The following is a 72089-nucleotide window of genomic DNA, read 5'->3' on the forward strand; positions in this document are numbered from 1 at the left end:
GAATTTATCAAACCTATGCTATTTAATACAACCTATGACAAGTAGTTTTATTGTGAAATGGACGATTCCTTTACTAGGTATCACCTAGCCTGTCTCAGACTCCACGAAAGTGGATGGCCAGTCGAGCACTTGCGAGAGAGTCAAGAGCGTCGTAGCCCTCTATCGGATTAACGCGTCAAGCTTCGTTGATCGAATAGAGATTGCAATTGTAACTCGTTGCTCCCTCAATTTTTCGGCCACCAGTTTGACTCTGACACCAATTATTATAAGTTTCCCGTGGACGTATGGTACTTTGGTCCCGTTTCAATTGCACGTGGTCGAAGATTTGATTATCCCCGTTTGTTTATCTATTACGATAGCTCGTGTCATACAATTGCGATCGAGTCCTGTTCGAGTATCGTTTCTGATAAGTGGATATGCATGTACGGATAGAAGGAGGGGGGGATTGATGAGATCCGTTGACGCCAATTGATGGAGTGTCTCCTCATCTGATGTTAACGACCATTTCAATGATTCATTGCTTCCAGTCTTGCATGTAATTCTCTTATCGTTCGAACTGCATTATTATCGTTGTAGACTCCGGTGTTATTGTACGCATCGAGATCCGTCGTTCGACCACGTTGCATCTCATTAGAGATTAAAATCGTTGTACATTATATGTCATCATTTATTGTAAAATTAAAAAGGAGTTTATTCCGTGTAGAATCGAACGAAAGGATTACGGAGTAGATCGATAGAAGCTCGTAACAATGTGTCGATGAGTAGAAGAGATGATCGTTTCGCGTTAAGAGTCTTAAATTTGAGACAAAAACGGATCGTTGATATCAGATGGACAATTACCAACTATAATTACGTATTTCACAAGGGTGATTTTTAGAACTTCCCTCGAAAAGACTGTTTCCACGGAGGTCGTCGCAGAGGTGGAGACGAATGAATGGCTACTGTGATCGCAGCTGTCGCTTTTCGAATTTCGACAATGATCCACGGGTTCGAGAAACCTATGTTTTTTTTTCCTTTCGACCAGCGTGTCAGATTTCGATGGACATTGTGCCCCGTTAACTCGCCCGGACGGGGGTTCCTTGTTTTCGAAATACCGATCTTGGATTTCGTGCCCGACGTTCTGGACCTCGAGAAGCATTGTTCGGAGCCTGTGAATCGGGATGGCCCCCCCTCGGGGATCTATTGGATCGAACGCGTCTCTCTTCTCGAGTGTGAAAATCTCGCGGTTCGGGTGTGAAAGAAACGAAGCAAATGTTTGATTTAAGACACTTCTCAAACTTCACATTGTCCACCTCAACAAGGGGACATTTTTGCTCGACTTATGTGGAAAAATATAAAATTATAAATAAAAGTTTCTCCGTATAATGATCCTTGTAGCTAGATAGCTACTGCCTATCTGCAAATTTTGGAATGTAAAAATTGAAAATAAACTTGAAAACAGCTATACTCTTGTACCCTCGAGTGGAACTTATTATTTTGCAAATATAGTTTAAAATAAGTTTGATAAAAATTTGTTTAGGAAAACCTAGCAAAGGTGATCGAAGAGAATGAATTGTGATTTGAAAAATTTACATAACCTATGCAAACGATCGCAAGAATAAAGACAAACGTTGAAAAGAGAAAGATCTACGAAAGGAGTAATTAAAATTGAATTAAAAGCGGGTTTAACAAAACTGTACTCATAAAGGATGACTCAAGAAGAAATAAAATACATCGAAAGGATTAGGAGACCTCTGAACAAAATGGCGAAACTGTAGAAAATGTCGAATATGTAAATGTGTTCTAAAATAAAAGAAAACCACTATTTTCCAACAGAAGTTTACAAAACCTTTGGAAACGGTGGTTCGATAGAAATGGTAAAAGTTGGAGAGGGTAAATATATGTATGGAAGATTTTCACGGGAAGCAATCAGGAGGAACGACAAAGAAACGCCAAGAAAATGTGAAAAAAAATAGGTCAAAGGTTTATAACATCTATGAAAAGAGCGATGGAACGAAAGAACTGGGAATAGGGACAGGCTGAAGTGAAAGTCGTTTCGAATGTATCGAATTTATACGGTTCGACACGACAAACCGAACTGGAAACGAGACAGGGGGGTCGGGGGGAACGATTACACGGTGTTCGGGCCACTTTCCAAGGATAATACTTAACGTTTATTTTGCTTTCTCACTTACAGTACAATATTTATAGGTTACTTCTGCCGCTTTAAATGTAATACTCGAATAATCGGTACAGTTTAAGATTTATCGTAACGATACAAATACAAAGGTTACACGTCGTACAGCGGGGTGTGTGAACGTTTCGCAAAAGCTCCCTAAAATTCTCACAACGTTTCCTCTCTTTCTCTCTCTCTCTCTATCTCTCACTCTCACTCTCGCGAAACATCTATAAAATCTCTCTCACGTGGAATCGTTCAAACAGAGAACGTACAAAAAAAAAAAAATAAGGAAAAAAACAAAACAAGGAAAATCAACCGCCTGAAGTACCGAGTACTTTCGTTCACGGGGGAACAAACAAAAAAAAACGAAAGAACGAAGAGTCGGAGTGCGAAAAAACGATATTTTACAAACGCGTTTTCCGACGATGGACGAGTTTTACTAGCGTCACCGGTTTTGCTTTTGCACGCTTTCGGGACTCGCTCGATGACCAACGTACAAAAGATTCGAGGGCAATAAATAAGCTACGAGGACTCCGTTAACTCGAGTTAAAACGAAGAACAAACGCTTCGTCGTGTTCGTATCTAAGGGCAGGAGGGCACGAAAAAACAAGAAAGTTAGGAAAAGACGAACTGGGGAACCGGGGGTCCAGGGAATCTATGTACAACGATTACGGAAAACGCGTTCTCCTTTCCGGTACCGGGTCGCGAGAAACACCACTTCGTGTTCCAAACACGCCACGAACGCGAGGTTAGACTTTTGAATCCGTTTATTCACCTAAACGACGCGATCGAATAAGATGTCATCCTTAAAAAATCGCGCCATGGGGCCACAGTCCCTCTTGTGTCATTTCAATTATAACTAAACCTCGTTAAACAAAAAAAAGAAATACTTGTAACGATTATCAGATTCTGGAGGAAAATGTCAATTTTATGGGAATTGTTTTTATTTGATTTTCGATGGAGCACATTGTACAGTAGAGTACAATGGAATTGTGAAGAAATATCCACGTATATGTCGTAAGGTTATTAAGGTCCACACCTAAGGCTGTAAAGAAATTTAGAAGACTGGAAAATTTCGAGATCCATGGTGAATCGATGTTGATAAAGAAAGTAGAGAAAATAAATTGACCCAAAAGATAATTGACAACCTGAAATTGATCATAGGAACACTAAATTCAGGCTCAGATAATTAAGAAATCGGCGAATTGGAACAGAGCCCATTTCTAGACAGTTCCAAGCTACACATCCCTAATGTAAAAGACTCGATGAACACAAAATCCATCGCCAAATGGTAATTTTTCGCGTCGTTTAGGTGGTTCAAAAGACGTGCAGGCGTTCGATCGCCTCGATCGCGTCGTTTAGGTGGAAGAACGGGGGGCCTAAGACTACGGACGAAGGGTACGATCGAAGGAGGAGGTTATCTGGAACGACGTGGGTGACCTGGAAGATCGCTGAGAGATCCCGAGAACGAACTTGGAGGGAACGGGGATACAAAGGGACGTGGGGGTCAGGGAGGAAAACCGTTTTTCGAGCGTCGTGCGCGATAATAATCCTTGCTACGCTATTTACACAGGGACTATGTACAATTCTCTTTCGAATTTCGTCCTCGAGCGACGAAACCTATGTCTGATAAATAATCGTTGCGTCAGACTCCACGCCCGGGGGGTGATTAGAACGGAGAGTTTTTATTTCGTTGTTACTTTCAACGATGTGCACCGTTGCTGGCCCTGTTTTCGCATCGCCGTGGCCCAATCGCGAGGTGTTCATTCCTTCCGGTGTTAGGATTCGGGATATCCTTTGGTTTAACGCGCGACGAGAGCTTTCGTTTAAGTCTGTCACGTCGTTTTTTTTAGAAATCGTTGGCTCGATTCGGTGTAGACTTCGACTCAAATCCCCAAGTTACAGCTTTACTCCGATGACACTGTACGCACCACTGTTTAGCAATTTAACCACATTAGAGAAGATCTCACACCGTTCCGAGACACGCACAGACTGCTAACACCGATTCCTCAAGGATTCCCTCGTCCTGCTCCGTGACTTTCAAAAAAGCTTCCCTCGTTGTAAACGCAAACAAGAACAAGAACAAGAACAAGGAAGCCTCCTACCCCGCGATCATCTTCTCTCCGATAGCTTCCGGTTCTTTGCCGTTTAAAACCCTGTTTCCTTTATCGAACAACCTCTAGGTCTTCAACGATGTGGCAGCCAACACGCTTCACACCCAAACACCTCCAGAACGCCGACGCTTTCGGACCAGATCCTAGGGCAACTGCTCCTCGAAGATGGATCAGAGCTACGTTCTGTCGGGTCAGAAGATGACAGTCAACGGTCGTCGGAAGGACTCGTTTCCAGGTGCGGGAGCCGTCTGGTAGCCGCTGTACTGGCTCATCTGAGGTCCGAGCAGGCCGCTACTTTGAACTGGGCCCGGATAATAGGCCGGTAGACTCGCCCCGGGACTCGCTGCCGAGGAAGTAGACGTAGAACTCGCGCTGGACGAGCCTTGCTCGGTCCTCTCGTGCTGTTTGCTCATGTCGGGCGATTCTGCCGCCGGCGACCTCGTCGAACCGCCTCCGCCCACCACGCTACCGGGGCTGGACTCCTCGTAGAGCTTGTTGTGCTCGTAGCTAGGTCGATTGTAGTCGGCTATCGTCTGTTTCTGGTCCATGTAGAGCTTCGACTGCTCGAAATACGCCTTCGCCGAGTCCAGGTAGCTCCGGTCCAGATACGATTTAGGACTGGAGTCCAGGTACTTGGGGTCGGAGTACATGCTCATCGTCAGAGTGCTGGGCGGCATGTACGCGGCACGGTACTTGTCCGCTTCCATGGAATACTTCATCGCATCCATCGAGCTCACCACCTGGAACATACAAGAGAAACGGTCGAGTTATAATATCTGCTCGATAGCCACTCTGAACCTCAATTAACCCCTTTATATAATAATTAATATATATTTCAGTTATTTATGAATTTTTTTCTCGAAACTGAGTAGGATTTCGGGGGTATATCTATTGACCACAAATGATTGCAACTAACCCCCATACACAAAAATAATTTTTTTAGAACGATTTGATATATGTAAATTTCTTCGAAAAATTTAGACACCTTCTCGAATTTTTTTCTGGAAAATGGATAGGAATTCAGGGGTATGTCTATTGACCAAAAATGATTGTAATCGACCCCTGCAATTGGAAATAATTTTTTCAGAACGATTCGAAATTTTTTAATTTCGTCGAAAAATTTCACACCTTCTCGAATTTTTTTCTAGGAAGTGAGTAGGATTTCGGGGGTATGTCTATTGACCAAAAATGATTGCAATTGATCCCTGCAGTTAGAAATAATTTTTTCAGAACGATTCGAAATTTGTTAATTTCGTCGAAAAATTTCACACCTTCTCGAATTTTTTTCTGGAAAATGGGTAGGAATTCAGGGGTATGTCTATTGACCAAAAATGATTGTAATCGACCACTGCAAGTAATAATAATTTTTTCAGAACGATTGGAAATTTCTTAATTTTGTCGAAAAATTTCACACCTTCTCGAATTTTTTTCTAGAAAATGGGTAGGAATTCAGGGGTATGTCTATTGACCAAAAATGATTGCAACTAACCCCCATGACCAGAAATAATTTTTTTAGAACGATTTGAAATATTTTAATTTCGTCGAAAAATCTCACACCTTCTCGAATTTTTTTCTCGAAACTACGTAGGATTTCGGGGGTATGTCTATTGACCAAAAATGATAGTAACTAACCCCTACAGCCAAAAATAATTTTTTTAGAACGATTTGAAATATTTTAATTTCGTCGAAAAATTCACACCTTCTCGAATTTTTTTCTCGAAAGTGGTTACAATTTCGAAGGTATGTGTATTCACCAAAAATGATTGTATACGACCCCCCTAACAGTAAATAATTTTTCCAGAACGATTAGAAATTTTTTAATATCGTCGAAAAATTTGTTCACCTACCCCCTCTGTTGATTTTCTTTCACGTTATTCATATGGTAATTTCCGCGAGCGTAACACATTTCGTTCGAAATTAATCCACAAATAAAGCCTTGATTCGCACTCCTTGGTTCTGCCTCCCTGAATTCTAGTTCCACCTCGAGTTAATGGATCCCTTGTCACGTTTACCGGCCGCCAATCAATTTTAATAAATCCATACGGCAAAAAGGACGATCTGGCGCGGCAGAGGGTTCCGAAATAGGAGCTATTCGGAACTACGGGCACAAAGGAACGCCACCGAGGGGAACGCATTCGACTCGGTCCGGTCAGCAAATCGCGAAATCGCCGGATCCGCGACGACGACGACTCCGGGCCCACTTGGGAGATTTGTTCTATCCCGGAGGACAAAGCTGCCAATGGCTATAAATTTCATAACGGTGCACGAACGAAAATCGCCACGAGCCAGAAAAGGACCGGGGTTACGGCCGCGTGAAACCGCGACGAATACTCAAAAAGGAAAGAAAGGGTTGTTCGTGAAGAAGAGAGCGCGTATTCCCGATTCTATAATTCGTGGACGAGGACCGCGCGGGACCCTTTGTCGGATCGTTAAGCGGCTTTGTCCGGATGATTTACATCCAGTCTTAGCCGCCTCGCTCGTCTCTCCTTCTGGCTACGTCCAATTGATTACCGCTCGGTTCCTCTCGCCTCAAAATCCTCCAGCGAGACTCGCGAATCGGACCTTCGCCCGACGTGGCCATACTGGCCAACGATGGATCCGGAAATTAAGTGTTTCTCGCATTCCTCGACGCTTGGGAACACACCGCAGATTGGTCGCGGAGTTTCGTGTTATTTATAGAATCGCAGGTGCTACTAGCCGATTTGATTCATCGATCTTTTGAGTTATCGCTCGGGGCAGCTCTCTCATCGTCCCGATTTATTAAATATTCCTTCGAGCTACGGACAAAGGAACGGTGTCGACGTATTTTAGATTTTAATGAAACTATATGAGGCGATAGCTCTCTATAAAGTGTAAAACAGGGTGATCGAGAACTCACAATCAGTAGTTTTGAAGATAATTAAAAAGATCTTGGAAGCCTGAGCAATCCTACTTTGTGTCGGTAATATGTTGGTCGTTCAGAGTCTAAATCGCTATCGTTCCCTTTCTATTTGACATTCACTCCGTAAACCTGACCAGTTCGTTTCAAACTCGACGTCCAATCACTGTATCGTTGCCAGCTCGTTTCTTGATCGCCCACGAGTTTCTGAACCTCCGTTAGGGGGCTACCCTTTCAATAGAAATGTTATAGATCGTTCAGTCGCCGAATCGCTATCCGAGACATTTTGCATTATAATGCAAAATCCATCTCTATTAAAATTATCCAGTGTGTCCATACAGCGAGTGGGACACCCAACATATAGATCCCATTGTACACACTTTTGTGGGATACTCAACCGTGACACGGAAGCCCACTCGAGAAATTTAGTACAAGATTGACTCGTTAATAGTCCATTAAAGCAGTCACATCACAGAACTATTTACTTGGAATCAATTACACTGGCTCATGTTCGCGATTAAGAATCGAAATTAAATTGAAAAATAGAGTTTGTAGAACACGAAGAGTTTCACCATTTCTGGCATCTTTTTTAGAACTATTAAGACATCGATGGTCCATGATCGACGAGTTAAGAACGAAGAGAACTGACGTTATGCGATAACATGGACCCCAAAGTATCTCCCGAAACGATTCGTTGCATACTTCGCAATGACCACGAAGTTTACCGCGGAAACTTTGTAAGTACCAAACGAGAGAGAGATTACTCTCCGGGGTAGTTGGTTTTAACTGCACCGTGGGGGCAGAATGCACATAAATTCGAAGAACAAAATCCGCGTTTCGATCGACTCCAAGGCCTCTCACGGCGACATTACTCCAAGTCGAATCCATAAGGAGGCAATGTGGGTGAAATATTGACGAGCCGTTGCAACAATGGCCCCGGGGTCCGACTTTCTCGCTCCAGCCAACCTTTCTGGCCCGGGGAACGGAGAGGAGCCATTTAGAAAATAAAGTGCGCTCCTAGCAAAAGACATTCCCGCATTCTGTTTTTCTCTGCCCGTCTCTCTCCGTCGTTCTGGCTTTCCGCTTTGGTCCTCGTCCCTCTCCGTCCACGACGACACATGGCAGCGCGGAGAATAGGCGCTTTTGTGAATGAAAACAGAAGAGAAACGGTACGACGTTATTGTACGCTTGAACGGCGACACCGTGCTGGTGCACGATAATTAAGTCTTGCCTGACAAGGCCTAGACCACCGCTGCAACGCCCAGAGCAGTCGACTGGGGGCGTTTTTTTTTTTCTTTTTTATACGCTCGACACTATTTTGTCTCTATCAGGCTCGATCGAATTACAAAAATGGTAGAAACGAGTGAAATAGAGAGCATTGTTCAACGTCTGTTTGCTCCACAGATTCCAGAATCGTTCAGAAATTTAAGTAGCGAAAGCTGGCTTAAAACCACCAGCGATCATCAATCATTTCTTTTTCGAGGAAGTTTGGTTAGTCTTATGTTCCAAGAATTAGCGAACATTAGAAAGAAATAGTACGATTGTTCACCATGAATACAAGACTCCATCTCGACGGAAAGATTCACAGGAAATTAGCGTCGAACGTCCCATAAATTCGTAACAAATCCCTGAAAACGCCGTAAATGCTGAAACTCGAGAGGCCATTTTTAAAACGTCTCGTGCACCTGAAGGACTCTAGCAATGTACATCGACAGGTGGATCGAAAACGAACGCAAGAGATTAACCACCATTTCTTAACTGTTCATGAATTATCAATAAATGGCGCGTGCTTCCTCGAAAGCTCGCGGAAAGGGAATTATTCAACCGAACGCCATAAATAGAGGATTCCGAACTTAACAGAACGTCGACGAAGTTATTCGTTGCAAGAATCTAGTAATACACCTTGGACGGGGTATCCAATAACGTACGTGGGAGATTAACGTCACCACTTGCTAAATGTTGGAGAATTATCAATAAATTATACGCGTTTCTCTGAAAAAACATCGTAAATACAGGACTCGGACTCAACGGTCGGTGGAAATTACTCCGTACGTCCTGATAACGTGCCTCGATAGGAATTCAATAACATACTTAAGAGATCAACGTCGACGTTTCCTTGAATATTCATAAATTCGCGACAAATGGATGTCCTTACACCGGGATGGAGATTGTTCACCCCGGTCATCGTAAATACGAGATTCCAACAGGAATATCATAGTTCATTTGGCATGTGGATTAACATCGAACATTCGCAAATCATCGATAGATTCCCCATCCCTTATATTAATTGCAACTCGTGTTCTGAGACTTGGAGACGTTTCGTAGAGTGTTGGTGACCTAATCTTTCCTAATCCTATCCCGTTTTCTTATCTTTTTCTTTGAGACTCCTCTCGTTGGATGACAGTATGTAGTGCCCCCCATCGGAGGAAGCGATCCAAGAATAATCCATAGATCGTCTCCGGTCGGTGGATCTTCCCGAATCGGGCAATGACGAGCCCCGGTGACGGCGATGACGACGCCGTTTCGTTCCAAGGGGACGATAACAGCACCGCGTTGGAATTCTTCGCTCGTGCTCGCCGGCTCGCCAATAATAGTCGTGCTGTATCGCGTCGGTGCGTCGTTCCAGACGCGTCGGCCATTCAGCCGTTGAATGCAGAAATAACTAGCTATCTGTTTGTCTCCCGTACCCAGCTGCGGAAATTCATACACAGACCACGGTCTCCGGTTTCTGTTTGCGAAGCCACCCGGGGGCCCCTTTGTTGCGACAACGAATGAAACGTACCTACGCTCGTCCTCCGCATCGTCCTCTTCTTTCTCCTCTTCATATATCCTCTCTCGCTGCTCCTGCTGCTTCTCATCAGCGATCTATCTCTCTATTTTACCCCCGACGCGTTCCCTCGCTTTCATTCCGGATTCCGGACCCTGCGGACGATCTAGCCTAGCCGGGACCCTGCCGGAGGATCGAATCTCGATCGACGATATTGTTTTCAGATTCTACTTTAATCGCTTGGTATCTTAAATATGGATTTTTGGTGATTTTGGGAACTGAAGAGATATAGGTTGATCTCTGTTTATGAGAGGAATGGTTTTAGGAAACGTAAGAAGTTGGGGTATCTTTGATGCAGAGAAGAAGACTATGTTATGTCATCCAGGTAAATCATCGGAATAATCGTTGTTCGTTTAAATATGGGTGACACGACTTTTCACCAAGGAGTTAAAAAAATTAATTCTCAAGCTTAAATGTCAAAGAAAATAAAGCTAGGTAGGGCCCCTTGAATTTTAACGGTGAAAATAAATTCAATAAGAAATGATGGGTATGCTAGTTTCCAGTTGTCTATAAACAAAATTTAATTTCCCTTGTAATTTGAGGAGTTTGGTCTGGCAGTCAACGTGTTAAGGGTGGAGTAGATCTATCAAATTGAATTTTTCTGATCGAATAATTTAGTTAATTGAGCTCATTGATATTAAAATAGTCATAGAATTCGAGTCTCAATCCTCCCCCATTTTACTCCAACACCCTCCTCTGCTACAATTTTCAAACGCATATAAAACTATATAAATATTAAATTCATACGTGATCCTCTGTTTTAACACCTTCACTGTCAGATGAAAACTCTTTAATATCCTGCAAGATTAAAATTTTGATTTCACACCATTGTAAGCTACATAACCTAAAATGTGTTGTACTTATTTTCTTGGTTAAAATAACCTTGTTAAAATACACAAATTCCATCGAAATTTATTTCCCTCGACGTCTTAACTTGAGAATTCATTTTTCTAGTATCATAGTGACCCACATATGGGTGACGTGGCAGTCAAAGTGTTGAAACGTATCGTTCTTATATTCCTCTACACTGTGCCCTACTTTCGCGATTCGATGAAATGAATTTGGACAAATTATAGTCTTGGAAGATCGTGAAATATTCTAGAGTGTCATCGAGTGGAAGAAAAATAGACGAACGGACTTTGAGAAAGATTAATAAAATTTCGTCGGGGCGATTTCGAAGAGACGCGTGAATGCAGCGATAAATCTCGGGGTTCCCCGATCGGGACTCGACGTCAAATTCCGCTGAATAGGGACACGAAAGGAATAACCGCGTGGGTGGCTCTTTTCCGCCGGCATCTCGATAACGCTCGTCCCCCCGGAGTGTGTCTTACGCATTTTTCGCGTCTGACAAATCGCGATCGTCGATGCTCCCCTTTCTCCAATTGAATCGTGCATTGTCGTCCTGACGTGCGTCTCTTCTTAATCTCTTTCACCTTTCGAAACTGTTCGATTTTGCTAATTAAAATGTCAGGCTTCAAATATCAAACTAAAGTTGCTTGGAAACATATTGTAAATTGTTCTAGCAAAAATGGATGAAAGTCAAGTATGAGTGGAGCAAAGAAATCTTTAAATAACATATACCAATTATTAGAAATTGGTCGAGCAAAATAACTTGCCAAATAAATTCGAACACCCATTTTTTGTGTTATATTACAGCATCCTTAATGGTATTCAGAAGTTTGCAAGAGCTATGGTTCATTTATAGCAAGCGTTTTAACGAATCATTGTATCTCCAAAGCGTTGATCATTGTTGATCGATGAGACTCGAAGGGAATGTCTAACAAGGGATACGAATATCTGCCATAACACTCAGCGTGCTAGGAATAATTCTAAGAATAAATATGCACCGTTTTGGTACCCCAAATTTTTTTATCAAAGAACCGGTAGACTAATTTGGGAAAATCAAATGCTGGTTGCAAAGTTGCACTCTGAATATTCATAGACCCAGAGTTCTTTTCTTTAATGTCGACTGTCGTCGATGTTAGAGCGCCTCGTTTTTCGTAACGGTACCGCGAGCGTCGATTGTGCAAAACGAGCGTGCCCCGTTTCGCGAAGGAAAACGCAACGTGCCCCGAATCCGGCCGCGAGATAAACTAAAACGGACCTCTCGCCAAACAATGCGCAATTAAAATTCCGCGCAACTCCGTCCGCTTTGTCGCAATCCTCCCCCACAACCGTTCCCTTCTTATCGTTCTGCGTCGTTGCCGTCTGACCGGGAAAGAAAACTCGGGATCCAGCGCGGCGTGTCTTCCGGAAACTCGCCGTCACCTTCCGTTTCACTTCGCGCCGCGGGCGGCGATCGAGACGCGGAAATCGCGCCCAGCGATCGCTTCGATACGCCTGCAATTCTATTCCCAGGTTTCTCTTCGATTTCACCAATTTTTATTGGGAAACAAAAGTACTTAAAGTAATTTAGTGAAGTAACTTATAAAAGTTATGAAAAATTATAAAAGTAACATTGTACTTAAACCGTAACTCTGTTGAGGATGATCCCTTGAGGCTCTAGAATAATTCCTATTGTGAGACTGTTTTTATCGAATAAGTGAGGTTATGTATATTCAAAAAATTCAACGAATTTGGTTCTTTCGATATTAGTCATTTTATGGGTACTCGAGTAATATAAATGAAGTTCGAATTTTCTGTAGATATTTCAACATTGTACTTAAAATAAATCTCTTAAGGATGATTCTTGAGGCTTTAGAATAATTCCTATTGTGAGACTGTTTTTATCATATGAGTGAGGTTATGTAGTAATGTATATTCAAAAAGTTCAACGAATATGGTTGTTTCAGTTCACCCATTTTATAGGTATTTGAGTAATATAAATTAAGTTTGAATTTTCTGTAGATATTTCAACATTGTACTTAAAATAAATCTCTTAAGGATCATCCTTGAGACTCTAGAATAATTCCTATTGTGAGATTGTTTTTATCGAACAAGTGAGGTTATGTATATTAAGTATAGGGTATGTAGTAATGTATCTTCAAAAAATTCAACATAATTCATAAGCCTCGAGATTTTAGAATAATTCCTATTGTGAGATTCTTTTTATCGAACAAGTGAGGTTATGTATTAAGAAAGTATGCAGATTGGCAAGACTGTGTGGAGTAAGTTGAGACTTATATGGAACTAATACCTAATATAATGTTACTAGTACGTAAGAATGTTAATATCACATGTTTTTCTAATTAAATACATTCTTTTACTATGATGAGTGAAATTTTATTAATATTCATCTTCCATCCTACTCCTAAACAACAACCCACCAGTAATGGAGTACAGATAAAATTGCAAAGTATCCAAGCGATGTTCACCGAATACTGGGACCGAAATGAATTACTGGAACTATTAATTAGTTAAACAGGGAGAAATTCGGCAGGTTGTACCCCTAGTTTTCGACGTCGCCCGAGGACGCTATGGGCGAAAGGGTTACGAGAAACCAGCACGAGCATCGTGAATGGCTCTCGTTAAGCGAAACGAGTATTTATTTACGAGAAACGTCGACTCACCTGAGCAGGTGCCGCGAGGCCCGCGGACATCGCCGCTGCAGACTGCTGGGCTGCCGCGGCCGCCGCCGCCATGCTGGCCGCAGAAAGAGAACTGTAAGCTGCGGCGGGACCATAATACGAGCCCATTCCTGCTTGTCCCATACTGCCAGCCATTCCTGCAACAGAACGTTCAAAAACATCAGTTGAAAATTAAGCACTCTATAAAATTTATCAAACCGAAGCGTCGAAAGTTACAATTTTCCATTTGGAATTCTTTAGGGGGACGCTTCTAACTTCTGAAGACATCCAGTTTTGTTGCCTCGAAGTCTTAATTGAGGCGTTGTACAAATTCGATTAGTCAAATATAAGTAGCCATTTTGATCATTTTCAGGAAATTGCAAATCTTCGATAGTTAATACCTACAGCATTGTTTGAATTTTTCTTGCAGATAATCTCAATTGTTAGACATTCTCTGCACATTTTAAAGGAACTCAGATGCTGTTAAAAAGCTAAACAAATAGTATTTACAACGATAATTAACCCTGTTTCCTTATGGTTCATACCATCCTAAAATAAGCCACAAAATTTGTATCAAATGTTTCCTTTAAATGCTTTAAATGCTTTAAACCCTATTTTAAGTCCTAACACCTGGATACAAAAATTCCTACAGCTTTCAAACATCACATGGATGGTTTAAAAAATGACTACACTTGATATCGTAAAGAAACGACGAATTTAAGGGTCGAGACCAGGTCTACGTTTTATTGTACACGCTGGCGAACTTTTAATGGGGATTTGGCTTTGAAACGTTTGCAAACAGGACGCAAGAGTGGCAGTAACATTGACAGGCGTGTTTCGAAGCGCGGTGCGTTTTCCCTAAACGCACGCTCGACAATAACGCAATCGACCGAGGCGATCGTTCCTTCATTTTCGATTTCAACCTCCCGACGATCGACAATGCGAATGATTAACCGAACAAGCGGGCATTTTCGTCGAGATTAATATCGAGAGCCGCGTTGCAAGAGCGCCGGCTTATCGATCATCGTCGTCGAACGACGGAAACGCGGACGAAAGAATGCCTATAGCAACGAAGCCCCATTGTCGAGGCGTCGTGAATCTCCGCGGTGACGAAGAAACGTCGCTCGATGGCTGGTTCGGTCCTTGGAAGAAGGTCGGGGATGATTGGCGGCGAGATTTATGACCGACAACGAAGAATTCACGCGCGTACGATTATTAATTGCGCGATTTTGTAACCGCCGCGCGTTCCGTGGTCTTAGCTCTATGGAATTGATACTAAAAAAAAGAACACCATATGGACGCGTTGTAAACGAATGGTATTAACGTTTTACCCCAACACCATAACACGTTCCCTAAAAGCCAAATCCATTTTGAGTTATGGAAAATCTACGGCGATAGTTCCTCCACGCGCCAACAGAGGGATACACTAAACTTGTACCTTTCTCGCAAGTACTCGATCGACCATCTATTCTGGGATAAAAATCCTAATCTCACCGTGCTCTATAATCAAATTGCTGGTTGATTACAGCCATTAGAAACTGAATTTTCCGTAACCAAGCGACTGACTCCTTAGACAAACTCCTTTTTCTAAACTTGCCATTTCAATTCTTAAGGACTGTAAAAAACAACCTGACTCACGAAGAGCAGATGTTCGACGGATCGAGACCTCGTACAAACACACACGCCCCCTCCCCCCTTTCCCCGTCGGGGTTTACACAGATTTGTTTGACGTTCCGTCCTCTTCATTGTTTCCATTGTTTCCCGCCTCGTACTGGATTACGTAATTTTTGAATTTCTCCGTTGGCGGGGCCAAAGAAAAACGGGAGGGCGGAACAATCGCCGCGAAATTATGATCGTGAATGGCCCCCGGGGCCGGAGGGCGAACGAATAATCGATGCACGAAATTTCCATTTTGCCCGTCGCCCGGGAACAAATAGTTGGCGCGAAATCGACGCCGCGGCCAGAATATGTATCTTGATTCCGACGAATTTATCGTGATTCTACAGTGATTGGATTCCAGTTAAACGGAGTTCACTTTTTCGAACGTTCGACGAGTTTCGCGACCATTATTGGCGGCTGGGGAACCGTGTCAGAAAGTCAGACGCACGATTCCCTTCGAATTTTTCTTTCACGTTTTACAACGGTACTTTGGCGCAACGATTTTCAACTGGGGAGTTTTCAACATAATTTTATTCCTAAAGAAAGACATGATTATCTTCATACTTCTTCGTTATTTTCGGAACGTTCGTTACAAACTATTTCTGAACTTGTGTCGAACGTCAAACTGTGGATAAACCAAGACTAATTTTGGTAAAATTACCAAAGTAAATTATCATTTATTTTTTATATCACTGACTGGGCAGTAAATGTTCAATTATTTAAATCGACCATCAATTTAAATTTTCGTAGCGATCAAACCACGAACAAACGAAGACAGTGAAGAATATAAAACGTAAAATTGCAGATGCAACCAAGAATGAATAAACATTTACTTTGAGAAGCGCCGGTTAAAATTGAACGTTGAACTGTTGGAGCCAACCTACATTTTTGTTGGGATCAAAACCGCGAAGAAAGGACAGTGAGGACCGTAAAATCACGCAGAGAGCCAGCGGTAAATTAATGATCGAGAAAAAGAAATGAAGCGGTCACGCGACGGCTCCTACGTTTATTTTCGAAAACACGGGTCAAAAGTCAACGTACACAGCGCTGTATCTCGGGGATCGTAGCTGGAAGGGCCCCGGGTATAAATCGTCGAATAATTCCCTTCGGCGCGGAAGGGTAGCGCTTCGTGGGCAGGATTCATTGGCTTTATGCACGCGAGAGCATAAACATGTCGCTGGCTCATTATTTATCGAATTGTCTTAGTCCACGGCGCTATTACGCGCGAGGTCGGAAGCACGTGACCACGGTTCCGATTATAAATTCAGAAAGAAAGAGAAAAAAGGGATCGGGACGAGAGATTCCGAAAAATTTACGCGTTTACGCTGCGTAATCGTCGCCCTTATCGTTCGAATTATCGACGGGGGGCTACTTTGGTTAGTTTTTCGTTCAACGAAACATCGACGCCATTGGATGGAAGGAGCTTGTTACGTAAGAGTGGTTCAGAAACATTAATTAATGTCAATATATCGACGAATGTTTCGAAAAGTAACTTTGTTTGTCTTATGGACAGCACAGGTCAGTTTGCTGAGCCAAGAAGCACATTTCATCGCTTTTTTAACGAATATTAGCGCGTTTCTTCCGCCACGAAAACTAATATACAAGGGAAATTGTTGAAATGGTTTACTGGGAAATTTTGGAGAATATTAATTTGTTGATTGGAGCGTACTCATTAATGTAATAATAACAGTGATACTGATAATAATTTCGACGACATGTCTAACTTTCGACTATTAGGCAGTCCTAGAAAACGCGAGTTTCTAAATCTTAATTTATTAACTGATAAATACGGCGAACCTTCGTTTCATGCAATGGTGATCTATGGGTCTTTCGTCTTTCGTCATCGTTCTGAAAGCAATTGCATTCCTGTGCAACACCATGCGGGTCCTTTGGATGCAAAGTACTACGCACATCCATGTTTGATCGTATCGTAATTGCTGAACCATCTCCTCCCTCATAAAACTGTGCTATCGCTTGGAAAAAGCGATCCAAAGTCGGAATTATTCCCAGAAACAGAACTGTACGAACTCCATTTTCTATGAATTCCTCCAGAAACTCATCTTAACGATTTTTAACGTTTCGTTTTCTTGAACTTCGTCATCTAATGTATTATATTTATGGTGGTACAGCTGATTCGGTTCGTTGACATCTTTCGATCTCTGTATAGTAGCAACACTACGCTCTTTCAGTGCAATCTTCTTCTCTTTTGTAATATCGTTCGTTTAAATTAATTCGCGTCCGATGCTGGATTAATTTTATGATCGTCGAAATGGTAAATTGTATCTCGAAACAGCGACGCTATTTATCGCGATTAAGGAGAGGAGGAAAGTAGGAACGCGACCGAAAGTAGAAATGGCGGTCTCCCCTTAACTTACGCGCTTAAGTCACTATCTGAGCGAACGGAAACCGCGGTCAGAAATTCCAGCCTAAGCCGATAATTTATCCCAGCCACCCACGCGCTTGTCTTATGCGCGTGCCACTGTGCGGGAAACGTGTTCGCCAACAGTCCACAAAACAGAGACAAAAAAAGAGGGTTCGCGTAGCGTTACAGAAAAAAATTGGAATAGGGAGTTAATTTTCGAGCGATTTTTATCTTGAGAATCTTGGAAACGCTTCAGAAGAATAGCAATAGGTGTAAATTTTAAATTTACTACATCTACTGCTATTTTCACGAACAAATTAACCCCTTAGCTTACAATGGCGCCTCATCAGAGACGTGATAAGTCACTAACAGAGAAAACTCAATTTTTAAGTGGATATTATGAATTGATTATAGTGATATCTTGAAATGATGTACAATGAAATTCTTATGGTACACAAAAAAGCTATTTAATAATAGAGAAAACTCAATTTTTAAGTGGATATTATAAATTGACTATAGCGATATCTTGAAATGATATCATGGCTAAAACACGATCAGACCTAACCCAAACCTAACCCAAAAGCTATTTAATAATAGAGAAAATTCAATTTTTAAGTTGAATATTATAAATTGACTATAGCAATATCTCAAAATGAATCACAATGAAATTCTTATGAAATGGTCTTATGGTACACAAAAAAGCTATTGGACTAATCAGATCTACTTCTAAATTAAATGGAAAACTAAATCATAAGGCAAGGGGGTTAATGTAGTGGAAATTTATCTTTTTAAATATACAAATACTCGAAGTGTGCTATCATCTCTATCTATCGTCTGGTAATGTGTCTGCAAGGTTGAAGTTAGGGTTAATATTTGGCGATCGAGAGACGCCCTACGTTCCCACGAGAGCAAAGAGACGAGAAACGACTTGGAAGAAAAACTGACCAAACTTGGTGACGTAATGGACGAGCGCAGTTCAAACGCAAGTGTTCGCCCGTCGACTGTTTGCCCAAGTGCATATATTCGCGATAATAACTGGACGTCGGGTGGCAGAAAAGGCGCGAAGGAACGGGGCGCTTTTGACGCGAAACGGGCAACGCGCGAACCATTAACGAGACGCTCGAGAAAATGGCAGAGGAAACGGGAGTCGGGGGCGAACCTCGAAGAAATCGCCATTATAAGACTTCCGACCACGGGATCCCGGGGGGCATCGCCGGCAACAATGCGGCTGAAACGCGAGCCGAAAAGATAAGAATATCAAAGCCCTACCAGACGAACTGTTCTTTGGCCATTGTGCCCCCGCCGCAACTGGCGCAACACACCTTCAACCCCCCTTGGCATTCTCTCCGATCCGCGAGGATCGATTCCGTCTTGTCTTTTCGTACCATAATCGCATTGTCTCCGCGATATCGTAATAACGGAACGAACCCGGGACAAATAATTGCGAGGAACTCCCGGGTTCTTTGGTAATTATGGCTCACGGAGAGATTGGACGCGGACAGAACCGAGGAAAATTGAATATCGACGAGAAATGTAATCTGCTGGTTAAATATGGAGATAATTGAATTTATTATATGAGACCTCTGGGACTTGGTTCGATGTCAGCCCTTGTCAGCCATTGTCTTAATTCGAACGGTATCGAATTATTGCTCGTTAGCCAAATTACAGATACGAGCAGAGGGGTACGTGTTTGGTTGAGTATGGAAGTAATAAAAATTTGTTATACAGAGTGTCTCGTAATTGGTGGTACAAATAGGGGATGATTCTGTGTGGAAAAATATAGAATAAAATTTGTTTATATGACCCTCTGTTTTCGAAAATAACTTTGACAATTTGTCTAGTACGCGTGTACTTGATTTAGCTTTCTAATTATTTAGGATGGGGGGGTCCAATTTCAATGATTTTCATCAACGTTCTGAACCTATTTTTCTTATACATATAACCCCCACTTGTATTCAATTTGCAAAATTGGGTTAGGTCTGGGTTAGGTCTGGGTTAGATCTGGGTTAGGTCTGGGTTAGATCTGGGTTAGGTCTGGGTTAGGTCTGGGTTAGGTCTAGGTTAGGTCTGGGTTAGGTCTGGGTTAGGTCTGGGTTACGTCTGAGTTAGGTCTGGGTTAGGTCTGGGTTAGGTCTGGGTTAGGTCTGGGTTAGGTCTGGGTTAGGTCTGGGTTAGGTCTGAGTTAGGTCTGGGTTAGGTCTGGGTTAGGTCTACATGCATGTTCTTGACAAAACATGTATCAATATGCTTCACTTTATCTGTTCATAATCGACTTAGTTTCCAAGACATTTGCAAAACTCTGCCCAAAACTTAACCACTGCTACCAAAACAGTATTAGTCCTCATAAAATGATCCAGAATTTGGCTCAACCTGTAAAGAAAATACGATCCCCATCCACCCACGTAACCAACGTCTCTTTTTCATTTGGTTCAACTATTCTGCAAATTTGATCGCCACTGTTGGTAGCCATTGCAAATTCAGTGCAATCTTGTGAACTAAAGAACGTGGGTCACACACGTGTAACAAAAGCTTGTTGTCAATCATCAAAAATTCTTATTCAGAGAAAGACTTAAGTGAAGACTTAAGTGAAGAGTTGATTGTTCGATCGAATAAACGTCACGAATGAATTGCTGTCAGCGTTATTAGTTCGAATAAAAGTTTGTACGACGTTGGTTGCGCCAGGGTGGTTCCCAGAGGGTAGTTGCAGCGTTGCAAAGTTACGGTAATAATTTCGTGCAGCTGAAAAGGCTGACTTACCGGCTCGAAGCGCATCCATAGGCACACTGGGGTACGGAATACTGTAAGGATAGCCCTCCTTCCGCAAAGTTTTCGGCTTTCTTCTGGGCCTGTATTTGTAATCGGGGTGCTCCTTCATGTGCTGCGCCCGTAACCTCTTCGCCTGATCGATGAACGGCCGTTTCTCGTCCTCCGTAAGCAGCTTCCATTCAGCGCCTGGAAATAATGCGTTTCGGTAATTAGAATCAACGAATTAACAAGCTCCGACGTTCGGAAAGTTTCGAGGGGGGAATTTTTCAAACGAAACTCCGACAGGGGGGGGGGGGCAGAATTTTAACAACCGGTGAATACATATTAAAGAGAAGAATCGATCGTAACGGAATTCTTGCGAGAATTTCCTTTCAGAAGTTCGGCTACAAGAAACTTTCATAACAGTTTGAACTCTCAAGTCTCGACACTTTTATAGCATTCGAGCCCGCTTGGAGCGACACAAACCCAAGGTATAATACTGGAAATTGAACCTCTTCCAATAGAACGGGGTTCTTTTTTCGGAATTAAAACAAAAAAACACTTTCTTATAAATTCTCATTCGAATGAAATTCTTGTCATGTTATTCGGTACATTTATAAAATAAATTTTCTATCGTTGATTCTATTGGAATTGTAGGATTATATTTAATATTTAATAGTAGAATTTCTCTTATTAAATGATATTCGTGAAGGTATATTTCGGAGATCTGTTTCTGAACTGTTCATCCACAGAAGAAAGGTCAGAGTGAAGCTTAGTTCTAACTGTTGAACTCTTATTTTTGTGTAATAAACAGCACGAGTTCGTAGACTCTATGACAAAATTAAATACTAGAATTAGAAACTTTAGACACATACAGTGGTCACTGGAGGTGATTTTTGTGACATCGTGAGGCAGGTACAATTCAATTAGAAAGGCAAAAGAATATATTTTCAAGTGCCTCGTGTAATTTATAAATCCTTTTATGTTCGAAAGAGTCGGTGGTTTCTGGGCAACGAAGCAACAAAATATTAATAAATAAAATCGTTAGGAAAATGGGGGGTTGAGGCAGAAGGGGCGACGGCGTCGCGATCGAGTGACTCTCGCGAGCACGTGTTTTGCGGTCTGTATGAAGCAGTTTGTAAACGAACGATAGGCACTTGGATAACGCGTCCGATCAATGAGTATAAAAGGCATTTGGACGCTGTGTTTACCCGGTGAAACGGCCGTGTTGTGTGCCGCCGCCGGCAGAACCAGCCGTTATGGCTGAATTATCGACGAGCCCGCGATCACGCCTCATTTAAATCCGACTCGTTGACGATTGTCCGCGCGGAAAATTGCATTTGCATTTTCCCCAGCGAAACTCCATCGTGCGCCCCGTTGTCTCTGTCGTTCAAGACGATTGTTCCCGACGCGTCATCGCGATTCACATGGGGAGGGGGGGTGGAAAAAAGCCACGATTAACGCGTTACGTGCAGGTCACGACAATTCTCCTGCTCAGCAAACCGAACGTCGAGAAAGGGTTACGAGACTCCTCGGGTAATTCAACCACCGTGCACCCTTCGAATAATAGCGGAGGGAAATAATTCCAGTTCGCGGAAACATCCAAACACAGTCAACGATGTCGTTTAGTCGTCTCGTTTTATTAGCAAGAATTTTACTCGACTCTTTTACGTGAAATTCCTATCGAGCAGAACGATTGATTTATTTGAAATTAAACGTTCATCGAGTGAGGTTTCTGTCAACATTCACATTAAAAGAAATTTTGTGTTTAATTATCTAACGAATTTGGTAACTCGTTTGCAGCAATTTTCGCGTTTAACCCGTTCGACGATGGCGCGTGGAGCCTCGAAGGGAGAACGCGAGAGAGAAAAGGGAGGTTGTTTGAGCCCGAAACAACCGATGTTTTCGCGGGTAAAATGTTCCCCCGCGTCCCCCTCCTCCTTGTGACTCTCCTCTTTCCACTTTGGCGTCGTTGTTCCTTCGGCGGTGGAAGGTCGATTGTTCCGCCGAGAATTAATTACCACTTGTTGTTGGGTTGCTAGCTGTAGCAGAGCGGGACAAAGCGCGAAGCGCGGTTCAAACGAGAAACGACGACGCGCGACGCGGCGACGCCGACTCCGACGCCGCGCGAAGTCCGTCCTCTGCGGTTGCACCGTCGAAAACAAAGGGCGCCCAGGTTGCGCCAAACTCGCTGCAACAATGCTCGATGGTGACGCCGACGCCCCGGCGTCTTTCCAACCACGATGTTTCATCCACGGGGTTTTCCTTCAATTCGTTTGATTTCCGCTAAAAATTACGCAGTTTCAAGTTTTGCAATAGTCGATCGAGTAATTTAATCATTTTTAGATTAGTCAAACGAATTGTGTTGGAAACTGTTTGATACGTTTTACTTGTATTTGTTCTTTCGAAACAAACAAACTGAAACGAGTGGTAATTATTTACTTTAGAGGCCTCAACCCCCATTTTGATGATTGTAAAATATGTTATAGAAAATAAGATTCCGAACAACTTTCTTTTACACGTCCATAGCAACGTGTTGGGATATTTTGAAAAACAGACTCCATTTTAGAGAAAATTATATGGTGAGACACCCCAAGTAACAAAGTTTTGCTAACACTTAAAAATTGATCACATCAGGAGTGACTAGGTTACTTATCAATTTGTACTATTATGCATTACTATGACTATGTTTCAGGTATGAGATAGATTCCGGGTGTGGAAGTTGCTAAAATATTCGGTTAAAATGAAACAGGAAGCGAGACAACGCGTATCCCAAAGAGGAAGAAAAGAACGAGGCCAAGGAGAGGCGCGCGACAGTAATATCAAGAACGAGCACGTTCCAGCGAGCACACAACGGGTTTGTCGAGGAATCGCTCAAGGGGGATGAAAGTTCTCGATACAGAGCGGAGATACACTACCGGAAATTCGAGGCGCACCGGAGCAGATACGTAGCGAGAGAGGATGGGATTCACGTTGCCCGATGGATCTTTTACTCTCCTCGTTATTGTTGCTGACAGCAGCCAACAACAATGAAAAGAGTTGCTTCTGCTATAGTGGAGCACACACAGAGAAAGACAGAGAAGAATGGCGAGAGCGGGCTAAACAATACGAACACGTGGTGGTTCACAATGAACCTCGCGGAACGTTGCGAGAGAACGAGAGAGGAAACGTTAGGAATCCGAGATGTTTGTCTTCCGGGACAATGTGGAGCGCTGATAACGCATTCGAGTCCAGCGACTGGTGTCGGACCATTCTTAATCCCTGTTCCACTACTTTCCGATACATTCGCCGAATATGCAAAGCCCTGAACATTTTCGTTTAATATTAATTTTTATACTACAAGTTACCAAAATCCATCGACAAAGCTGAGAAAAATGCAATCTGATCACGTTCGCCACGATACAATTACAATGTCTAATTGCAATGTAATTATACTTTTGAAAAGCATGTAATAACTGTTATTACGATTCCAGGCCAAGAGACACTTGTACTCGCCGACAGAGGGCTACGCACGACGTGTGCCTTCCTCGCAAGCACTCGACTCGCCACTGAATGGTTGCCTCATTGGAGTTCTACAATTGAGAGGGGAAAACACCCGCTCTAATAACTAAAATTAGCTTCTAAAAAGCATACACTGTACACAGACTATAAAAATAAATGACGATTCCAACCAAGTGACTCCGTAGTCTTAAACAGACACCCCGTCCTTCCGAGCTTGCTATTTCAATTCCCAATGGACCGTAAACAACAACCCTTGGAGACTCAGTTGGTCTCAGACAACAGAGGTACCACGAATTCGATCGATTCTCGAGGACGTCCGGTCGCACATGCACCGCCAACGAAAGGGGTTTCCTTTTCCGCTGTTTACATTATAGCCTATCCCAATCGATACACGTTTTCCCGTCTAAAAGGCAGGTGCCACGGACGAACAAGGGACCGGGTGGAAGGTGGGGTGAGGGTGGAGGCGACGAACGGGGCTGGACGAGGGGGTGGGTGGGTGTGGAGTCGGCGTATTTGTTTAGAACAAAGGCTTCCCGGCACTGGCGGTATTAGTAGGTAGGTATTCTCGGCCAGTACTCCTTCTTTCTCTTTCCATGGTTTCGGAGGGGACCCACGACGACGACTACGACGTCAACGACGACGACGACGACGATGAGGACCGAGCTTAAAGCACAATGGCGCCTGCTTTTCAGTCCTTTCGCTGGCGAACAATGCCGTTTATTTAACATCGTTTAAAAGTACAAAGCCTGTTAATTAATGGACGGGGTCGAAGGAGAGAAACGAAGCCGGGAAAGAGGAACCAGAAAGAAGGGGGGGGGGGCGGAGAGGACAGCCATGGCGACGGAGCCATTGCTAGCGCGGCTCTTACCACACCACCGACGTGCGCTATTGCTCCGGCATTGCTATTTCTGAAGGCAGCCCGGCATTATTTAGTCCACTGCTGCCAACCCACCGGCTGCTTTCTTCCCTCGTTCCTCTCCTTTTTACTCGTCCTCATTGTCGCGGGGGAAAACTAGGCTACTACCGCCCGCTACTACCCGGCCACTGTTTTACTCGTCTTCTCGTTCTTTTTCGCCCCTTCTGTCCCCCCCGGGTTGTTTGCGTTTTTTCTTTAGCGTGTCTTCGTTGTCGGGGGGAAACGCAACGCGCGAATATCCGACCCACACCCCCCAAGCGTTTGCTCGAACGTTTTGACTCGTTTCGAGGGAAAGAACCACCCCTCGGTGGGACTTTTTATAATCGTTAATTAAGGGAGAACCACCTAATGCGTAACGCCTCCCTAAATCGTCTCTGTTATATAAACACCTTGCATTAAATATCTACTGCTGTTATTTAAAATTTGTCGATGATTTAATAATTTTTGGGGCGGAGGGGGGTAATTTTCTTTAATGAAATACCATTGGAGACACATGTCCTGGCGGAGGGTCAAGGAAGAATATTTTATGGGGGTTGTGAAACCAGGGTTCCTGCCATTTATCCTAACTTTCTCCTAGTCAACACGTGCTTTGCAAATGTTTAGAAAATTTGGAAGTATTAGGTAATCTGTCAGTGGGAACACGATTACATTTCTAACTCAGTTTATAAAATAAAATGTTTGAAATCTGTAAAAACTGGCGAAGAAAATACTAACTCCAACGTTAGAAGCTTGAAAAGGGTCAATTTTTGGAATTGAAGGACAAAGAACTAAAAGTTTATGGTAATCTGCGATAGATTTAAATTCGTAGGTATACTTATAATGTAATTTGCTTTCGTATCTCGGTTTCGATCAAAATGCTCGCATTCTCTGGTTGTTCTAAAAAAGAGAAGTACACGCATGACACATTAAGTTAATGGTCGGTAGTTGAAAAGGGTTGACAGCTTCTGCGTTCGTTCTAATTTGTCTCCGGAATAAGAATACGAAATATAATGGGCCAACAGACAGTGAGCAAAAAGGAATCGAGAGTCTACGTTACTTTCGTCTTGCTTTTCTCAAAGGCTTCCGTTCTGCTCGACTTTTCGGAATTGAGATTAAGCCTTTCGATGCAGCGACCCGTTCTATCGGGCTGCAATCGTAAATACAAATTTTTATATCATTTTTACTACGTTTCTGAAGCACGTCGACGTCGATTTAAGCGTTTTTCCACTCTCATTTAGTTTTCATAGATAAATATAAGATCGCCTTTTCGATACGAACAATCGGCGATTTCTACCGCTAGATATTGCTAATGCAACACGTATGTATCTGTCTAAGACGTTTAACAATGCACCGGGACATGCAATTGGACGCATTGTGCGCCACGAAAAAAATTACTATGTTACAGGTATAATAACATGGTCTATTAATCTGCAATGTGCACCAGCTCATTAATACAACCAACAGTCTTTCGCGTAGAATAATAGATCGTCAAGGCCGATAAGCAGGGCATTGTTTCTCGTCAACAACGCGAACCACGTGGATCTATCATCCAGATAACATTGCTCGAGACGCTAATTTATACCGTGCAACATTTCTGACGAGGCATAAATTATTTCGCGATCGAGGAAAGAGAACGATCATCGACAAAGAGGAAAAACCATCGATGGTGTTTCATTGTTTCCCCGCTCGATTGCCCGTTTCCATTAATTGTTCGATATTAATTATAAGTTCAGACGCGTGCTTCTGCACTTGCAACCAAGGTATCACGTTTTGCGTATAAATCACTCTACGTTTTCCAGAAAACCAAATAACTCGATTGATTTATAGGGGAATTTTACTTTCTTCTTACATCGAAAGGGTTAAACCGTGTCTGTTTTTAAATTTGAATGTAAAAGTTTGATCTCCTTTTTATTCGAGTTCCATCAAAAGCATTCTTCAGCCATTTTGTGACTTTCTCTAATAATTTTTCTTTTAAAATTCGAATGGACCGTAATACTTTCATTTTGTATAGTTCCATACCGTAATAAAGGAAGCAGAGGTTTGGAAATATATCGTAGAACGCAACTTTTTATTAGGGTTCCATCGAGAGCATTTTTCAGCCATTTTGGAAACACTGTTCCTCGTCCATTAAAAGAATTAAACCGTGTCTTTGTCTAGTAATTTTTCTTTTAAAACTCGAATGGACAGTGATACTGTAATAAACGAAGCAGAGGTTTGAAAATATCGTAGAACGCAACTTTTTATTAGGGTTCCATCGAGAGCATTTTTCAGCCATTTTGGAAACACTGTTCCTCGTCCATTAAAAGAATTAAACCGTGTCTTTCTCTAATAATTTTTCTTTTAAAATTCGAATGGACAGTGATACTGTAATAAACGAAGCAGAGGTTTGAAAATATCGTAGAACGCAACTTTTTATTAGGGTTCCATCGAGAGCATTTTTCAGCCATTTTGGAAACACTGTTCCTCGTCCATTAAAAGAATTAAACCGTGTCTTTCTGTAGTAATTTTTCTTTTAAAACTCGAATGGACCGTGATATTGTGATAAAGGAAGCAGAGGTTTGGAAATATATCGTAGAACGCAACTTTTTATTAGGGTTCCATCGAGAGCATTTTTCAGCCATTTTGGAAACACTGTTCCTCGTCCATTAAAAGAATTAAACCGTGTCTTTGTCTAGTAATTTTTCTTTTAAAACTCGAATGGACAGTGATACTGTAATAAAGGAAGCAGAGGTTTGGAAATATCGTAGAACGCAACCTGTTATTAGGGTTCCATCGAAAGCATTTTTCAGCCATTTTGGAAACACTGTTCCTGGTCCATTAAAAGAATTAAACCGTGTCTTTGTCTAGTAATTTTTCTTTTAAAACTCGAATGGACAGTGATACTGTAATAAAGGAAGCAGAGGTTTGGAAATATCGTAGAACGCAACCTGTTATTAGGGTTCCATCGAAAGCATTTTTCAGCCATTTTGGAAACACTGTTCCTCGTCCATTAAAAGAATTAAACCGTGTCTTTCTGTAGTAATTTTTCTTTTAAAACTCGAATGGACCGTGATATTGTGATAAAGGAAGCAGAGGTTTGGAAATATCGTAGAACGCAACCTGTTATTATTATTAGGGTTCCATCGAGAGCGTTTTCCCGCCATTTTGGAAGGATTGCTGAGGCTGGTCGGCGATCCGTCGCGCAGGAGAGCTTTCCATCCCGGGGAGCTTAAAGCTTGCTCGGGGACGATCATTTTTAATCACGCGAAGACAGAGAACGGGGGACAGAGGGAGGGTGGAACCAGAGGGGTGAGTGGCGGCGCGTGTACCTGTGTGCAGGCGTTTTGTGTTCCCTCCTTTGTCGCAACGTCGGCCATTGTTCCCGCGATTCTATAGGATCGCAGTGTCGGGGCCCTCCGCGAATTGTTTTCTTCGCGAATCTTGCGCGGAAAGCGCCGGTCCGCTCTCCTCTACCGGTGTCCTAGACACCCGATTATGTCCACTTTCGTCGGATTACGTGGCCCCCGGAAACCCCGTTCGTCCCCGCTATTGTTCGTTCCTTGGCGTTCAATTGAATTTTCGACAGGATGGGAAACTTTGTATCGCCGCCGACGGAAACAATCGGAAGTTACGCGACGAGGCAGCTGTCGACCGTGGACGGAATTAACATGCGAACAGACGTCGCGACGCCCCAAGACGCGCTATTTAACGCTCCACGAGACGACCTTACAAAATAATTTTTTTTTCCAACAAAAATTAAATGAGATATTGGGTCTTTTCATTATCGATGTATTTTTTGAGGTAGAATATGACAATTAAGATTTAGCCCATCGAGCTGGAATTAATAGAATTTTTTCTATTCATTGTGATTGGATATAGTATTTGAGGTTAGGTTGAATTATAATATAAAAAGCAAATAACAGATAATGATATGACAGCTGGTATGAGAATACTATAGCTTTGTACTATTATAGAATGAAAAACTGATATAATAAATAAAAGTATAGTGTTCTTGCATGGTATTCTGTAAATTGTAGTGCAAGTAAAAGCAGCGTGATTTTTTAAAACTGATTTAGATTAAAAAAAGAACGATTTTGATCTTGGCAATCAGGATCACTTTGGTATCTGAAGATCAACGACGATCGTTTTAAATGGACGATCATATCTCGGCTATTTTTTGAAATTTTTTGGTCGACGAGCCATCGAATTCCTCTCAAAACTCAACATCCATAAACAAATAATTCCCTGACTCGACAAGTTTCACCATTAAATCGTAAAAATTGCAACTATCGAGAGGATAATTTATTTTGCTTATACGGAAGTAAATAGAATTCTAATTTAATAGGATCGACGTCCATGTAATTAGACAAAGTTTCGCGTTTGACTTTCGTGCCGGGAAAACAGAGATTAATGCACGAAAATCCGTGTCGCGTTCTTAAACGGAAGAGGTTCGTATTCCGTTCGCCGGACTCAATTACTCAGAGCTCATCGCGAGGACAGCCAGACGAAACGACGATCCGGTCGTTCCCGCCATCGATCGCCGTAATTTCCCCCTCGTGTGCAGCGTCCTTCCTTTTCCATTTTCTCGCCCATCGTCTAAAATACCCGGGCCTATTGTCGCGCCGGTAAAAACGCACGAGAACGCCACGCACTCTCACAATGCGAGAGAACGCGTGCAAAAAAAACGCGCACACGCGAGCGCGGAGTCTCACCGACAAAACGAAGAAAGGGGGAGGCAACGTAGGGGGTGGGGAAAGAAAGTCGACAAAGAGGAAAAGGTGGTGGATCTCGGGGCGTATGCCGAGCGTGTGTTTCGTGTCGTGTACAAACACGAGAACAGGGACGCGGAGACACACGGGCGTTTTGGGGGCGGGAGGAGATAGAAAGGTAGGGAAGAGGAGACTTGAGAAGGTTGGAGCGAAGCTTTCATCGTAATGAAGTATTTCTGCCGGTTCCCGTAGCCTCTCTTCGTCCTCCCGAGTTCTTTCGCGTGCGTTAAAGAAACGACTTGTCGGTTTTGCGCGCTCATCGACGTCGAAGCGAATGGAGCACGAGAGGGAGGGACAGGGAGAGAGGACATTCATCCTCCCGCGCGCCCGAAGGACAACCCTATTTAACCCTTCGAGCATACGGGAGCCAGCCAGGGACTACGAGCGTTTTCTACCCTCCCGGCGACTCGATTTCCCTTCTTCGCGCACAAACTTTCGCCGACTGGTTGAAAATTGCTCCGACGTTTTGCTGCTTATCTCGTTAAACCCCTCTATCCTTCGAGTGCCAAATCTAGCACATTCAATCTCATACGTTTCGATACACGGTGCAAATTATTATTTATTATACTACAAATTAGTGTACGAGAGGAATAAATAAAAAAGATATACAGTATGCACAGCGATGCTTCGTTAACTGCGAGCCATTTTCAATTGGATAAATGAACGGTGAACTACTGAGAGAGGACACTGAGTAGTGTAAGATACTATACATATAATGCAAAGATAAAACTTTTTCTATTTTTGTTTGTTCTTTAAATGAAACTTCTCAGAGTTTTCCAATTTGCTTCGAACAAATTAACCCCTTGACGTACGATTTAATTTCAAATAATTCGTCCAATTTACAGTATTTAATTTTGTTTAAATTTGTTCGTACAAGGAGTGGCCAAGAAAAGGCAACGAAAATAAATACTTCATAAATGTAAAAATGTGTTGATCTTAATACACAAGATTCAACGAGTAGCTTTATGATTGTGAAACTTGACATCGAGAGCCAGACTCATCATTGTACAGCAAGAGATTAATATCGTCGAACGTAATAAAACGCAAGGTGTAAATAATCTACGTAAAAAAGAATTAAAAATTGTCTTATTTACTCGCCAGACGGCGGAACTTGTCTCACAGGAAATGCAACCCTATGAAACTGGTCTCTTTCGCGTATCATGGCTGCTCCAGAGGAAGGAGATTCGTCCTAGCGAATGGACAGAGAGGATCGAAAAGTTTTCGAACAGAAACGCGGCACGTTCGCGCCGGTTGCAGGAACATCCAATAACCAGATTAGCTTCGACCGTTTCCCAATGGACCGCTTACTCGACAAACCGTCCCGACGCACCCTCAATCTCCCTTCCGGTATAGTTTTCACTCGGAGGAAGATCGTGAAACGTGTCGAACTGCCTGGCTGAAAGATAAACGCTGGACGGTCATCTGCTAATCGACGTCGTAAAATTGGCACTGGACACGCGGCTATCAATGACGTTTCACCGGCGACACGTCCACGCCAATGGCGGGTTTGCGGCGTGCATCTTTCGCGGGGAACGTTTCTCCATTGACAAGGAACGAGTTTGCTATCGATAGCTCGTTTCGCGTGTTATATATTGCACGTAACTAATTATAAATACTTCACGCATTTCATTTCTCTACACAAACACGCAAGAGGTTGATAGAGCACCATTGGCGTGGACTCGCAAAATTTTATTCTATGTATGCATCGACTTGGAATAATTAAATTACGCGACTCACTTAACCTTTTCATTATTTTCTTTGTATTAAAAATTTTCATAAACTATGTGTAGCTTATGTAGCAAGAGTGATACATTTGAGACTTCTATAACTTGTAAACGAGACTTTAGCATCAACTAAACCGATTTCTATATAACTTTTGCTAATCCACTGTTCGATTGCTCGAATCAGAACGAGAATTCACCTTTAAGAAGCAGTTTGTATTCAGGATTAAACTGCATTCTTTCAGACTGACCTTTCCCCGTGCTTCGTAGGAAGCATTTGCAACAGGAGCTTTAACAATTCATAAATTTGTTACTTTATATTCCGGAAAAAAGTATAATAGTCGAGACTCTGGTAATAAGGGAACACGCTAGCGTTTGCTACAAGTGAAATTTCTATTTAGAAGTCGTTTCGTGTCGCGGGCGTTCGTTTGCACAGGCTCGACAAACACAATTTGCTTTTATATGATCAACTGCTCGGATGTATCGGTAAGAGGTGCACGAGCACGTGACGACCAACGCGTGCACACGAGTACACCGTTCGAAAAGTTTGCACTCTGTTGCAAAGTAAACTAAACGGTTGGTCAACTGCGGTGTCAGCCTTCGCGGAGTTGAACGAGCCTGCACGGTAAATATTCCAATTCCTCGCTACCTTTCACACTCTCCTTGCTTACCCGCTAATCGATTAAAACAATTTCATCATTGATTTAATTCGTAAAACCGTTATCTTAATCGGCGTTATCTTAATTCGAACCAAATTGCGACACGGATTCGAAACAGACAACGTCATCCCAGCAAAAGTGTGGGCTTCCGGTTAATTAGAGGTCTGGAATCCGATAATCCGGGCCAAAATGTCGTTTAAAGAATTCTTGTTGATTGTATAATCAAGCTTTGATAATATGATATCAAGTTATGCGATCTTCTCCTGAGATCAACTTCTATTTCCACGGTAATGCATTCATTAACCCTTTGCACTCCGAATTATATTTGAAGTTTGTTAAAAAATAGGGAAATTTAAACAAACAGAGGAACAAACAAATTCAATCAAATGTCTGTTTTATTTACACTATTGTTGTATTTTGTAATTTTGCAAGTGTGTGATATATCTTTGGTTTGAATTTGAAGAAATGTCGAGACATAGGAGTGCAAAGGATTAATGTTCTTGTTTGGCTCTTTAGCAAGTTTAAAATTCTTTAATATATATCGGGATAATTGTTTGAAAATTTATGTAATTGTTATTTAAATGCTTTAAAGTTGATTTCCATTTACCAATTTGATAAGAATCAACATTAAGTGAAATAATTCAGTTCATACTGAGAGTCCATTTAAGGGTTAAGTACAATGTTGCCTTCTTTCTAGCTTCGAACACTACAATGCTCATATGCTTCTAAACTTCCAAATAGAAGAAAAATTTTAGCTAGTTTTTCTGGCTATCTAGTCAATTTTTCCTATAAAACTAAAAATCAAATACAATTGCTAATAATTTTCACTGGATATATGAAAACTATATATTCTTATTACTAAATAACTTTTTTCTATAAAGATTGATATCCTCTAAATTGTTAGCAGGACAAAATCTGATAATTATTGAAACCTAACTCTGCTTTAATACTAGTTGTACTTGTATCTCAACCCTTACTTTATATCAGTATAATTGTTTGAAAATTTATGTAATTATCCACTAGTTCATTGTTATTTAAATGCTTTAAAGAAAAGTTGATTTACTAATTTGATAAGAATCAATATTAAGTGAAATAATTCAGTTCATATTGAGAGTCCATTTAAGGGTTAAGTACAATGTTGCCTTCTTTCTAGCTTCGAACACTACAATGCTCATATGCTTCTAAACTTCCAAATAGAAGAAAAATTTTAGCTAGTTTTTCTGGCTATCTAGTCAATTTTTCCTATAAAACTAAAAATCAAATACAATTGCTAATAATTTTCACTGGATATATGAAAACTATATATTCTTATTACTAAATAACTTTTTTCTATAAAGATTGATATCCTCTAAATTGTTAGCAGGACAAAATCTGATAATTATTGAAACCTAACCCTGCTTTAATACTAGTTGTACTTGTATCTCAACCCTTACTTTATATGAGTATAATTGTTTGAAAATTTATGTAATCCTCCAGTAGTTCATTGCTTTTTAAATGCTTTAAAGAAAAGTTGATTTACTAATTTGATAAGAATCAATATTAAGTGAAATAATTCAGTTCATACTGAGAGTCCATTTAAGGGTTAAGTACAATGTTGCCTTCTTTCTAGCTTCGAACACTACAATGCTCATATGCTTCTAAACTTCCAAATAGAAGAAAAATTTTAGCTAGTTTTTCTGGCTATCTAGTCAATTTGTCCTATAAAACTAAAAATCAAATACAATTGCTAATAATTTTCACTGGATATATGAAAACTATATATTCTTATTACTAAATAACTTTTTTCTATAAAGATTGATATCCTCTAAATTGTTAGCAGGACAAAATCTGATAATTATTGAAACCTAACCCTGCTTTAATACTAGTTGTACTTGTATCTCAACCCTTACTTTATATGAGTATAATTGTTTGAAAATTTATGTAATCCTCCAGTAGTTCATTGCTTTTTAAATGCTTTAAAGAAAAGTTGATTTACTAATTTGATAAGAATCAATATTAAGTGAAATAATTCAGTTGATATTGAGAGCCCACTTAGGGGGTTGAAAAGAGAATTTTTGAAATTATATAGAAGGAAACTCGCTAAAAAACCCTGGGATACTAGTTTTCGAACAGATGAGATACCTTTTAGTTTCGTATTTTGGCGAGGATTTTCAGTGTGGATTATTATACGCAAATAATATCCCTGCGTTTCCTAAAATGTACCATTTCATTCTCCAGGGGGTTTGATACAATCCCGAACGCCTGGCGATCAAATATCCTATTTGCACAACAATATATTACACCCTCGATTCGGCTTCCCGCGAGCCCTCTGGAACGGAAGCCGGTTCGCGAGTTAACATTTTCCCCGGAAACCGCGAGGAGGCACGGAAGAAAGCGGACCACGACATTCCAGGGCGAGATTCCAGCGAACGAGTCGAGAGTGCTCGGCAGAGTACATCGGTTCCTCGAATCTTTTGTCGTTGTCGTGACGGTCGTTGGGGGGGGGGGGGGGGGGGGGTTGGGAGGGCGGAGGGCGGATCGCGCCGGAAAAGGTAGCGACCGTGGCTGGAGGAGTGGTGGGTCGTTCGAGCGGAGAGGGGCAGAGAGGGTTGCAGGATGAAATTTGCAAATGCTCCGACAAGCCAGCCATGAGAAGAAGAGAGAGAAAGAGAAAGAGAAAGATAGAGGGAAGGGAACAAAAAAATGAAGGAGAGAGAGAGAGAGAGTGGAGTTGTATATCAAGCAGAAATATACGCAGTGGCAGGGACATGGCGGTAAAAGAGCGACGAAAAAGTGTCGCTTCGACAAAGGGTGCAAGCCGGAGAAGAGAAAGGGGGCAGGAGGGTAGGTGGATGACGCGGAGGAGGAGGAGGACCAGGCGGGGGAGGCGAGAGGAGCGCCACGAGAGCCCAGGGGGTGGAATTCCGCGGCGGAGGGAGGTGGCTCGAGCGTGCGCGCATCATTTTTACCGAGGAGCAGGCACTTCCCTTATTCGTCGTCGCCGGGGGAACGAGAAACCCGGGGGTAGAGGAGCCCAGGCGAGGAGGAAGAAAATGACGGATAAAGAAGCTTCGAGGGGAGCCGCGGGAACCGGGCTTTGTCGATTCCCGGGTATTTAACGGAAATACCAACCGGAATACCTTCGTCCCCCGTTCGTCTTTATCTCCTTTCTTCTCCCTCGGTACACTCGTCTGTATCGCGAGCAACGAATAATTCGAGCGCGTGTCGAGCGCCGCCGGACCGTCGGGAGAGCAAAGCAAGGAACTTTGAAAGGGATGAATGATGCGACGAGAAGAAACCCGGGGCGCAAATCTTCGATGTGTGCTCACCGACGAACCTGATCGCGAGCAAGCTGTCGTCGAATAGTCCGAAAATCCGATTAATTTCGCGTGTTTCCGGAAAGAAAGACTCTTTTTACTCCGTCTAGGGGAAAATTGACACTACTTGTCAATTTCAATTGAAGTAAAATTCGTGTATAATTTAGTGAGGATCTTTTTTATTATCAACAGTGTTTGGGAGACGTTTGAGGAAAGAAGATACGTGAGATAGCAGGAGGAGAATGTATCTATATGAGTAGGTTGCCGGTGGAGTACTTGCGAGAGAGCGTAGCCCTCTGCTGGCAATTGTGGGAGGCGTCGCCACACACGTGTTTGTTATCCTAGCACGCTTCGGGTTAATTTAATCCAAAGGTTTTTGAAAGAATGGACATCTATCTCTGATTATTATGTTATTTACAGATTTTATAACAGTCAACGCCGTGCACACCAGAAAATTATATTCTTAAAGATAAAATTCTCCAGTGGACATCATTAGGCACTACCAATTATATTTTCTCGAACGCATTTTGTCGACAAATAGCTGTGCTCGATTTGTTAAGGATATTTTTACTCGACTAATTTCCTCACGCAGCATGATTTACGATTTCTAAAACCGAGACGGTTAGATTTTACAGGAGCAGACGTGGAAAGTCTCCGAGTGAATAGCAATCCGGTGTTTCTCGGTCGGTGCAATCATTTACAAGATCTTAACTGTTGATTTATGGAAATTAAGAAAACTAAACAGTTAGTTTATGAAATTACAAGCCGTGACGCCCCGTGACTAATTGAGTATACCGATGTCTAATGTTAGCAACTAAGTTCGGGGTGAATAGAAACACGAATAAAGCTGAACTCGTAGCAAACTGAACAAAGTTACGTTACGAATAGAAATGGAAATGCAAACGGAAGATAGCTGAATACAAAATGAAACACTTCGACCATCTTCGACGATTCTTTTGTGGCCCGGTGTAAGCGTTTCTTTGATCGAGGATGACTAAGTGATGACGGAAGTTATACAATGTTCAACAAATATAACTGTCTAACAAACGGATCGCTAAAGATATGTTAATGATCGTGTTGCTATAACCGAACGAACGTATCCGCCGCGACAGTAATTTCTAGTCAAAAACAATTTTTAAACAGTTGCACAACCGTGAGGTGATTATCGTCCAAATACTGTTATCAATAGTGTACACAAAAAACGTCATTTAATTCTCTACATTTTCATCATTTAAATTTGATAGTTAACTCCAAAAAAATTCTTGATAAATCGCCTTCATTTTCAGTGGTTACAGTGGTCAAAGATTTGTAAGAAAAGGGGATTCACCGAGCCTCATGGAAACGTCATTTGATTCTCTACATTTTCACCGCTTAAGTTTGATAGTTACCTCCAAAAAAATTCTTGAAAATCACCTTCATTTTCATTGCTTTCTTATCAAAGATTTGTAAGAAAAGGGGATTCACCGAGCCTCATGGAAACGTCATTTGATTCTCTACATTTTCACCACTTAAGTTTGATAGTTACCACCAAAAGAATTCTTGAAAAATCGCCTGCATTTTCAGTGGTTACAGTGGTCAAAGATTTGTAAGAAAAGGGGATTCACCGAACTCTTGGAAACGTCATTTGATTCTTTACATTTTCACCGCTTAAGTTTGATAGTTACCACCAAAAAAATTCTTGAAAAATCGCCTTCATTTTCAGTGGTTCCTTGCCAAAAATTTATAAGAAAAGGGGACTCACCGAGCCTCTTGGAAATCTCGCTGTTGTGCATCTTGGGGTTCTCTTGAGCGATCTTCCGTCGCTGGAGCCTGGACCAAACCATGAAGGCGTTCATGGGCCTCTTGATGTGCTCCACCTGAGCCTTCTTCGTGGCTGGACCGAGGGGGCTACCGAGGCCAACCCCCATGGGTCCGACACCCCCCCCGCCAGGGGGCGAAGTGCCCGACATGCCCTGCATACCGCGCAGGGTCTCCGTGAAGGAGCCGTCGCACATGTTACCGCCGGCTCTGTAATTAAACGCACCCACCAATTAGTAACTCCGCGCTCGCGGGGACACGCCTACGCGAAAACAGCGACCCCCGTGGCCCGAGTGACCGATGGAGAGGAGAGGAGAGAGATCCTCCAGGGCACGGGGTCCATTGTTTCGACACCGACCACCACGTCGCGGACACAACCCTCTGATTTACGACCTCGGTGATGTTATCTAGGATATTTAGTCCTCGAGTGTGTCTTGGGAGTTGTTTGGGTCTCGAGGATCCCTCAGATTATTTGGCAACCGGGGGATACGTTTCAAATTAACCCTCTGTTTAAAAACAAACCGTAGTTTTGTCTATGATTGCATTCGTTTCTAAATGAATAAGGACTTGGGGTAGAAACTCGAAGAGCACCTGAGGGGTGAGTTAACCAATTTCTTGAGCGAACGACGAGTTGGGGATTGAAAGGCAGGAGTGAAGCTTCGAAAGGATTTGGAATTATTATCGTGTGTGTGTTTTATAATATACATATCGCGAGTCACAAGATTCAACTCTACGAAAGGAATACAAAATTAGAAAAGATATAATGGTTTAGAAACTTTGAGGTAATTTTCAAGTCAATTCTCTGATTCTCCTAGGATATTCCAATCAGTCATCTGTCGAATGTCGTGATCTAGGTTACTTCTTTCTTTAAATAGAATAAAATTCTCTACGTCTCCGTCCATCAGAAAATTATTGCCCCCATATTACATGTCCCTTAAAACCAAGCAAATAATGTTTCAAACTTTTTCTTCTGTCGTTAAAAACAAACGAGTTACTCTGTTTACAGTAACCACATTAGTAGTTCATGGATAAATGTTCCCTTGCATATTAACAAGTGGAAAATTGTGAAGAAATTGCCAGAACAAAGTGGATACCAATGAAGGAGAATTGAAAAAGTTTTCAAATTAACAGACTTATTATTTCTATAATTATACTCTCCGTTCGAATGCAACAAGTTACTGCAAAACACACACACGATAAATTATGTAGGAAATTACGAAAGAAGCTTGTTTTTATTCAATAAATTTATAGCTCGAGAGGGTGTGTATTACTTTATATGTTACATTTATCGATACGTCGACTTTTTCTAACCATTACATTTACACTTTCAACAGAATATTTCTATTTTTATTAATTCGACTAAAAAACCATCAATCGTAATATAACAAGTGGAACATTGGTCTTCTTCATCCCCCCATTTTCCTCTTTAGTAGATCCTCGTAATTAGACGGATGTTTATGCATTTATGGGAAATTTTAATCCTCGAAAGACTACATATTTAATATGCAAAAATATAAGAAATACTTAAAGTAAGATACGAATTATTATATTTAGGGGTTGAGACAGACCTCTGAGAAGCTTCCGTTTCATTAATTCTATTAACCCCTTAACGCTCATATTTTTCGGGTTAACAAAGAATAATCAGTTTTCTTTATTGGATTTGTTTCTAAAAATGTGGTTTTTGTTAATTACAATGTTGTATCCAACGTATAATTTGAAGGAAAACAAATATTATCATCCCTTAAACCATTAGATTAAATAAATATCGTTTTTCAAAGCAGTCAGACTCGGGCATGAACGTTAAGGGGTTAATAAAAATGTGAATTTGCATAAAGATCCGCAGTCTGCTCATAATATTTGAATTTAACTGGAATTTTAGAATAATATGAGCAATAAAATCGAAGAAGAATTGTATATGAATATTGAAAAAGTGTGAATTGACAAAGGTAAAATATTTTTACCATCAAAATAAGAAGAAGCACGAATCTAAAAACATTGACGATCAGAAAAATCGAAAAAATGAACATAAATTGCAAGCCCTTAGTGGAATTTAGACCAATATGTATCAATCTGATAATTTATACTCTAAAAACTTACGATAACTGCATATTAAAATTGCCTCTTTTTGACTATCTGTATTTAAAATTATAATAAATTCTGATCAATTGCTTTCATTTTAAAATAAAGTGTGCACCTTCCTGTGCAAAAAAATTCATACAAAATGTAATCATTGTAATATCACCATCTCGAGTTTCTGAGTACAAACTAACCTATTTAAACAATTTCGAATAGACAAAGATCCTCAAGTGAACGATCGACGGTCACAAATTGGACTTTTTCGCGTGTAAATCGTCAAAAATAATAAGAAAACGTAACGTTTCGACAAACGTAAATGGGGTAGGAAAATAGAAGTGGGTGACAATTGGCCAGGAATCCCCGCTAATATTCCCCTCCCCGCGTAATTAGGCGAATACCGAGATCGTCTAACCACAAAATCCTCGCGGGCAAATCTCGTCAAACGTTTCGCCTTGGAGCGACTTTCCGCCGTCCGTGGTGATTTCCATAAACCCGTCGCGCTCCTCCGGTTCGGTGGCTTTTAATTGTGCACCACCGACACGCAGAAGAACCGAGCGAGGGCACTCGTGCAGCCACTCCTCACGGTCCCGGTAATTGCTTATTCGTTTGCTCTTTGATTCGCAAGCAAATTAATCTTATCCTTTCCTCGTATCAAAGCCATTAACCAATCTCAGCGCGTCGGCGGCGGCGGCGGCCCTCTCTCCTCCGTCTTTTTACCCTAAATGTCACCCTTCGCTCTCGTGCTCCCCACGTCTCTCTCTCTTTCTCCGCTTCGTTTCCTCGAGTCTCTCCTACCGGGTTTCTCCTCTCGAACTAATACAATTACGCGCGGATCTCCTTGAGCATTCATTAAGAGACCTGTAGTGGTCGAGGGAGTTAACCCGGGGGCGGTAGTTACGATTTTGTAGGGTTAGAATCACCCCTCGGGCCACCCTCGAGTGTCATTCAGACCCGGATTAATAGATACGTTGGTTAGCGAGGACGATGGGGGCGCGTGAGGGGGTGGAAAACACCAGCGCGCGGTTGCTTGCGAGAGAGACCCCAAGAGGGTGCTCGGGGGTGGGTTCAACGGAGAGGAGAGAAGATGCTGGAAGTAATGGCTGTTGACAACGAGCGACGGGGGATTAGGAAGTGCTAATTGAATGTTTAGACCCCGTCTCGAACTACGCGCACGCGCGGCAATTTATTTTACGCGGCTATGGTCGGGAATTCGCTCAAGGATTCGAAAATGGTCACCCTGGAGCTATGATCGGAATCACCCACGCTGAAATCGATATGGATAATTGACGATGGATCCACTCGAAAGTCTGACAAATTTTTATTTATTGGGGGGGAATTTTCAATTGAAATTTTTGTCAACAGATAGTCGAGTCAGGTGTAATGTAATATAACTAGAAATAATGATACGGAAAGATTTGATGTTTGATTTGCTCAAATACGTCGAGAACGAATGTGTTCGGTTACAAGGGTAAATAACGAAAATATTTAGAGAGCTAACTACGAAAAGTTTGACTTTCGATTGGCGGTTGAAGCGTTGAACTTCGAAAAACCGTGCAAAATTCGTTGAGCAAATTTCACGTAATTTTTCATCGAGTTTGAACGCTTATTTGCCTCGATAATTAATAAAATAGCGGGAGCTTAATTGAGAAATTTATTTTCGTAAATTTTGCGAAACAAAGGATCAACGATAATTTGGAAATAGCGAACCATCGATTACATTGAATTCGGTAAAATTTATTGCTTTGAATATTAATTGGATCGTAGATCTATAAACGATCGAGAAATAATTTCTTTTTGGGAGTTTTAGAAGTGGAATAAAGTTGTGAAACGAAGAGTTATCGTCGTAAATTTGGTACCATTGTTTACTTTGAATTTTAACTAAATTATAACCATCATAGACAACTAAGAAAGAATTTCGTTTAATTACGTTTTGAAACTAGAATAATTCGAGTGATTTGGAGTCGATGTTAGGTTAGAAATACGAAGCTATTGCTTTGCACAGAATCGAGGGAAACAGTGTTGAATTTGATACTATTTTGGATCTTACGATAACAATAATAAACAATGAATGATTTTCTTGATGCTGGGGAATTTGGACCGTATTTCTATGCCAAACAAAAGCTTTTCAAAGAGGAATCTAAATCATTTCTAGCCTCACTATCGAACAGAATCATGAAAACTAAAGTTGGAAACTTTAAATCGTGGGAAATTCGAATCCTAAATGTAGTAAATTAATCAAGGCATTTTCTAAACGTTTGAAAATTTCTAAACATACACAATAATCAAGATACATTTGTGAAATAGCAAATATTACAAAATTTAATGGTATTCTTCAGAAAGAATAGAAGGAAACGGAAGTATGGATCTCCAACTTTACATTCGTATATCAATATCCATGAGAATTCGAATTACTTCTCATTCGAAACATACATACGTGTAAGAATATCGGAAATGTGGTTCGATTTCGAGCAACAGGGTTACTGTTGGTGTTGATAAATACCTAACCAATCCTATTTACATTCTCAAGTGTCGATTGAATCATCGATATTCCGTGAATGGGCGCGTTCCAAGCGACGAAATACCGACGGTAATTCGAGAACTGACGCGAGAATTCCGTTATCGAAAGAAACATACGTTCTTGATAACAGTTCAAACGGGTTATTTTATATCGAAGTGATACTAAGGAGAACAATATTTGGACAAGTTTAAAATCCCTGAAACCTAAACTATTTCGATATTGTGCAAAAGTACCGTTAAAGTAGACAAGTAGTATACAATTTTTCAAAGAACGAAGAGTCGTTGTATAATATAAACATAATACAACATTTTTATTAAATATCTGTTGTAGAATTTTGTACTATAAGAAATTACTTCATGGCTATTTGCATCTGTATTTATTAATAACATTTGGGGTAAAGGATAAGTGCTGAATCTAGAGAACTATTGGATCCTCGTAAAACATCGCGAGCAACAAAGGGTTAAATAGCAATTAAGTTACTAAACGAGCAACAAAATTGCCCAAATAGACTCTCCGACTATTTTGAACACTGTACATCCTGCACAGATTATTTTAACGAAAGATCGAACAAAATACAAACGGTACCTCAAAGAGAGAGACTCGTAGACGACGAAGGTTTGATTCTCTACATCGATTTCTTCGAACAATTATAGATAATCTAATCAATTGTACAATTTAGACTAAAAATATTACCGAACATACATAGGAATTTGTTTATCTTTCATTCGATGTTCGAAACGAGCATACCAGGCCATTTTTTTATCGAAATCACGACACCGTTAACTCCAAGCCCAAGAACAGAATATAGTGACCCACGAACCGCCCAAATTTGAACAACCTCGAGACACGAAAACTAAAAATCGGAGCAAGCATTCGAGAACTCACCTCATGAAGTGGCCGGCGGCCCGTTGGTGCAAGTCCAGCTCAATTTTGCAGCCGTGGTCGAGACTCTCGTCTCACCTGGTCGTCTCGAATACCGTCGACGGAGGAGTCTCGAAGGGCCAAAAAAACGCGTGGCCCGTACGTATCGCGTGAACGTAAAAACCAACAACAAACAGCGGGGGGGATGTCACTGCACTGTCATATCAGGCTATCCACTCGAGTCCCGAACACTGTTTTCCACGGTTATCACTGCTCGCAGGGCTGTTTTTCTCCCCGTCGCTGTCGATCAGGCGTCCGCGTCGCGACACCTGTCCGCCCGGTTGATCGACGGCATCTCCGTCCGGTTTTCCCAAAGATTAATTGTCAGTCGGGGCGGCGGCGAACTCGCATGGAAACTGGACTCTCGAAGGAACACGAGGACGAACGCGACGTGCACGACGACGTTCAATGCGCCACCGCGGAGGATAGTTTTGGGAGTGTGCACGCACGACCCGACGCCCGAACCCGATCCACGGCGCGCAGAGCACAGTACTACCCCCACCACAGCGCCCCCAGCGGGAAAAGAGTGCGCCACCCAATGGCAGAGCCCTGTGGGCGGTGGCCACCAGGTAAACGCGGTATCGCTCGCCACTCTCATTGGTCCACGACCCGAGGCCGTCGATAACGAGTCCGACCTGCGTTTCCCGTGCACTCCCCTCCCTCCAGGGTCGCTCCGTCTCCCTCGACGACTCGTTTTTCCCTCCCGGGACCCGCGATCGCGTCCACCCTCCCGCGTTTTTCCTTGTTCCGTGAACTCGCGACGGACGCCACGCGAATCCTCTTCCCGACGATCGACGACCGCGCTCGCTTTCCGTTACAGTTTTCGGGACAAATCTCTCGCCCTCCTTCATCCCTCATCCCATCAACCCCCGCGTTACTTAACAGGGCAAACCATTCTGACTGATCGAAAAAATCTACATTTTTTTTTATCCCTTTTTGATGGGGATTGTAAGAATAATCTAACATATTAATGTAAAATTTGCAAAAATGACCAAGTTACAGAAGATTTAGATGCAACGCTTTTTATTTCGAGGCATTCGTTTGAAGCTCTTTTACTATTTTTACTGTGATAATGGTTTCGTACGAAAGGGGAAGTATTTTGATCGAGATAGCTATGCTAGTGCCCACTTAAGTGTCCACGCTCGAGACCAGTCGCGGTCACTTAAGTGGGCAGGAGGGTTACTTCTCAGAATTATAGCTGGTACTCGAAACCATATATACAATGTATCGATAACGACTGACGTCAAAAGTTATGCTCGACACGCTCCAATATTCGAGGTCCCTTGGCCACTTAAATGGGCACTACTGTACTTCGTGTTTATAAATTCTATAATTTATAGCGCTCCCAATTACTGTTTCTCGATCGATGAACGTTTTGCTCCAAACGGTGAAAAATGTGATAATTTTTTCGGGGTGTATGCTGAATATTGCAAAAATTCATAGCTCGATGCGTACGGACAATACCAAAACTTTGCTCTTGTGACGTGTGATGCAGTTGAATGCGTGTATATAAATCAACGAGTGTTGGTTTTGGATCAATTTCTGATGCACACCGTCAACTTGTTGACAATGTGACACTGCTGTTATTGTTCGACTTGGATTGAAAAAGGAGTAGAGAATTATACCTTGCACCGTAGTACCCCAACATTTTTATTCAAATAAATATTTTAAATAACGTGCAAAAGATAAATATCTGCTTTTATATTTTTATAAAGTTTTCTGAGTATGACTTTTATATTTTTACAAATTAAGATCCTCCTTTAACCCCTTAACGTTTTATAACCTTTACCTTAACGTTTTATAACCCTTAATATTTGTTTAATCCAACGGTTTAAGGGATGAAAATATTTGGTTTCCTTCAAATTATACGTTCGATACAACATTATAATTAACAAAAACCGTATTTTTAGAAACAAATCCAATAAAGAAAACTGATCATTGTTGGTTAACCCGAAAAATATGATCGTTAAGGGGTTAAGGAGCTGAATTTATTTTAAAAAGAAGGAATCCCACGCAATTTATTACTCCTGTTTCCAGCCAGTATCGAAGATTAAGTTGCACGAGGATACGAAAAATATCACATTATAGAAAGATTCATCTCCATTTTGGTATTTTCTGATTCATTTGCATACATATATTCCCACGGTTGGTTTAATTTACGACTTCATCGTGCATCTTCCGCCGATTGTACGGATGCTCGATGGTAGATCGTGTCTGAAAGAGACAGAGTTGCGCCAGGCTGTGTATAGTCTTGGAACTCCATGGAACATAATCGAGTGTTGTGAAACTCGATATTGTCCTTTTTTAGTTACCCAACTTTAGGTATCGTTAAACTGGACAAAGATGGAAGGGAAAGGTTCTTTATTTTCGTCGAACTGTCTGACACTGATACTCTCGATCTACTTAATTTGCAACACCATCTGTTCCATCGTGGATACGAGAGAGTTTTCCCTGCACAATCGTGCACTCAAAAAAGAACAATTTCTAATTCTCCACGATAAATAAATTCGACTTGTTTAAACCTAAAAGATACACCGTAAATTTTCTCTAAATCAGTGTATCATTATTTCTCGAACACTCTAACGTCGTGCTCAATTTATATCTCCACGTTTCTTCGATCGACTAGATGGTGATTAATCATGCGTGTAACAGACACTCTCAGGAATAATTTCTAATTTTCAGGGATAATGAAGATCGACGCGTTGTTCCCACGTAATACATCACGTCATGACGAGCCATAGTCCGTGAAAGCAATGCTTATCGAGGATTTCACGCAACATGCTCGATTGGATATGTGCATACTTTTGTTTCGATTATCAAACGCATTAGTCAGCATCAAATTACACGAAGACCGGATAGAAAAGACGCCATTGTTTCTGAGTTCACCAAAGTGTGTGCTTGTACTATTATTTATGAATCATAATAAAACATATTTTTTGATACTGAAGCGTTGTATTGGCTCTAAAATTAACCTTCTCCATATTATAAGCCTATCTACCTATCTACCCCGACAATGGGGTTGGTTGACGAAGACGGATAGAAAAGACGCCATTGTTTCTGAGTTCACCAAAGTGTGTGCATGTACTATTATTTATGAATCACAATAGAACATATTTTTTGATACTGAATCGTTGTATTGACTCAAAAATTAACCTTCTCCATATTATAAGCCTATCTACCTATCTACCCCGACAATGGGGTTGGTTGACTAGCATGATGTCAGGAGAACATTGAAATACTTGTGTGATCATTAGAATGCAAGTCTTCATGTAAATTCATATTACAAAATTAATGAAATTGAAGCTTTGTAGAGGGTTGTCTCAACCCCTAGATATAATAATTAGGTACCTTATTTTAAATATTTCTTATATTCTTGCATATCAACTAAATTCTGTAGTTTTTTGAAAATTAAAATTTCCCATAGTGATCATATAGTCAGAACTCTCGTAACGATATTTTGTCCATGTACGTGAAAAATTGGTCAACCAACCCTCTGTGACTCCCAGATTCGAGGGTGAAATCTCAAGTTCGATGGTCTTCGAGAGGGGGGGGCAGAGAAGGAAGAATTTCTCGGCAATAATTTGCGATTCTCGTTGATAATGGAGACCTGTTTGCGTCCACGTAATACACCGGCGTCGCGTCGTTGCACCAGGGGGTGGGTCGTGGCTTCCACAGAGAGAGAAACGGAAACCAGGTACGCGGCGAAGAAAGAGAAGAAACGAGGGGGGTGGGCGAGTTAGAGCCAGGTAGAGCTACCGCCACCGCTGCCACCACTACCGCCGACCACGGGTACCAACCGATCCAGCCCATGCGTGGTGGGGACACGACGCGGAGGAAGGTGGGACGCTACGAGATGGTGGCCGCCGGTATTGCCCGAGTCGAATTCGAAAGAACTGCCGCTAAGAATGGAAATAAGAAAGTGACTTCTCTCTTCGATACCACTCACCGACATCCCCCTCGCTTCGTCCCGCCAACCCCTCTTTTGGACCACCACCACGACGCCAACAGCCCGGGATCCCTCTTTCCAACGGTTGTTTCTCTCGCTTCCACCGGGAGAGGAGGACATTGTGCTACGACGCGGCCCACTCCTCTACAAAATGGTAGCTCGCGGCGTTTTTGCTCTTTTAAGCGCCCGGATGGGGCGTCGAACGAGATATATATATACCGAACACCACCCCCGCGAGCAGGTGTCCCGTAAGACGCGCTAATTCCCGCCACGCGTCCTACAATATGAATTCTCTGGGAAAAATTGACTGGGCAGAGGAATCTGGGCTCTATCGATATCTGGAGACCCCATTCTACTTCCTGGGCTAATAATTCCACGCTATTATCGCTATTGATCAAAATAAACTCGAAGTCAACTAGGTCAAGATCGAGGATATGATCTCAAATTCGTCACATCACATTAGTGATTGGTATCATGGTGAGATGGTAACAGGTGAGACTTCAGAACTAGATTCTACACTCGAAGACCTTAGTTTGAAGCTATGACAAGTTGAATGAACTATGCTCATCTCACTGTTTACGAATAGAGCTAATTGTAAGTATCTGTTTCAACTTTGTGCCCTGGAAATTCGAACAATTCCTGAACAAATGAAAAGGGCACAGTCAATGATAAGTCTCCAGGCCAAACATTTGCTGTGAAGGTGTGTTAAAGAAGAAACTCGCCATGACTCGAAAACAAGCTCGAATAGAACGTACGTTTATAAGTATAATAGTTTTTAATAAGTAGAAATGGCCTGACCAAAATCTTAGTAGTCCGAGTTGGAATCTTATTTTATGGATTTACGGATGTATCAACTTTCCTGCAAAAAGTACCCAATTCCGGCCAGTTTCAGTCCGAGGGCGAGTATGACCAACCGATTTTGATCGTTTCCACGTACCGGTGAAAAGGTTTCGACGATGGACGCGAAGTGGCGTCGATTACAAAAGAATTTATAGAGCGTTCGTTTTCTCTATAGACACTCGATTCCACCCTCTCTCGACCATCGATCGGCTCTTGTTTATTCTCAAGTGCCAATGAGGGGTGCTGCGTCAAAGAGGGTTGACCGTGTTCCGCTGACCCCTTCCGTCGTTGATCTGATAATTTCGCGACTCCGTTCATTTTCCGCGCGATCAACGCGCTGAATTCCGTAATTTTGCACGATCACGCGACCACGCAACGGGTGGTTTTACTTGGTACCAAACACTGCACAATTGATTAATACTCTTAGAGAATCTTATGCGAATTGTTTGCGTAAGCTGGACGAAGAGACTGGTGGATCCGGTTGGGCTAAGAAGATCTCAGTCAGGACAATGTGCACGGAAATCTGCTTTGGAGAAACGGAAAATCTAGGATTTGTGGAAACCGATCACCAGATTTAGGTCTCTTGAACTTGCATCTGTTCGTAAATAAAAATGTTCGCACAATGACGGGGCAACAGCAGCTGTAGAAGGATAATTTGCCAATCCTTTAGAACGCGCGAGTAACGAGCACTAAAAGATTCGAACGTCCCTTTCATGCACAAAAAAAGTACGCATTTTCTTACAGTATGAATAAATACGCAGAGGTTAAAAAAGGCGTTATTAATAACGTTCGAGCGAACAGCGCAGAAAGGGAGGTCTTTTTTTTTAGTGTTTTAGAGCAAAAGACCTCCTTAAACGCGATGAGTTGCGTGTTCGCGACGCACCGAGTTTGCCAATACGCGCTTTGTGGCAACCTGCATGCTTGCTCATCGCAAAAATACGACTCGCGTGTAATTCTCGCCGGAAAATTGTCGCGCGACGTTGTTACGAGTCGCATTAGCGACGGCCATTGAATCGCGACGTACGAAAGAGACGCGAGAGAAGATGGCGTGATTTTATTTTCTGATTCCAGACGGAGGATCTCGACAAAGACAATTTACCCTATAAATTTTTAGCTTGCCAGAAAGGAGCCCTTGCACGATCGATTTCAGGATTCGACCGATACCTTTTACCGAAATAAGAATAAATATTCGCGCGCTGATGAGCCTCGTAGCAGTCGCACTGTTTATCGCGCGGAAGATTTATTTCCCCTCGTCGGTGCAGCACGTGCTGACTCCCCGTGCACGGACCAGGGTGCGCCGATATTGTTGTACGCGTCGTGGAACATGTAACGTATGAATATCTAATGCACCCCATCCACAATTAAATTCGGACAATATGTTTTGTTTCGGGAAGGGGCCACGGGTCCGCCACCCTCGAAACGGAGAGGGGTCGGCACTCTCCCTTCGGGGGATCCCCGAACATTGAATAACGCCCTAAGTGTAAATCTCACGCTGTACACGCCGATATGACGAGAGGCGATAATAACTTTCGGGCAAATCAGGGCAGACCACAGCCTCTCCGGCTTGTCCGCCGTCGAGTGAAATTAAACATGTCGACGGATCTCGCTTGGAGAGCCCGACAGAGATCCCTCTTATTAATGGTCCCCGTCCTGGCTTCAAGAATGTAATTCATCGGGGGGGGGGATTAAAAGTGCCAAGAATCGTTGGAGGAATCGAACGTGTTCTCGTTTGCTCAGCGATTAATGTAACTCCTTGATGCATAAAAGTTACCAGACGCGCTTACTTGACCAGGTCGGAGAATGGAAATTAAATGTGATTTAATATCGATACCTTGACTATCCAAACTAATCGGTGACAGAATGACTGGGGGGAACCTCAGAAACGACTTGAGATCGCGAATCGCACGAAAAATGATCATTTATACCGCGAGTGTGCATATAATTCCTGACTTTTATAAACGCAAATCCAAAGTGGACTTTGAACACCAAAACAAAATAATTTGTTTAAGAGAAAAAGGTGTGCACAAAGAGGATCAAAGAGGATCGAGGATTCCGTGAAAAGGAAAGGCGACGAATCCTATTAGTCTTCCACTCTACCAGTCTTCCTTCCGAGGTGCTCACCTGGTCGCGTCTCCTGAAGGCGGGAACAACCGTGTCATCCTGAACAATTGTCTCGAGCGCACCCTGGAGTTTTGCGGTGATGAAGCGGATCGTAAACGCGAGCCTGTCCTGGAGCACAATGGACGGCCACCAGCACTCGCAGCAGGCTGGTCTGATCTCTTTAACGGCGGGAGGACTCTGTTTAAGGGAAACGAAAGACATTTTATTAGCCCCCGTTGTCGGGAACGAGGGGTGGAAGCCACCACACGCGGACCAGGGACGTACACCTTCGCAGGCAGGGACAGCTGATCCTGGAAACGACGATCGTCTTCGTCCCCGCCCTTGCCTTCTCGGCATTGTCTTTCTGTTTTGCCGTGGAGCAGGTGTCGCGAAAGATAAGCACAATGACGACAATGGACGGCCACCGGTAAAACTTTGCCCGGTCAAAAGGCTGGTGGGAATTGTCGACGCGCAGCGGGTCGTCCTTTTTGGTCTGTTGCCGACTGGTGGCTCGCTTGTTTCCTCCTTTTACGAGCCCCGGGACCGAGTAACTCGGTTATAACAGTTTAATAAAAATGAGCGGTTTCGACGTTTCGTGCGAAACGACGGACCCTGGGGGGCTGGAACGTGCTCAGGGGGCCTGGTTCCTTCGGAGGATCCGAGATTTTCCGGCTCCAGCCCGTAGGAGATTTAGTTGTTTCGGTTCGCGAAGTTTCTGGGAACGTTTCACGAACTGCATTATATTTTGTTAATGGAACTCGGTAACTTTCGACGCGGTTCTAATGGTTTAAGAGTTGTAACGGTCTACGGTTCTTGTGGGATCTATATTCTTTGGCTATTAATCCCGACGATCCCTTCATCAATCAGAGCGTATACCACGGACACTCTCATCATCGTAGGCAATCTTTCCGAGCGCGGCAGATTGACGCAATGTAACCAAATTGAAAGACCAGCCGCGCCACAGTGTTTGCACAAAATCACCCTATTGTTCGGAGAACTGGCCGAGCCGTTGTTCGACAACGGCACAATAATCGGCCTCCTCGTGGCCTACAGGTGTTCCGGGCTCGTGGCCCGGTCGACCAGGCCGCAAATAATTAATAACAGTCGAGCGACAAATCCCGGAACCAGCGGCGCGTAGGCATCACGCTGGAACAAAACCGAGCTGGAGGGCTAATGCCCGGGCTAATGCTCCCGCTAAGCCCTTTAAAAGCATCCCGAACCAGCCCCCTGCCACCGGGGGATCCGGCGGGTTCGTTCCGTCACCTACTTACATGCGAATTTGCACCTACAAAAGGCCCGTTCCGGTACCCCGTCGCCACCGGACAAATGTTTACGTGTTTTTACCGACCACTCTGCGGGACGCGAGTATCGTTAAAGAGGTCAATCTGCCGGAAGAGAACCGTCCCCATTATTCCGGGGTCCATCAACTGATTCTGCAAGGAGAATTGCGCATAATGGTCGATGCTGTTGCGAGCATCGAACCAGTTTGGGAGGATTTTACCGATCGTTTGAAGGGGTAGGTGGACGGAAGCTTCTTCAGGGCTCGGAGGATTTTAAGACATTGTGCGATTGTACTTCCGTTTTTCACGTATACAGGAATATATTGCAACAGGAAGTCTTTGTTTAGAACACACGAGATCCACAAGCTGTATTTTCTACACTGGTCGGAAGCGTCGTGACGTTTAACATATAGAAATTTACATTAGAATGGGTCAGAAGCCCCCCGTCAAGGAAGAGGATCGACAACCAACGACCCCCGTCGGTTCCATTTTCCTCGACGTTGCGTTTCGGCGGCCAGGATGGGTGGGTGTAGGGTGGAACGGAGGCAAGTTCACCTATTTTCGCGGGACGGCGGGCGAAGAAAAGGGGCCGTGCTTGCGTCGCGGGAAACACAATGCCGACGCGAGTAAACCAGACGAATGGCGACGACGACTACAACGACGTCAACAATGACGAAGGGGGGGGGGGGTGGGGGGGTGGGGAAAAAAAAAATCTTCGACTCCCTCCTACTCCACCCGTCGACTCTCCCACCCCACGGTCTGCTACGCGGCGCGCTCTTTCGCGATACGTGGAATTGATGGATGAGAATACGACGACACGAATACAGAATACACAGCCGGTTGGTATTCCCAGCGCGGAATACACGACGGCTCTCAAGCTTTTAGCCCGGGCAAATAAATCGCGGGTTGCAAGGAGGCGACATTCGTGGATAAATTCACCGTCTCTCTTCTCTTCCACCCACCCCTCTCGCGGTCGTTCCCGTTATTCCCTTCGCCCCTCTGCAGCGTTTCCCTCTTCTGCACGCGGTGACACCTTACGGCCCTGACGTGTGCCGCCTACTCGAGAAGAATCCCCGCATTTGTGTACGCCCGAGGTGGCGGGATCCATCCAGCCGGCGGTCCGTCGAATTTTCCGCGAGAAAAGTCCTCTGTGTACCGAGGGTGTTGCCGCCTCGCGTCGCGACGCCTGGCTACCGGTTCTTTTTTCACGGCGAGAAAATTAGTAAGTTTGCCGGGGACTCGATACTTTGTACTGTGGCGGTAATTTACAAATAGAAATTAGTGTAATTTCTATATCGTTACGTTGCAAATGAAATTTCTCAAATCGACAGGGGGTAGGTGGAAAAAAAATTTCGAATCACTCTGAAAAAAATATTTTTGGTTGCGGGGGTTAGTTACAATCATTTTTGGTGGATAAACATACCCCCGAATTTCTACGCACTTTCGAGAAAAAAATTCAGAAAGAGTTGAAATTTTTCGGCGAGATTAAAAAATTTCGAATCCTTTTGAAAAAATTATTTATAGTTACAGGGGTTAGTTACAATCATTTTTGGTGAATAGATATATCCCCGAATTCCTACCCACATTCGAGAAAAAAATTCAGTAAGAGCAGAAATTTTTCGGCAAAATTAAAAGATTTCAAAACGTTCCGAAAAAATTATTTCTAGTTGTGGGGGTTAGTTACGATCATTTTTTATGGGTAGACATACCCCCGAATTCCTACGCAGTTTCGAGAAAAAAATTCAGCAAGTGCAGAGATTTTTTGACGAAATTAATAGATTTCAAACCGTTCCGAAAAAATTATTTCTAGTTGGGGGGGTTAGTTACGATCATTTTTGGTGGATAGACATACCCCCGAATTCCTACGCACTTTCGAGAAAAAAATTCATGACCGAAAATACGATGTCTGACCATATATTGATATGTTTCACTGAAATTTCATGCGTATCTTTGAAACGTCATAACTCCTGAACGGATTGACGGATTTCAATGTTCCAAATTGCAAACTACGCGTATGTTGGTGGAGAATATTTAGAAATTCTAAGAATATACAAAAAGTTGTTCTTTAACTCCGTAAAGTAGGAAAACCCAGACCTCAACTCTTACAAGAGTGAGTGTATTTCATTGATCCTATCTCTTGACATTTTCTTGGATTTTCATTGGATCACTGACCTTGATGTCAACCTCACTACTGACCTATAGTAATAGTTCAACCCTTGACCATCGAATAATCAATGAGTGATTAAACCTTTTTACTAGGATCCTACAATTTGATGTGCGATTTTCTTAACATACAGTTCCACTTTGAAGGAGTGTATCTTAAAATTAGGAAATAGAAGCATCACACATAGAATCCTTAACCGTTGTTATTAAAATTCAACGAAAATGTAAAGAATTGAAAATAATAAAAAGGTCAAGTGCCTCTGTTAGAGATGCCTACCTCGTCAAATATTTCGAACTAAGGATTAACGCGTATCGACCCCGACAAATCTGAACTTCGAATCGCGAGACCTACGTCCTCGAAGAATGAATTTCCGCCCCTGTTCGCGAGGTCCAAAGATTCAAGGATCTTCGATTCCCGGTCACTTCGACAAAAGACGACGCGGGGGCAAAAGTCCGCGACGCGACGGAATACAGAGACCATCGCGCGGATTCGATAATGTCGTAAGAGGATCCCCCGGATGGATACCAGCTTAATTTCGCCCCGGAGGATCCCGGGGAATCCTCGAAAAACCGTCGACGCACAAAAAGACGAACACACGCGCGATGGGAAGCTTCGCGTGCGTGTACACACGGAACTGACCGTTGGACGGGGAAGAACCGCGGGCGAACCCATCCATGGTCCCGAATTCGGCTTATCCGGGATTTCTTTCCCGGTTCGCGCGTGTCCTTCGCGAACGCACGAGAATACACCTGCTTCGTCCCTTTGACGGCCAACGACGCGTTCCATCGAATTCCATTCGAGCCAGTTTTCCTCCGTTGTTCGCTGCCTGGCCCGAAATTAACAGAAAAGCGCACATTGTCGTTATCTTGGTTTTCCAAAAACAACCCTTATTATTTCGCGATTTATCTGGCGGACGCAAGAGGAGCCAGATGAGGGTTTATTTCGAGGGGTGGAATAATAATTTTCTCGTAGATGGTCGACGGTTTACCACTGGTCAACTGGTAACTGGTTTAAGATTGGTAATAGAAATGTTTTCTATAGTTTCACTTTCACGAGTTCTCAAACTACTTAATTTTCTATTTTTATGTATCAGTAACTCTGACATTGGATGTTAGATACAGTTCAAAATGGAGGAAAATATTCTAAGTTGTGCTACTTCTAAAAATGTCCCATGAAAATTCTTGGAGAAGCGCGATCTCGTGAGAAAGATCGCTAGCATCAATATTAATTTCACATATTGAGAAATAGAGAAATATAGCAAAGTGCACATTCTTCCCATAACATATAAATCGTAGTTTAACAGAGCGTAGGTTAGCTTTATTGCAAATAATCAGATCAATCTCGACCGAATAATATAAACAAGTGTTGCGAATTTCGTTGATTTATTATATTCGTGACTCGCGAAGAAATTATGTAGTATCGAAAGCAGTGCGCCAGCCAACGAACAATATCCCCATAGTAAACACGATTTTCAACATCCTGCAACACTAACCTCCCCCGCGCAATGATTCCAAAAGTCACTGTGGCGCGGAACGATGGCGAATTCAGCGACTGCACCGGAATTAAGGCCGCCAATTTTTCCGGGTTGCACAATCGCAATTTCTAAATATCCAGGGGCTGCTAAATAACAGCGGAGACTGGTATTGGACCCAAAATTTCCAGTGTGCAGCGAAAATCGCAAAGCTGCGCAACGACGACGACGACAAAACCGTCCCCCGTCCCCCGTTTTCTGTTTTCCGTCGATTCGTTCGCGTTTTCTATTTCTGTTTTTTTTTTCCACCCCTCCGTGGATCGGGGAAAATCCGATTCACGGGGCCTGGTTCCGTGCAAGTACGACGCGCATCTCGGGACATCTCATTACGCCCGAAGAAAGGAAGTCGAAGCCACGGAGAGATCCGCATCGTGGCGGTGGCTGAAGGATCTCCCAGTGTCATTTGGCCGGGCACAATGGACGGGCCGTCCGCTGTACGATTGTTTGGTACAGTTTTTTTCTTTTCCTTTCCCACAAAAGGATACCGAGGGGGAGCGATTCCCCGCGCCGTCGGAAAAAGAAAAGGGGGGAGTCAAGCCGAGTCAGTCGATCGCCAATTGACTGACGTTATCGGTCCATCTTCCAGATTAGGAAGATTGCTTAGGAAAAGGCTACCGGGGAGGATACACGGTGTCTTGGCTTTATTCCTGGAAATCGGGCCACTGCCTCCCCGATCCGTAATTCGAGGCGCGGGAACGTCGGGGCGAGGAGGGTGGCGGAGGGTATCGGAGGGGGGCAACGAAATTTTCTTTCCTCGGGAGTATTTAACAAGATGCGATTAACGGGAGGGCGATCTTTCGTTGCAGCTGCGATGGGAATCGAAGATTGTTTTGTAAGTGGATTCGTCGTTCGATTGTATCCGAGTTGTATCGTTTTCTGGTCGGAACGGCGGAGAAAATGGCTCTCTAGCAACAGCTATCGGATATAAGTCCTGCTTATGACTACTGGGGGTTCCTTTGGTCGCAGATGGACCTCCACGACTCACTCGAAAACCATCTCCAATCGTTTTACTTTAGGTGTAAGTTTGTAAATCCTTGAGGATCTTAGTCTAGAAATTGTTCAAATGGGTTCATTTGTACTGAGAAACTCGACGTTTCTATTCATCTTGGAAATCTGTTTTTGCAGTTCAAAACGAGTATCACGAAGACCAAGTGTATTGTAAAAGATTAATCACAATTGTACGTGGTTTGGAGTTTAGTTTCTCTTCGACTGTATAGAGTATGCGTCCTATCTGCTCGCGTGGACCTCTCCGCAATGCGCGATCCCAGCCGACGCGAGAGCCCAGGCAGACCGCGCACGCGCACGCGCAAACGACGCTATCCCGATGCGCGTGGACTAGGCGCACTATTTGAACTCATCAAAACACCCACATTAAATATGGGCGATTCTTACGAACCGGGAAACGTGAAATGGGCGAAAAAACTTTGCCAAAAAGAGAGAGTTTCACACTTTTCGCTACGTATATTTCCCGGTGTGTTGATTCGCGTAAAAATTTGAAAGTCGTCGAACTGAATTGTTATTCGTAAACACGAGAGTCAAGAGGGTGTTTCGAACTGTACGGGGAGCTGTGTGTCACCGATATTCGCGGTTAATTTCACGCGAAACGGCGTATCGCGAATCAGCCGCGGCTCAAGTCCGCGGAAGTAAAGGGATTACGATTGGATCTCGAGCGTTAACCCGTGGATACTGGGGTTCGTCGATTAAAAAGCGGCAACAGGAGAGAGCAGCGTCAGAGAGGAGGAGGGGGGGTGAAAGCCTCGTAAAGTTTACACGGAGAACGGTGGGCGTCGAGCAGATCTGCGACAATGGCCCAGCGATCGGATTATCCGGCGCGTACATACGCTCGTTGCGTACGTGTAACTTTAAATCGTGAACCCGGGGGGCATAAGCAGCCCCCGGCACGGTCGCTCAACTCGCCACAAAGGGGAAGTTATTCTCTCGTAGATCTCTTATCTGCTTCGATCCTCGCGGAAAAGCGTGCAACGACCCGGTAAAGTCTTCTCTTCTGCGGCGGCCCTTTGTGACCTCTCCTAGCGGACCCGATCCACCCTTACCCCCCCACCTCTTGTGGCTTTTCTAATTTTATTCGCTGGGGATCTGCGCCGGGGATCGGTCGATTTCACCGTGAACTGTTAATTTCAATTACCGCAAATGTGGATGAATAGAGTCTATAATACTAGTGTCGTTTGGAAACGAATAGCTATTTGAAATTGTTAATTGTTCTTATTTTACAATGCTATATCCCCCTTCAAGTAAAATGGAGCGGTCAAGTAATTTCTGTCGCTATTCTCAATGACATTTTCAATGTTTAAACGATGTTTCGTAAGTTCGACAGCCGTTTTCGCCTCTTTTCGGAGGATACCGTGGAGGATCGAAACGAAGCGCGAGGAATCCGCGGCGAGTTCGTTCGGGGATCAGGCAGGAAAAATTTCGAGGCGATCGTTTCGGAGTCAGCCACTCGAAATTCCGACTAAAAACGTTCCTAACCTCGGGGTCTCCCCCAGCGTTCCGATGGAAATACCTGTTCCATCGAGGCGTTAACGATCGTCCGTGCGGTCTGAATGGCCGCCAGAATGCCGGACGGTGTTCCCGCCAAAAACGAAAGAAAAAGAGGGAGAGAGGTGAATCCCCGAAGGCGCCCAGCGGTCTGGCGTACCCGACGGAATCCGGAATGCGCGTGGGTTTGGATTTTTTTCAGGCCATTAGGCCGTTTCTACCCACGGACCCAGCCACCCTCAATGAAACTTGACGCCTCTCGCTCTCTCTGTCTCTCCCCAAACACGCGCGGATTCAACGTGTGTCCAAGGGGGATGGGAGAGGGAGAAAGTTGGAAAGAAGACGAAGAAAAGGCGAAGATCTCGTGCAGGTAGATCGAAGGAAACGATGAAAAGGAGTTCCGTGTCACGTCGAGAGGGCAGGTGTTAGTCAGCGCCCCGACGCCCTCGCACAGAACATCCTAAACTAGAGTCTAACTAACAAAAATTCGTTGTTTGATCGTTTCTTCTTGCTCAAATTGTCAAGTTTAAGTTTGAGTCTATAGTTTAACTGCGAGAATAGAGAAGCCATTATTGCAGAGCGTTGCATCGCTGCAAATGGCCGCCATTTAGAAAGTGCTTCACGAAAACAGTCAAATATCTCAGAAACGATGAGTCTTAGAACAAACATACTTCAGTACTTTTGTACTCAGAATACAGAAATTTATCGAAATCCAGCATAAAAAATTGGACACTCCATTTAAGAAAAACAAAGTTGACTTATACATATGTCTCCTCTACTTGCAGAAATACTTGTACTTTCTTAAACCCTACAATTCCTAGCATCAATATTTACCTAAGTAAACAGAGTTCGTACACACTGTGTAACATATATTTTACACCTAAAATCTAAGAAAATGGCCGCTCGACGCGTCAAGGGGCCGGCGATTCGAAGAGAAAGAAAATAAGATTAGATGATTTCCGAGGCAATTAAAATCTAGTCGAGCAGGTAAACAGGTGAAGAGGGCGGGATAGCCCCGATGGGAAACAAACGGGAGTGGTAAAAGTGGAACGTAGGAAGCTCGGGGGATCACCTCGCCGCGTTCGAATGGGAAGGACAGAGATTTCGTTTCGTCTAACGGGGCAACAATAAATTCGTCGTGCTGTTAATAAATCCCATTGCCGGCGAGGAGAGAGATTCTGAGCCAACGCACAAAGGCGAGGATGAACGAGGATATAGAGGGCGGCCCCTTTGCCAGCATTTATTGTAGGAAGCAAGCTTAAGTATTGTTACCTGCTGCTACTGGCATTGTCGAAAACCCCCTCCTATGCCCCGTTTCCTTCTCTCGTAGAGAATCGCTTCTTCTTTTTTTTTCTCTCGAGTTGAGAAACTTTCGTTCACGGATCCGCCGCGAGACGTCGCTACGAACGATACCCCCATACTACGTCCACGTGACTATTCGTTTGTTGCGTAAGATTGCTAATTTTGGTCTCCAGGATGCGTTGGGATCACGAATTTGGGGCTCGAAACCCTGAGAAAACAGATTTTTAAGAATTTTAAAAGTTGGGAGCACTAGAGATATTCTTGTAAATTACGATGAATACAACCTAATAAATATAGGGATTCCCCAAATTGACTACTAATTTTTTCAGTTGACCAAACCAACGTTGTTTGGTATCGATATTTGCATGTAGCTTCTGCAAACTCGTGGCACAAGTAGTTGCCATTTTTCTTTCAATTAATTTATCGCCATTTCAAACCGTAATTGTCCCGTTAATATCAATCATTTTTATTAATGACTTCTCCGATACTTTCGTCGAAGCTAAACCTCAACTCCGTGCCGATAATCCCGAACTATTTAGCGTTGCGAATAATATTAATGATATCCGTACAATAAGATCCAAATAAGCACCTGTCTTCGAGCGAATGTGCAGACTTTGCGTTAATAGTTCCGAGTGTCGTGTAATGAGGCTGTCTCGTAATCGTCAGATAATTATGTGCCTTCGTGTGTTCGATAACGTACAGTTCGCTACTATCGTTTATGACCTGCAGGTAACCTACGATGATCGTTTGTCTTACTCCCGGTGCATCATTAATATTAAAACACCAACACGGTATATATAAATTGACTTAATCGAAACTGTCACGATTTGAAAAAATCCACATACCACGAGAACTCTATAGAACTCATTAGTTTGTTCACACTGGAAATATGAAAGATGTCAAAATAGATATGACACTTTTATTCAATAATAAATTAAATTTGTGGGATTAAGATCATTAAAAATTTAAAAAAGAACACATTTCCTGTAGAAAAATTCGCGAAAATATTGCTGCATTTGACCCAGTCAAATTGAGGTAACTACTTCACTATGAGACTGAAGCTGAAATAAATTTAAATAGAATTCACGAATTTAATTACGAAAATAACTAGCAAGACTAAAAATAAAAATTCCACCGTTTTTCTCTGACAGTGAACGCGTTGAAAAGAGGCTCGAAAAGAGCACCGACGAAAAATGGCGTCACGAGGTTGCACATCGAGAACGTATTGGCCAACCGTTCCGGGGCGTTTGTGCCACCTAACTCGAACCTAACCCCGTGGAAATACGTATCGAATTACAGACGCGGGAGAAACGTTAACGGCCGATTAGAAATTATTCATGCCGTCGGTCGTAAGCGTGCGCGTTACCTGCTTCCGCATGCCTAAATTCTAATATCGCGAGCAATGGCCCCCTTTTTTTTACACGACTCGAGGCCCCCCTTTTGTGGCGGAGGGCAAGTGGCATGTGCAGGCAAAGATACTTTTTTAAAATCGCAAAGGAGTGAGGCCGACGCGGAAAAAGGAGGAACGACGGATGCATTTGCATCGGGGGAACCACGGCTGGAAACATCGATTCGCCTCGATTCGATTTCGCGTCCCGTCGCCCCAGCCGGAGCTCTCGATGAATGCCAATCGAATCGTGATTTGAGATTTGTGTCGCGGTTTTGCATGACACTGGACCGGGCCCCGTGTAAGCGACGTCGAAATGGCGCGCGCCGCGCCAATCGCCAGAATAGACGATGTCAAATCGCTCTAACCGCGCCAATTTCGCGCCGATTTCACGCTACCGGCTCGCGCATTGTTCGCCCTACGTGTTGGGGACGTTGTTCGTTCAATTTTCCAAGAACGATTAGCCGGATCAACGACAAAAACCTGAACAACGATATTCGTTGAGTCCTCCTAGGCGTGAATTTACAAATAATCATTGATTTCTCGTCGATCTTTGGAAAAAATAATCTATGTCTCCGTTTTGTCGTTGACTGTAACAGCCTTCACAAATTAATTTCCACAAGTTGCAATAACGTTAGATTACCTATCATTCTTTTAAGGACATCTTCGTTCGTAAATCCACTATTTTACACCTGTTCATAGATCTATAAGGACTGTTATCGGGAAATGATCTTCACGAGGCAGTAGCGTCAGGTTGCACCGCGTAACTATAAAGTATAATACACCGTGTCTAATTGTAAAATGCCTTCATTACACGCGCGTATCGTTCAGCAAATCCCGTGCCACGTTCAGCTTAGCGTAAACCCGACAATAATCCGGGGTACCGGGCCAGGACAAAGAGCGAAACTGATACAGAGATCCAATCAATGAAACACGTCGTGCAATAATTCATGGGGGCGATCGTTCCCGATTTCTCGTTCGGCTCCTTGAGTTCTTTTTACAGGTCGCTGAACGAACTGGACGATAAACAATACGGGGGAATGATTCGATATACTTTGCAAGTCAGTTTAATCCGTGACTGGCATGATTCCAGGTAATTGTTCAAAAATTTACGCATTGGCTCAAAAATTAAACAGTTATCGATTGTCAAAGTAATGGCTGATGATAAAGTATCGGTAGAATGTTAAATAGCTTATAAAATCAATGTTAAATACTATTTTTCGGGCGATAAATAAAAATGGGGGTCCTAGGAAGAAATTAATGAAGCATATTCGTTGCTAAAATACTGTTTTTTTTGTGTGTTATTCACGTTATGTTTATTCAAGTGTCGGGAGCTCATCTTCTTCTTCAACTCTTTGCACTCATGTTCAAGCTTGAGAAGACTATCAATTAATTTGGAATTCAAAATGAAAACATTTTTTTTTAGGGAAACTACAATTGGACTTGTCGATTTAGTAGAAGAAATCGGAAAAATACACAAATTTAATCTGCATCTCACCCCCTCTTGAACAGTGAAAAGAATTGATTTTTCAAAATATTTAAAAAATAAATAAAACTTCTAAATTGGAAAGAACACATAAAACACACAGGAATACCAAAGGCTAAAATAATGCTGTACTAAATAAAATCTGAGGCTTGAGTATATTTTTATGAAATATAGTTCCCAATATTCTCCTCGAAAACACAATCTTGCATTACAATTGTATTTTTTATTTTTCCTCGATGACTTTTTTTATAAACAACCAATTAGCCAGGATAAAGGCAGAACAAATCTTTTATCTTTTATTTATTTTGCTTTTAGAGACTAAAAGAAAGCACTGTAACGGGGGCCCCCTGGAGTGAAATACTAATGTAAATATGTGTATAATAATAAAATGTAATATGTAGAAATGTTTATGCATTTATGGGAAATTTTAATCCTCAACAAACTACAGAATGCATTTAATATGCAAAAATATAAGAAATACTTAAAGTAATTCTTCTCGTTTCATTAAGTCTATTAATAAAAATGTGAATTTGCATAAACATCCGCAGTTTAGTAATATGTATACCAGTGCAAAGGATTAGAATATGAATGTATCTACACTAAATAAGCAATAGCTCGAAACAAATGCAGTTTCATCAAACGAACTATTCTATCGTAGAAAAATAGAATATATTAATTCCAGGTTGACTGTAGACTGTAACGAGGCGATTGGATCTTTGGACTTTCGTCGACACCGGTGTCTCGTTCTCAGAGGATCAATTGCGCGAATCGAAATTGATTCAACGGCACCGTCGCCGCGCGTCGGAATTAATTTATTTTCGTATTGTGCGCTAACTGCCGCCCCGCATTAATAAACGAAACGTTCGCAAACCGCGTTTCACACACCGTCTGTCCCGAGCGGTAAAATCGATATCCGTCGAACGACATCTGTTTGGCAGCCGTGATTGGTATGCGACCGCGATATAAAATTCATAACCGATCGGGCCATTTATCGAGAACTGAGTCGCGATGGATATGGGGTTCGCATCGTGAACGACTCAATCGATCTCGAAAACCCGCCTACCGATAAATAATCGTTTATTAGCTTGCTGGCGACTCGAGATCCGCCGTTAGAGGCTGCCCCCGGGGGCCACGCCTCGATCGCGACTCGGAAAGAAAGCGTTTCGCTCGCGATACGTTCGTCTTCGGTTAATAAATCGCGACTGATCACCGCCCAACCCGCAATAGCGACGACGGTGACTCGAATTCGAATGGTAATTTCCCCTCCTTCACCCCACACAGGGTCGACGTGCATCGCGCAAATAATAAGTAGCAGCGACTTTGAATTTCAATGAAAGCAATTTTCCTCGCGAGCTAGAAGAGTGTCGTTCTGGGCTTTGTGCGACACGCAACCGGTATCCTCGCGCCGTTTCGAGAGAAATGTAACGTAAAATTCGGTCGGGCGAGATGCAACGGAAATGCAATACTCGTACAAGATTCGGGGGATCCGGTACGCTCACCGACTTTAATGATACAGAGATACCTCGATAAATGTCGCTACTCTGGGTCTGGTCAGGGACACTTATGCAGTAGGAGAATCGTTTTTCGAATTTAGAAGAATCAGAAGCTAAAGTTACACATTACATTTCTGGAAATATTCCAATCTATGCAAAATCTGAAATTGTGAGCCAAAACGTGTTCAATTTCTAGTGAAATGTCCCAGCAGAGTTAAGGAAAGGTATTTAATGGCACCTCTAAAAGATGAACGTACTCGTATCTTCGCAAGATCAGTGGATAGTATGATAATACATGTTTTATTAACACGAATTGAAATTGGAACCAATTATCGGGAGAACCGGTCCAATTAGAAAAAATTTCATTTCTACGATATATTTCTACTATGGTCGCGTGCTATCGACGGTCTCTTAACAAACGAAATTGACATGAAAGTATCGACGTTGCATCTATGGAAGTTCCGTTCAATGCTCGACCTGCTCTTGACAATCGAATGGAATTTAATTTAGTCACGGCAAGAAAATTTTGCAACATTCTCGTTGCAAAATACAATTCGGTCTGTTTTACAACGCGTCCCACCCCAAACAATATGTCCAATTACTTTCCTCAGTTTTGACATCGCGGTAAACTGTTTCGAACACAGTGCGAACAGTGTTGAAATTTTGCTACGAAAAATTCTCTTTCCAAGGCTATTTATTATTATTATATACATTACTTATTTAAAGAGCTTTTGTTACTATGTGCTGATGTAAACGATGTTTTCAAATATAATCTTTGGCGTCTTTAAACACGTTCACTGCTAGATAGTATAATATTCTGCATAAGAAAAATTTTCATTTGAGACCATTGTAAAATACATAACCTACAATTTGTTGTATTTATTTCCGTAAGCTTGTTAAAATTCATCCAAATTTATTTCTAACGAATGTCTTAACATGAGAATTTTTCTAGTATCATAATGGTAAATCCTGTCACCTATATTTGTGGCTGACGTGGCAGTCAAAGGGTTAAACCTTGTACTCAGATTGCAGAAAAAGTGGAAATCTATACGCGATCGTAAGATCTACTGCGTAAGAATAGTTTATTATTTACTATTGTGAGAGATATAACAATGCCATCATCTATTAGAGACCACAATTTTCTTCAAAATAGGCATCTGTTTGGCCAATGGCTTCCATGTCGACGTGTACCATTGTCCCCTGAGCCATTTTTCAAAGTTTGGAAATAAAAAAAAGTAACTGCGTGCTAAATCTAGTGAACACAGTGGATGTTGTAATAATTCGAACTTTAATTCCATGATTTTGGCCATCGAACAAGTGTGCACCCTTGATGCAAGAGGAAGTTTCTTGCTTCAATCGACAATAAAAATAAAACTATACGGGGTGTTCCGGCCACCCCTGGGAAAAATTTTAACGCCAGATCCTAGAGGCCAAAATAAGTCGAAAATCAAGAATACCAATTTGTTGATGGAGGCTTCGTTAAGAAGTTATTAACGTTTAAAGTTCCGGCCTTACTGAATTTTTTTCTCGAAAATGCGCAAGATTTTTGGGTTAAGTCTATTCACCAAAAATGCTTGTAATTGACCTCTGCAAGTAAAAATAATTTTTCCAAGACGATTCGAAATTCTTTTTTTTCACCCAAAACCTTCAGCACTTGCTCGAATTTTTTTCTGCAAATTGCGTAGGATTTCGGGGGTATGTCTTTTGACCAAAAACGCTTGTAATTGACCCCCACAACGAAAAATATTTTTTCCAAAACGATTTGAAACTTTTTAATTTCACCGAAAAATTTCAACATCTACTCGAATTTTTCTCTCGAAAGTGGGTAAGATTTCGGGGGTACGTGTGTTCACCAAAAGTGATTGTAATTGATCTCCGCAATCAAAAATAATTTTTTCAGAATGATTTGAAATTTTTTAATAACTTTTTAACGAAGCCTCGATCAACAAATTGATATTCTTATTTTGGCCTCCAGAATCGCCCATTAAAATTTTTCCCAGGGGTGGCCGAACACCCTGTATAACTGAGACTTTGACAGCTGTTTAGCGAGGCATGATGCTTACTAAATAAAAAAGTCACTGGGTGCTAAATCTAGTGAACACAGTGGATTTTGTAATAATTCGAACTTTAATTCCATGATTTTGGCCATCGAACAAGTGTGCACCCTTGATGCAAGAGGAAGTTTCTTGCTTCAATCGACAATGAAAATAAAACCATATAACTGAGACTTTGATAGCTGTCTAGGGAGTCATGATGCTTACTAAAAAGACTTGGATTCTCAAAGGACTTATGAACCCTCGTATCAAGAATACCGTAGCCTTATCGAGGTTAAAATGGCGGTACGCAAACGCAGAATTTGGTCACCGATTGCCCGTATTGTTTGCCTCCTGCCTGATCCTAATATCCCAATTCGAGTAGCTTGCAACTTCATAAACTCCCAAGTACCACCACCGGAGCACAATCCGGCCAAACAACGATCCTCCCAACCGCTTTATACCGGTCGCCATTATTCCAGATTTCAGGCGTTCATAAATTCGCGGCTGAAAAACAAGCCCCTGGAAAAAGTCTCCTGGCTGCTGCAGAGTCCCGCTAAGAAGGTAATCTCGCTGCACAGGAGGAAAGGATATCACGGAGAGAGGCCAGAAAAAAGACCAACCGTTCCCAACAGCGCGAGAGTCAGAAACGCGAAATTATTACTCGTCCCGTTCCCATTCTGAGGATCCCATTCACCGTTTCCCGTCCGTGCTTCCATGAATGGAGGATCACGTCCCGAGCCAGGACGATTTCGTCACCGATGGCCGCGCATCCTCGCTCTTTCTCGACCAACGGCGAAATCGTCGACGACCCTCTTCCCACCGGGTCCGTTCAACGTCGTCGTTGGTCCTTCTTCCGGCATTGTCCGTTTCCCCGTAACAAGGCGCGCAACAATGTCCACGGTTCTTCCACCCACAATGAGCGCGTTTTTCGGAATTCGTCTCGGCGGCCCGCAACAACGCTACGGGGTCACAATGCCCTCAATGCCTGCCAGAGAGAAACACCTTTTTGTCACGCGTGCACCTAGTTATCGGGCGGACCGTTTTCGCCCTGTCCTTGGCCATCGAACAATGAAAGGATACCAAAGTCCCGAGAGATTTCCAAGTCACCGGGGGAAGTCAAGTGGTGGGCGGTGGAAACGAGGATTGTGGGAATCCGTGAGACGAAGCTCTGGGCAGATGATAGTTGAGAGAAATTGTTGGATTGTTTAGTGCCACAATATCGAGACACACTTGGCTAATGGCGATGTTTACACTTGTGTAGTTGGAGACAGAGTGAGCGCTCACCGCGATACGAAAGAAAAAATATAAACACATACATTCCGATGTTAGGTGTCGATCTATCTCAACTGTTAACGCGACCTTAAATGAAATATAAAATGAAAAATAAGGGACAAGCTACCCTAGTCTCTTAGCTACCTGTTCTATGACACATCTGTATCCCGTATTAATCCGTCAAACGTGTTTGCAAACTTCGATGCATCGAACTCGAAACGTCCCTATTCACCCGGAAATTTGAATCGAGCCTATTGTCGCGAAGATTTCGGGAAAAATTCTGGATTTGCATGTCCTCGCGGTGTGCGTGTCGCGTTACAAACGCGCTGGGTCATCCCCGCAGGGACGAAAAGCTGGTCTCTCCCAAGGGGACGTGGTCCTTTAATAAGCTGTCCGCCATTCATCCCCGATCTCCCTTTTTCAATTTTCATTGACGCTCGTGTGGAGTGTGTCACGGACCATTAGCACCGTAAATCCATTGATGGATTTTCCTTCTTGAAGAAAGAAAGGACGAAAAGGGCCAGCGACACCCATCGTCTTGCACCTGCACTTTTCGCATACTCCCCGTACACCTGACGTGAAATCGTAATACTCAATAATAATACTTAAAAAACCATCAATGCATCAATCTACATTTGATGTGTCAGAGTACCTTTTCTAAAGATTTTATTCCAAAGAGATAAAATTAAAAATATTTAAGCATTTTTCCTGCAGAAAACTAGCAACGTTTGGCCGAAATTGTGCAAATAGACTTGGGTTCCATTGTATTTACCTTGAAATGCCTCGTTATTTTGTCGTATGTAATACCCAACTCAATAATAATATTTAAAAAACCACTATCATTGCATCGATCTACATTTGATGTGTCAGAGTACCTTTTCTAAAGATTTTATTCCAAAGAGATAAAATTAAAAATATTTAAGCATTTTTCCTGCAGAAAACCAACACCGTTTGGCCAAAATTGTGCAAATAGACTTGGGTTTCATTGTATTTACCTCGTCATTTTGTCGGTGAGCTTTATCTTGCAACGTTCACCGATTGTTCGGGGGGGAGCACGATTTGCCTTAACTAATAAAATTCGCGGCGTCACCGAATTCCGATTCTCAAAATGCAATTGCACATGGCCGTCATTGTGCCGTGTATCGGCCGGCGTGCGCGACGTTGCTTTTGTCACCCGCCATTAAATTTCTCCGAAAAGCCCGGCTCGTCAAACGAGGCAAACAAACGTTTCAATTAGCGTTCGCATCGCGCACTTTTGCGAGCAAATCTGCGAGCCGTTTTATGAACTCGAAACACCTGTTCGACCGAGTTCCGCGATAAATTTCACGTCCACCTCGTTTGTCATTCTCTTTTCGTGTTTATTATTCGCGACGTCTATAAATCATAAACCGTTTGTTAAATTTAACACGAAAGGCTCCCAGCAATTTCTATTCGAAAGGAAATTTTTAAACTACTCATCTGCCACAGTCTTTAAAATTAAAACGAATCTCTTCTAACTGTACAATAATACTGGAATTTTAGTACTTTTTAGTAATTTACTTTAGGGAAATGGGCAGATTCTTGTATTATTTTTGTACTGCATCTTCTGACAGACAAATTACTAAAATAAAATGCTTGTTTTGATATGGATTACGTCTGTAACAGCGACAATAACGTCGTTTTTATTAGATACTAAGTAAGATGGAAGTTGGACGACAGAAATGGTTGCTATCAACAATTTCAACTTGAAAATTTGTTGAAAATGACATTACTTATAGGATTATCTAATATATCGTACACTGACCCGAGGAGGACCAAGAAAATAGTCGAATTTACGTTTTCTTCTATTTTAATCATCGAGACCAACGCGAACCTTGTTTCCACGCATAAAAATAATACAAACGAAAGATGACTCGGGGAAACACGTTGCAACGGGATCGATCCCAGCGTATTTCCCCGAATCTTTCCCCCCCGGGGCATTTCCTTCGAAAATCTCTTTGAATCGTGACAATCGTCGCTGGAAGGGAGATCCGGTCGGTAGCGGGAAGAAAGACAAAGTGCGCGCGATTTAAGTATCGGCGCAAACAACATTTTAATTTAAATCCCAGCTGCGGTGGCCGATCCGCGTCGCCCGGCGATCCGTCATTGTCGCCAGGTGGATATGTAAATAGACGGCCAACCAAGCACCGGGGATAATTATCCGTTTTTCCACTCGCGATTTGTTTGTCGGCCACTTCTGGCCTCCCACAGTCCCGCCCTACGTACTGCCTGGTGGGAATCACTTTTATCGGTGGATTGGATCGGTCCACCGGGGAAAACTCCGCGGCATTGATTAAGATATTCGGGGTTGGCTCCGGCGTCGACGTCGTCGAAACCAACCCCCTCTCTCTCCGCGTCGATGAGCGCGCCGGTTTATTTTCTCCCCCGCACGATCTCTTCCGACCGATTGTTCGACGTCCTCGTGGCGTCGTTGCCACCGCGAATTTGCATTCCGGATTGATCGAACCGCCCCCCCTCCGTGGCCAAAGAAGGCGAAGAAACTCGCAAGGCCAGGGGGATGAGAACGATCTTCTTCTTCTTCTTCTCCGTCGAGGGTCTGCGCGACGTAAATCGCCTAAATTCGACGTTTAATTTACTCTTGACGGGGAACCGGTATCCTCGAGCGCGACACCGATTACCGCTGCTAAGAGATCGTCCCCCGCTCGAGGGGCGAGAGTGATTCGATTCGACGACACCTTCCCATCGTTGAACAATAAAACCCGGGAATCTCGGCGACGGTGAAGATCTCCGGGGCCACGATCTCGCGATTGCACCGACGGAAACAAGAATTTGTTCGCGGGCACGGGGGCTAGAGGAGGGGGACCGCGATTTATTGTACTCGATCGACGCTTCGAGGAGCGTGAATTATCGGCGCCGAGGAATCGTTTGCGTTCCGTCCAATTGCGCGATCCATTGTATCTTTAAAATTGTGCCCTGTGTGGGCTTCGTGGAACGTACGATCTTGCACAGTGGAATCTCTATTAATATTATTTTTTCTTTCTTCTGGCGTTCTGTACTTTCTTTGACATTATGCCAAGTTGCTGGTGTAGGAATAAGTGAGCGAGATAGATATTCAATGATCGGTTGAGCGCTTGCGAGAGAGAGACAAGAGCGTGGCCCTCTACTGGCGAGTACGAGAAGTGTCACTGAGGTCCATTCTGACTCGATTGCATTTTGCACTGATTTTTGACTGATCGCGAGCTGTCTACTAACGGCGACAATCTTGGGGGAAAGAAGTCGAGAATCGTTTGGTGAAAGCGACGATTAGCAAGCGGATACCGCGGGATTATAAGGCGCATGTATCCGGACCAATTTCGGCGCGGTGACATCTTTAAAGTAGCGCTTGAGTACGGGAGCACCGCGGTGACACGTGTTCCTGACACTTGTATACCAGCACTCCCTGCGCCGCGTACTCGTACAGACGCCGTAGCCGAGAGGGGCGTCGGGACGGTCGGTTGCCTCCGGAGACTTTCGACACCCTTATTTCTCCACGCTTTTTCCCCGCTTTCTTCGCGGAATGATGGCCCTGACAGACGTTCCTCTTTCTCTCGTTCTTCGCGACAAAATCGGCCCCGAATTGTGCACAGAGCTGGAAACGTTAGCAGACGATTGCGACGCTCTTCGACGCCCATTGCCGGCAGACACGGTCGTCGTATGTTGCCAGGGCGGCGGGGTCGATTTCATACGCGATCATGCGAGCACACGCTATTCTTCGACTACTTCGAATAGGCGAAATTAGAAAATTTTTATTTTTAAGAAATTTATTTATAATTGTATCAAAGCCACCCATTCATGCTTCTTAAATCACAAAATGTATCGAATAACTTTTCAAATAGAACTTGTACTGTTTCGAAGAAATATAAAAATGGAGAAAATAAAATTTCTTGATATTTTTTCTACTTCTTTACAGCCCTCTAGAAATAGTACAATTTTTTAATATTTATTCCAATTTAAGAGTTGCATAAGTATAAATAATAAGGGTGGTTCTGACACAAGGCACAATTTTCCCCTTAAATTTCCCCCAAAGTATTTAGGTTAGATCAAGGAATAAATCAAAGTTCAAATTGTATTATAAATCTAGCAGATATTTTCTTTCTCAATTCTTTAAATAAATAATATGACTCATACATATATTATATAAGAACTACTTATTAACATAAAATATAAAACGAATGTAATCTCATTCAAACCCCTATATTTATATAATTCAGAAGCCATTCAGCCCACAAACGTATCGCTATCGACCCGACAAAAGAGTACCATTATCGAAGCGAATGGTACAAGCGTCGAAAACACGGAGTCAGAAGATCTCATTAAAATTCACGTTGCTCTGCAACTCCAACGTCGATGAATATCAATTAGCGATCGAGACGTTTGATTCCATAACCTTTCCTATCGAACAAGCGACCGCGATTCGCCGTTTTCAAATTCTTTCGTTCTCACGGGGAAACCCGTGTGGTAATACGACACCGTTGAATTCCCTTTTGGTCTTTGTCGAAACTGTTTCGTTCCCTGATATCGACATCTGCCGCGTCACCGGCGATCGCGGAATCGATTATGCAAAAATAATATTTTCTAATAATCAGCCAGTCGAGTCGGATGAACGGTGATCCGTTGCGACGAAGAAATCTTATTGTCGCGGGAGAAAAGCACCAGAGGAGTGTATCGTGGTCTCGCGCGTACGTAGACGACGCAGAAAAATAAGGAACGAGACCCCGGGCGAAGGGAGAGTAAACGTTCGTATTGTGATCCACGTGTGTTACAAATTCCCTTTCGTGCCCTCTCGCCGGGAATAAACCCTTTCCTTAATTAGCATTGTATGGGATTCCTATTGGCAAACCCGCGTCTGCCTTTCGTAGACGTTCGCCCCTTTCTCGACCGTAACTCGCGCCAGGACGATCCGGGGGTATCGATAGGTCGATGTTATTTCAATCTCGTGCAAGGATCACGGGGTAAGAAAAGGACATCGACGGCTGAGGAGGGGTTACGGGGAAACGATCGTAAAAAAAAAAGACTCGACGACGTTGCGACGTCAGGAATCGACAAGACAGCCCGACAATGAGAGAAATCATATATGCGAGTGTCGAAATTACGCGCCGGAATTAGAATGAATGGAAATCGATACGGTCTTCGACGACGACGACCGTGAAACGGGAGAAATTGGCGCTATTTATTTCGCACGGTGGCTCTGGAATCTTATGGGAACGTCTAAAAAGACCGGGGTCAACACCAAAACTTTAAAGTATCGACAGACAAAACATTGAGTTCTGTAACAGATTTGAAAACCATAGAAATCGATGAGGTGTGCCCCATCCTAAATAATTGCTGATTTTTTTGTGAGACGAGTAAAATGACGAATGTTGAGTATATATAACAGAAGTGAGTTTTCAGTGACTTTTGCTTAATGGATTAGGCTCTATTCCTTGCACCTGTTCGCTACTTTCATTGCTCATATTCCCTGTTTAAGTGGATCTAGGATTTCACCGTGCATCCAACTAGTTTACTTTAACCTCGATGCAACCACGACTACGCATTGATCGTGGCGTCGCGTCCAGGCTAATCATGATGATTACAGGAGTAGTCGTTCGCATCGATGGACGGACAGCTCCGACAGAGATCACCGTGTCGAGTTCCTTTAACTGGATAGACGTTCCACGGTGATCATCGTGGAACGGTCAGCGAGCACTGCCGCGGATCAAAGACGTTTCCTATCGAGCGCGTTGGGTGGTTCCCCTTGTTCACCGCGACGTACATTAGCAACTATCGTTTCTCCGCGGGAAGATCGGATCTGGCACTATCCTGACGTATCTGACAGCCGGCGGAGCCGTCAAACTGACCCTGAACGCAGCCCTTTGAGATCTGACCATGGTCCACGATGGATTCGGTCCTCCAACGGGACTTTTCTTGATCCTCGGGGAACAGAAAGTCGGGAAGCAGCTGCTTTCCAACACTTTAACTATACTTTTCACCGATTACACTCCTCTGTCTAGCTATCGCGTTGCAGGAGATATCTCAAGGAAGATCCACTTCTTTCACGATTCTACAGAACTATGATATCTTCTTCAGATTTCGTTTAATTAACTTTTGATGATAGATTTGCCTACAGCGTGACTTCAACGTTTTCCACCAAATGACGAATCGCAAGTTTGCTGCATAAATCTCTGCACGATGACTCGCGAAGATGAATACAAATGTTACGTGACTCTGCCAAGGTTGCCCAAACTTTTAACATTTCTATACAAAGTTCGCGCTAATATATAATGTTTTTATTCGAAATATTAATTTGGTGGTCCAGCGCGAAACACGGATCGCGCGTATGGCGCAGGCCCCGACGAGCAGAAAAATATCGCGGGGGGT

The 72089-nt window shown here is 42.9% G+C and overlaps 1 protein-coding gene across 1 annotated transcript; it reads right to left on the reverse strand.

The window, feature by feature from the left end:
• Positions 1-2166: 2166 nt before the first annotated feature.
• Positions 2167-42786, reverse strand: LOC122399583 (transcription factor SOX-2). The gene is made up of 5 exons (XM_043400368.1): positions 42346-42786; positions 36811-37076; positions 20262-20456; positions 13487-13641; positions 2167-5012 (listed from the first exon to the last, which is right to left on the reverse strand). The coding sequence occupies exons 1-5, from the start codon at positions 42348-42350 to the stop codon at positions 4464-4466; spliced, it is 1170 nt and encodes a 389-aa protein (XP_043256303.1). The 5' UTR covers positions 42351-42786; the 3' UTR covers positions 2167-4463.
• Positions 42787-72089: the final 29303 nt, after the last annotated feature.

This window comes from Colletes gigas, unplaced genomic scaffold, assembly GCF_013123115.1.
Source record: "Colletes gigas isolate AHSC1104 unplaced genomic scaffold, ASM1312311v1 Colletes_gigas_Sc00014, whole genome shotgun sequence".
Lineage (NCBI taxonomy): Eukaryota > Metazoa > Arthropoda > Insecta > Hymenoptera > Colletidae > Colletes > Colletes gigas.

Coding starts and splice junctions, on each gene's coding strand:
- LOC122399583 (XM_043400368.1), bottom strand. Junction 20,457..36,810: donor CGAGATTTCCAAGAGGCTCG/GTGAGTCCCCTT, acceptor CATTATTTCCAG/GCGCTGAATGGAAGCTGCTT. Junction 13,642..20,261: donor TATGGATGCGCTTCGAGCCG/GTAAGTCAGCCT, acceptor GTTCTGTTGCAG/GAATGGCTGGCAGTATGGGA.